At 43.9% G+C, this 71642-nt stretch overlaps 2 protein-coding genes and 1 non-coding gene across 8 annotated transcripts; 2 read left to right on the top strand and 1 right to left on the bottom strand.

Annotated features, from left to right (window-relative positions):
• Positions 1–16753: 16753 nt before the first annotated feature.
• On the top strand, positions 16754–20783 carry Mixl1 (Mix paired-like homeobox 1). The gene is made up of 2 exons (NM_001105979.1): positions 16754–17168; positions 18857–20783. The coding sequence occupies exons 1-2, from the start codon at positions 16776–16778 to the stop codon at positions 19157–19159; spliced, it is 696 nt and encodes a 231-aa protein (NP_001099449.1). The 5' UTR covers positions 16754–16775; the 3' UTR covers positions 19160–20783.
• Positions 20784–23152: 2369 nt separating this feature from the next.
• Lin9 (lin-9 DREAM MuvB core complex component) lies at positions 23153–68204 on the bottom strand. 6 transcript variants are annotated; one of them, XM_087581684.1, is made up of 16 exons: positions 68027–68204; positions 67839–67979; positions 60651–60683; positions 58149–58243; positions 57174–57278; positions 51717–51850; positions 49264–49389; positions 44779–44936; positions 43319–43452; positions 41957–42076; positions 41599–41700; positions 36974–37054; positions 29528–29653; positions 25723–25902; positions 25501–25598; positions 23153–24574 (listed from the first exon to the last, which is right to left on the bottom strand). In XM_087581684.1, exons 2-16 carry the CDS (start codon positions 67915–67917, stop codon positions 24469–24471), a joined length of 1677 nt encoding a protein of 558 aa, XP_087437810.1. In that variant the 5' UTR covers positions 67918–67979; positions 68027–68204; the 3' UTR covers positions 23153–24468. The 6 variants fall into 6 exon arrangements, 5 of the variants coding, with proteins under 5 accessions (XP_087437810.1, XP_087437811.1, NP_001385679.1 ...); XM_087581685.1 differs by lacking the exon at positions 68027–68204 and adding an exon at positions 67247–67322 and having other exon boundaries at positions 67839–67894; NM_001398750.1 differs by lacking the exon at positions 68027–68204 and having other exon boundaries at positions 67839–67894.
• Positions 43987–44067, top strand: Trnap-ugg (transfer RNA proline (anticodon UGG)). The gene has a single exon. It is a non-coding gene; the product is annotated as a tRNA-Pro (tRNA).
• Positions 68205–71642: the final 3438 nt, after the last annotated feature.

The following is a 71642-nucleotide window of genomic DNA, read 5'->3' as shown; positions in this document are numbered from 1 at the left end:
GCAACCACATGGTGGCTCACAACCATCTGTAATGGGATCTGATGCCCTCTTCTGGTGTGTCTGAAGACAGCAGAGTATCCCATACATAAAATAGATAAATCTTACAACAAAAACAAGAAAAGAGCCCACCATACTGAAGTGGCCTGTATCACATAGACAGTCTTAAAATTCCCTTTTTTGTTGCTTTTTTTGGTTATATATAGGTACACTGTAGCTGTCTTCAGACACACCAGAAGACGGCATCAGATCCCATTACAGATGGCTATGAGCCACCATGTGGTTGCTGGGAATTGAACTCAGGACCTCTGGAGGAGCAGTCAGTGCTCTTAACCTCTGAGCCATCTCTCCAGCCCTGTCACATAGACATTCTTAAACAAACAAACAAACAAGGTAAAAAAGAGGGCTGGAGGTACAGGTTCAATCCATAGCATCTCACACATAATAAATGTAACATAAACAAATAAAGATTAAAATGACAAATTCACACAGCTCTTTACGAGGAGTGTAAGAGAAGCAGGGCTTTCCTCAGTACCTGTGATGTGGTCTTCCAGAGTTGAGAATTTTGTATGACTATCTCTGAAAGTTTTTGATGCATGTATAGACCTTACCATTTCTTCCTTCTTACTCATTTTTCCTGTCTCATCCATATCTTATTTAGTTTCTGAGGCAAAGTCTCCTTACGTAGCCCAGGCTGGACCCCAAATCTGAATCCTCTTTCTTCAGCCTCCTCAGTATCTGAGATTAGAGGCATGCATCACCACACCTAGCTTAAACTCTTGAAGCACATTAATGGATCCCCCCAAACACTATGTCTTTTAAAAGTTTATTTTTATTTTTAAATTATGTGTGTATGAGAGAGTATAGGTTTGTGAATGTGAGTGTAGCGCCTGCTTGTGGTCAAAAAAGGGTACTGGATCCCACAGAACTGGAGAAATAGGCAGTTGTCTGGGATCTGATTTAAGTTCTGGGCTCAAACGTGGGTCCTAGCCACTAAGGCACCTGTCCAGCCCCACAATGCATTGTAGTCCCTGACTGGCAGCATATTCCTCGACTTATCCCTTAGGAAACCTCTTTCCATGATAATATGTTGAAAAGCACCAACTCTCTTTGTTGGCCAATTTATTTCACTGAGGTTCTGAGACAGTGTTTGTATCCCCAGGAGACATGGCTATAGCAAAGACAAATGTGGATTCCCTGATGCAGGGAGGACTCTCAGACACACCAGGGGATGAGAACTCACCTATGCAGGGAGGACTCTCAGACACACCAGGGGATGAGGACTCACTGATGCAGGGAGGACTCTCAGACACACCAGGGGATGAGGACTCATGCAGGGAGGACTCTCAGACACACCAGGGGATGAGGACTCACCTATGCAGGGAGGACTCTCAGACACACCAGGGGATGAGGACTCATGCAGGGAGGACTCTCAGACACACCAGGGGATGAGGACTCACTGATGCAGGGAGGACTCTCAGACACACCAGGGGATGAGGACTCACCAATGCAGGGAGGACTCTTAGACACATCTGGAGATGGGAACAGGGCCCTGTCACAAAAGGTGTTTGTGTTGGATGATGAGAAAAAAAGCCAGGCTTTGGTGGCACACACCTTTAGTCCTAGCACTGCAAGGGTGGGGATGGGGGTGGGAGTATTAGCAGGTGAATCTCTGTGGGTTCAAGGCCACCCTGGTCTACAGAGCAAGTTCCAGGATAGCCAGGGTTACACAGACACATCATGACAGGTAAGGAGACCGCCGAGAAGAAAGAGAGATAGGGCTCAATGCTGATACAGCAGGGCCAAGTGTGTCTGTGCAGCCATGGAGCAGGATGGAGGCAGTGGGCAGAAATTGAAGTTTTAGCTGGACGTGATGGTGCACACCTCGAGTCCCAGCACTCTGGAGGCCGAGTCAGGCAGATCTCTGAGTCTGAGGCCAGCCTGGTCTACAGAGTGAGTTCCAGGACAACCAGGACCATGAAGAGAGACCCTGTCTCAAAGAAGAAGGAAAAAAAAAATATCAAGGTTTCTTTTGGGTCAGAGTTGTAGTTCATGATCATAGGGGTCCCTGATTCTTTTCTTTCTTTTTTAAAGGTTTATTTATTTTATTTTACGTGTATTGGTATTTTGCCTGTGTGTGTGTGTGTGTGTGTGTGTGCACGCCTGTGTGTGCGCACGTGTGTGTGTACCATGCTCATGCCCGCTGCCCATGGATCTCCTGGTACTGGAGCTGCAGTTGTGAGGTACCAGGCAGGTGCTGGGAACTGAAGATCCACTGCTCCTAACCATTAAGCCATGGGCCGGCTCCCTTGTTTCTAGGGCTGTGGTGAAGAAGGACCTTGTGGTGTAAGAAGTGATGGGCAAAGCTACTTCCCTCATGCCAACTGTGGAGTGTGGAGAGACGGCTCAGCGGTTAAGAGCCCCGACTGCTCTTCCAGAGGTCCTGAGTTCAATTCTCAGCAACCACATGGTGGCTCACAACCATCTGTAATGGGATCTGATGCCCTCTTCTGGTGTGTCTGAAGACAGCGACAGTGTACTGATCATATATATAAAATAAATAATCTTAAAAGCAAAGAATCAGTTAGCGGATTCATCCATTGACAGGTCAGAGCCCTGTGAGTCAACCACTTCCCAGGAGACTCACCTCTGAGCGTTGCTGCACCGGGGCCCAGGCTTTCAACATACAAGGCCCGAGAGGTCTTCTCAGATCCAAACCAAAACATAAAACTAAGATGTTCAGACATCAAGGGAGGGAGGTTTTTGCTAAGATTACTAGAGTATTCGGTAGTAGAGGATTTTATAAGGAAGTGCACAGGTGAGCCTAAGAAAATGCTCTAAAACCTAGTGGAAAACAAACCAACCAATAAAACACAGGCACATACATACACACACATACACACACATACACACACATACACACATACATGCACACACACATACTCTCACACACATACACACACATACACACATACATGCACGCATGCACACACACACGCACACATACATGCATACATGCATACTCATACACACATAGACACACACACAAGCATGCACGCATGCACACATGCACACATGCACGTATGCACGCACACACACATGCACACACATGAACACATACACATGCACACACACACGCACACACACGCACACACATGCACACATACATGCATACATGCACGTATGCACGCACACACACGCACACACATGTGCACACACACACGAACACATACACATGCACACACACACGCACACACACACACACACACACACACACACACACACTAAATAAGAGCATTGGAGTACTGTGATAGTGAGGTGAGACTGCGTTTATAAAGGCAGACCTGAGTTCAAGCCCAGCCTTGCACACGAAACAGTTTAGATAATCAAGTTTGAGGGAAATTATTTAGTCTCGTCCCCAGTGTATCAGTACTTCTGTAGACAGGAAGTGCTAAAGTAGAGTTAGGGAGCGCTAATCCATGGCTGCTGAGAGGAATGGGGAGCCCCTGGCTAGTGAGGTCCCCTGTAGGTCTATCAGGAGTATTTTGGTTCTAGACAGACTAATGGTCACTGGTCGGGTACCGAGATGGCTTGGAGGGGCAAGGCACTTAGTGCACAAGCCAGAGAAGGTGAATTCAATCCCCTAAACCCAAGAAAAGGCAGGAGAAAACCGTCTCCACAAACTCGTCCTCTGACAGTCTCACACAAGGCATGGCATGCCCCCTCCACACACGTCATATACACAACAATAATAAAAATAAAGATTTTAAGTAGGATCGAGGGCCTTGTTTAGGAGTTGCTGAGAGAGGGCTGGAAAGAGGACGTGCTGGTCGCTGGCAGGCTACTGCACAGCAGAGAACACGTTCGTTTTGTCCCCAGATTGGCTGTCTAAAGGCTGAGTTGTTATCTGGAGACTACACTCATTAGGGGTGCTCAGAGAGGACATGGCTTGATCCTGGCGCTTGTGTGCCAGCAAGGAAGAGGGTTCTGAGGCAGGCGGATCAGCACACTGGGGAGAGCACACTGGAGCTGGTCCGTCTCACAGACTCTGGATAAACACTCAGCACCGTTCAGTCCGAGGGGTCTTTCAGGAGCTGTCCCAGGTTACTATCTGTTTCTAAGTATGTGTGAGAGATCCGAGACCCTTAAGCATCCTGAGAACTGCGTCCATGTGAAGTGAGAGGTTGACCAGAGTCCATGGGAAGAATCTGATGATGATAAGTCTGTGTCTCCACACTGAGAGACCCATGCTCTTTGGGCAACTGAAGCTACTTCCCACCACACATGATGTAACATTCAACCAGGAAATAACTCGACCCCCAAAGCCCTAGACCCTGGGTGAGGGAAGACTCTAGAACACTGTGGCAGAGACAAGCATTGATCCTAATACCTGGGGAGGCCGAATACCAAGGCGTTTGAGATTAATGAAAACCATCCGTACCCTCCATCCCTACAGCTTGAACACAGCACTAGCCACATGTCCTCGGCCATGGCAGGTCCCTTCTTGTCACCTAGGTCTTCAGGGCACGTCTCAAGCCTCCTCATCGGTCTTGATGAGGTCTGGATACAGGGTTTCAGTCCCTCCTTGACAGAGCTAAGGAAAGATGAGAGAGGGAGAGGGGCCAGCCTTTAGCTTTAAACCTCTCCCACATGGGACAATCTGGGACCTTGGATAAGCTTTGCCCCTCCTGGAGGACATTGTAAGGAAATAATCTACTTGCTACTCTTTCTTTCTTTCTTTTCTTTAAAGATAGCTTTTCTTTGTTGTTGCTGTTTTGTTTTTTGGAGACAGGGTTTCTCTGTGTGGCCCCAGCTGTCCTGAAACTTACTCTGTAGACCAGGCTGGCCTTGAACTCACAGAGATCTGCCTGCCTCTGCCTCCTGAATGCTGGAACTAAAGGCATGCGCCACCACAGGAAAGGTCTTCGGTATATACCCAGGCAGGGTCGCTCTTGTCTCTGCCGTTGGGCTGTTATTACAGGCTAGCCCGCCTATGAGTTCGCTTTCCTGTCTCCGTTTGTCATCTAGGAGGGCTGAGGTTGTCTCTCTCCAGTTTTGCACGTGGGATCATGGGGTATAGATTTGAACTCAGGTTGTCAGGATTAGTATTACACTGCAGGAACTTTACCCACAGAGCCATCTCCCTAGCCCAGTCCTGTGGTTGTTTAATACTTGATCAAAGGGGTGAATAAAACCAAACTCAGAACTGGTAGAAAGGTCACACTCTGTGTGTGCTTTCAGGTCTATTGTGCTCTCTCTCTCTCTCTCTCTCTCTCTCTGATTCTGTCTCTCTGTCCCTGTCGTCGTCTCTGTCTCTGTCTTTCTCTCTGACTCTATCTCTCTGTTCCTGTCTCTGTCTCTCTCTCTGACTCTCTTTGTCTCTGTCTCTCTGTCTCTCTTTTTCTATGTCTGTCTGTATCTCTGACTCTGTCTCTCTGTCCCTGTCTCCGTGTCTCTCTGATTCTCTTTGTCTCTCTGTCTCTGTCTGCCTGTCTGTCTCTCTGACCCTGTCTCTGTCTCTCTCTCTGACTCTCTTTGTCTTTCTGTCTGTCTCTGTTTCTGTCTCTCACTGTCTCTTTCTGTGTCTGTCTGTCTGTCTGTCTGTCTGTCTCTCTCTCTCTCTCTCTCTCTCTCTCACACACACACACACACACACACACACACACACACACACACACACACACACACACAGAGTCCCAGGATCCCAGCATGCCACTGAGTTTGGAGAAGCTATGCTCAACCTCTCCCGTGTCTGGAAGCAGAAGCTTGTGGGTGAATGTGGGACTCACTCAGGACTGACCACTCTTCTGGTCCCCAAGCCTTGGACTCAGGCCTTCTTCTCAGGGAAATGACAGATTGCATGCCTGATAAGGGTCCCTCCAGGCTTCAGCACCCTTACCCCTAGGTGTGGCTGATGGCTAATTTTCCACTGGCACCTCTCCAGGTGGCTTCACAACTACCTGTCAGCTGACCACTTCCTCCAGCCAGCCCCCAAGAGCCTTTCATCCCACTACAGCCTTTCATCTGGGCCTTTTAAAGGAAGTGAAAAGTTTCAGCTACCAAAGCCCCCAGGAAGAAGGAAAGGAGAGAGGTACACTTGCCCTGAGGATCTAAGAGTAGCTGTCCAAGGCGCTCTGTTGCTCCAGGCTGCAGAGCTGCAAACCATGACTGGGTGTCTAGTTTCTCTGAGGACAGGCTAGTTGAGAGATATCTTCAGGGGCTGAGAGAAGCCCTCTGTGCCTTCTAGCAAAATGGCGAATCTCATTCTTGGATGAGACTGTTGGCACCTTCTGTACTGTAGCGGGTAGAGTGGGGGCTTTAGTCTCTCTCTGTCTCTGCACCCTCATGAGTTTGGGGCTCCAGATCCTCATAAAACCACAGCCTCGACACCCACCACCAGAACTTCCCCAAGATCCCCTAACCTGGCATGCCTGCCCACCAGGAGCTCACAGACCAGATGGAAGCCCAAACTAGCACATCTGAAGGAAACACCTACTTTGCAAAGTAGTGGGCTTTATACGTGAGATGTGACAGACTTGGGTGGGCTGGGGGCTGTGGGTATCTTGCTAGGGGCCTGGCCAGGTGGCAGCCAGGGTAGGTGGTCAGGCTGTAAGCAGAGCTGTATATAGTAAATATGAACAACTCCTCCAGGATCCCTGTCTGCAGCCTCAGTACCAGGGCCTGCTCTCACACAGAGGGGGCCAACAAAGAACACCGTAGGCTGGTGTGTGTGTGTGTGTGTGTGTGTGTGTGTGTGTGTGTGTGTGTGTTAACATGCATTAGGGAGGCCAGACAGCTTAAAAAGTTCCAAAGGCAAGCAGGCCTCTCCGCCCCTCCAGGGCATACTCTGCAGGCGGGAAGCCAGAGTTTGCAGAGGTCAGGGGTTTACTTGGGGGCTAATGAGCAGAAAAGGAACTTTATGAAGACAAATTCCAGCCTCTGTGATGTTCATGTTATGGAGTCCTGACTAGAGGCATAGGGATGACTGAGGTCATTTGTAAGCCAACAGCAGAGACCCCTGATCCCTTCACATGTCGCTTTCTGGGATGCTGACTGAACCTTTATTGTGTACCACCACACTCTTGACTGATCTTGACATACAGGGAACCAGTCAGGCCCAGATTTTGTGGGTTCAGTGAACAATTACACAAGGAATGCTAGTCTAGTGATTCCAGTACAGGTTGGAGGGCTGAGTACCCCGCAGGAGACAATGACCTGTTGTTCTTGGGGAAAAGGTTCACACATCCTCACTTCTATGTGGGACAGAACCCCAAGGAAGGTCCATCACTTGGCATGGATGGAGGGGAGTCCCTGGGAAGAAGCTCCAGACTGGGGAAGGATACCCCCACAGGTGAGGACGGAGCTTAGGCTGGTGGCAGGGAGAGAGCTTTAGAGTCTGGAGTAGATGTTCACGGAGGCTCATCAGCCCTACCTCATCTGGGCCCTGGGGACTCTGCTCCTCAGCCCTGGGACTCCAGCGCTCCAAAAAACCCAATAAACAAGCCATGTGTTCTTTGAAGTCTACTTCTTACCCTTGATGTCCCAGGCTGTATCTTTGGATCGAGACAGGTGCCCCAAAGGCCACAGCCCACACAACTCTTGCTTAGGGACCTGCTGGCGTGAATTACACTGCTCTCCCACCTGATTCAGAGGCTGAGGTTCCAAAGCAGGACTGACCTTGGTCATTCATGGTCTTCTCCATTGTCCGGGATCCAGATTCATTTCACTGGCTTACCCCCGCTCTCTAAAATCGAGAATACACTGAAGATCATAATGAAGAAAAACTTTCTGTCTCCAATGCTTTAAAGGTACCCCTGTCCTTAGTCCCCTTGTCCCTGAAGTTTTGCTTACATGCAGATGGTGGGTTGTATACTCAGAATTTTCTTTTCTTTTTTCTTTTTTCTTTTCTTTTCTTTCCTTTCCTCCTCCTCATTCCCCTCTCCCTCTCCTCCTCCCCCCCCTCCTCCTCCTCCTCCTCCTCTTCTTCCTCCTCCTCCTCCTCTTCTTCTTCTTCTTCTTCTTCTTCTTCTTCTTCTTCTTCTTCTTCTTCTTCTTCTTCTTCCTCTTCTTCCTCTTCTGTCTATCTCTGGGTGCCCTGGAACTCACTCTGTAGACAGGCTGGCTTTGAACTCATAGATCTGCCTACCTCTGCCTCCCCAGTGTTGGCATTAAAGGCATGGACTGCCACCAACCAGCTCAGAAATATCCTTCAATTAATATATTGAATAAATATTGAGACACTATTACAGATTTTTATAGTAGTCTAGGCACGTGAGGATATGGCCTGCTGCTGCTTGAATATGATTTGTCATGGGGCTAAGGATACAGCTTAGTGGTAGAGTACTTGTCTAGCAGCCCCGAGGTCCCGGGTTCAATTCCCAGGACTGCAATAAACAGGCAGGCAAACGGGAATTTCGATGTCCTGTGCATCAAATTGTATTTTAAAAAACAAAAGCCAGATGTGGTGACTCATGCTTATAATCGCAACATTCAGATAAGAGCGATTATAACTTGTAAAGCTCACCAACAGCCTGGACAACATAGGAAGACATTGAGTATGATCCCTGGGGTCCACATGATGGAAGGAAGGAGAGAACTGATTCTGGCAAGTTGTCCTCTGAGCTTGATTTGCACACTGTGGCACAAGTGCATGTGAGATCACACACACACACACACACACACACACACACACACACACACACGGTTAATGAACTGTTCTGAGCTGGTCCTCTGCTGAGCTAATTCTCATGGGGGAAATGTAACAATACAGAAAGGTCCTGGAGACAGCCCAGAAATCAGCTCTGAGTCCCCATTTATGTGCACTGGACACTCAAGGTAAGGAAGATGGTTTCCTGGAAGGGCAGGTGTCCCTGGAGCAGTGGAAGAAGAGCCTGCTGCTTTTTCTGCAGCTGAGCAATTTCTTCCTTTCACATCCTACGACGCAGAACTCTGGTCCTCGGTCTCAGTTCAGGGTCCTGTCAGCTATGCACAGGCCTGTCACATGCATCTTCACCTTGGTTTATAGCCAACTGCTGTCACTCCTTACAACCCGCTGTGCCTGAGCTGCATGGAGGCTCAGCCTCTGACCTCTGGAACCTTCCCTGCACAGGCAGATTGTGCTCCCAACTCCAGTGCCATTGGGAACGATGCTCTCTGGGGACACAGCAATGGAAGGCCTGGTGCTGTGATTTCAACTAAACCCTCCTCCTAGCTGAGTTCATTCACGGCACCACATTCCTCCCGGGGAGTCTGCTCTTTACCCACCCCCTGCCCGCTCCTGTCATTTCTTTTTCCTGTCTTCTTGTTTTAAAAGCACTGCCTTTTTGTTGTCCGTATAATACTTGGGGATGGAACCCATGTCCCCAACACATGGTAGATAAATGCTCTACCACTGAATTACAACCCAGCCCTGTCTTCTCTTTCTTCCTCCTTTCCTCCAAGTCTTCCTTCTCCCTGCTTCTCTACCTCCTCCTCCTTATGACTGAAGATTTAAGTCAGGGTCTCCTATCTATGTCTTGGCAAGTGATCCCAGGCCAAACTAGAATGTGGTTACATTTAGTGTGTGTGTGTGTGTGTGTGTGTGTGTGTGTGTGAGAGAGAGAGAGAGAGAGAGAGACAGAGAGACAGAGAGACAGAGAGAGACAGACAGAGAGAGAGAGAGAGAGAGAGAGAGAGAGAGAGAGAGAGAGCATTCCATCTGTAAACTCAGAGAACAATGTACAGTAATCAGCTCTCTCCTGGACAGCAAGCTCTTTCACCTGCAGAGCCTTCTGTCCTGTCCCCAGAGGATTCCTTTAGAGTAGCCGCTTCTCCGTAGCTTGCTACTGTTTTTCCCTTTCAACTGTGTCTAAATATTCTAGGCCAAACTATTAGGGGCTCCAACCTTGGAATGGGCTGTTTCTCCAAGGCCTCATTTCTCCCCTGTCAGTGGGAAATGGTAGTAGCCAAAGCCTCGGTGCTAATGAACTTAATTAATCCCAAAACAAAGATAAGAAGAGGGAGGTCTGTGGCACTGTTTGAAACAGTAAAGAGACAAAGTGAAAGTGTATTTGGGGCGCTTAATAGGAGGGGTTGAGTCAGAGTCTGAGGGAGGGGGCTGGCAGCAGAGCTGGACTGGGGCAGCCATTTATTTAGTCGCTGGAGTGCCTGGCTTCAGAAAGTTACATCTCAGTGTCAGACAATGAATTTGAGAACCAAGTATTTGTTTCTCCTTCAAGCCTTGAGACAGGGTCTTGCTGAGACGCCAGGTGTGCACCACCAGGCAGGCTTTGACTATCTCGATGGTTCTTTCAGATCTTCATCCCCAGTGTTTTCTTTCTCTGCTGTTTTCAACCTTATTGGTTGACTGCACGAATCGCTTCGTGAAAGACTCGCTCAGAGGAGCCCTTTCTGCTCAGAAGCATTGGCACAGATAATTGCCAGAAGACAAGGCGCCATCCTTTAAAAGAGTCCCCATAACAGGATCAAAAGTGATGCTGTGTTGGATGAGTTTATACCTCCCGCCTGGCGCGCACAGAAGCGGCTTCTAATGGCTTGCCACGGTATGCCTTTTGGAAGGACGCTGTCTCTGTCTACTGTAACCACTGACTGTGAAATAAACTTCAGAAACTGAGGGCGGAGAGTGAAGGAAATCAAAGCGAGAGGTCAGGATCAAAGGGAAAAGAGGGAAGTAGAGCCATTGGCTCCCCTGGGCTGCCCTTTCCTGGTTCCCCCTTTAATAAACACCCTGGGCTCCTCCACCAGGTCCTGGGCAGCCCAGGGAGAGGGCCCATCTCTAACAACAAAGAGAGCAGAGGAAGAGAATACTTAGCACTTGGGGAGGAAAGGCTGGCCTCTGATATTTGGGTGTTGGGGATGGGAAAGGTGACAAGCAACATGGGAGCTGCAGAAGGGACAGTGACTCCAAGTGGCCTTGTCTGTCCCAGCCTGGCTGTGGCTCTGGATGACCAAGTCTTCCCTCACGTACAGGTGTGTCTGAGGACTGCTCCCTGTTTCACTGAGTCCTTACCTGTGTCTGTTGGTGACAGATGTTATCAACACTAACCATGAGTAGTGGCCTAAGCACTTAGCACATCCAATCAGGTAGTGAGCTAGCCCTGGGGTTGGAGAGGGCAAATCCTGACCCCAATCTCAGCTATGGCTGTCTGAGCTAGCCTTAAACTTCAGTCCGCTCTTCAGTAACCAGTGCTGCTGCTTGACAAGATCCTTTATCATTGAGCCTGAAACTTCTTAGTATATCTATTTGTGAAATAGTTCTCTCTATATGCAATATATATACATACATATATAAATTAAATATTATATACATAATATATATGTATATATATATAAAGGATTTAAAAAAATTTTTTTTTGGTTCTTTTTTTTCGGAGCTGGGGACCGAACCCAGGGCCTTGCGCTAAAAAATTTTTTGAGATAGGGACTCACTATGTAGCTCTGGTTGTCCTGGAACTCACTCTATAGACTGGGCTGGCCTTGAACTCCCAGAGATCTACTTGCCTCTGTCTCCCAAATGCTAGAATTCAAGGTACGCACCACAACACCCTGTTAATTTAAAGGTATTATTAAGAAGAGGGGGTTCTTTATATTTTCCGTTTGGAGAAATAAATATGAAAAAACTACTATTTAATGTATACTTACAGAAGAGAAAAAGTCAGCGGAACATAGAATTTGAGTTCAGTAAGTATTTATAAGGTTGGGGTATTAGCTTGGTAGGCAAAGTGATTTCTGTTCAACCATGGGGACCTGAATTTGGATTGTTAACATACATGTAAGAACCTAGCACAACAGAACACGCCTGGAGTTCATGTCTCGAGGTCAAGAAACAGAGCCCAGGAACTCCCTGGCCAGTCCCTCCAGCCAACTCCGTGAAGTCCAGGGTCAGTAACAGACCCTGTCTCAGTAAAGTAAGATGAAGGGTTAGGGTGATTCCAAGTGGTTAAGTTCTTGCCGAGGCTCCAAGTTTGTTTGCAGGCGCCTATGTTGGACAGTGCACAATTACCTATAATTCCAGCCTCAGGGGCTCCAAAACTCTCTCTTTTTTTTTTTTTTAAAAACTATTTCTTTTAAAGATTTATTCATTTATTATATATAAGTACACTGTAGTTGTCTTCAGATACACAAGAAGAGGGCACTGGATCTCTTTACAGATGGTTGTGAGCCACCATGTGGTTGCTGGGAATTGAACTCAGAACCTCTGGAAGAGCAGTCGGGTGCTCTTAACCACTGAGCCATCTCTCCAGCCCCAAAACTCTGTTTTGATCTCTGTGAGCACTGTACTCACATGCATGTGTGCACAGACACACACTCACACACATGCATAGACACATAAATAAAAAAACGAATATTTTTTTAAAAAGTGAGAGCAAAGCGATTTAAAAATCACTTCCGCCTTCCATGCACAGGCACACACGTGCACACGCATCCACACACATGTATACATATAAACATATACATACACATTCAACACACAGAGAAAGTATTTATTAATTGGGGTGGGGGCTCTTTGTGCCGTGATGCTCAGAGGACAACTTTGTGAAGTTGCTTCTCTTCTGTAATGTTTATGTGGGTTCTGGGGATCATCGTGGCCTTAGAGGTGAGCGCCTTTACCCACTGAGCCATTTCGTCAGCCTTCAGACCATTCATGACAAGTCCTGGAACAAAAAGGCAGTAGGTTACTTTCATTGTACATATGTGCGCGCAGGGGAGCTTTTGCAGATCTTCTGCAGTGGCCCCTGCCGCCCCAACCCATCCACGAGCAAAGGGGAAACCCAGATACTCTGTGTGGATACAGCGCCCTGCACCCTCTGCTTTGTAAAAGGCAAGTTTTGGTTGTTTGTTTTTGTTTTGCTCTTCAGAGACCAAATCTAGGGTCTTGGGCATGCTATGCTATGGGTCTTAATTAAAATTTACCCATTTCTTCATTTACACCCCCCCCCATCTAACCCAGAACACCACAGCACAGCTATTCATCCCACAGGGAGGTTGGCTTGATGGACTGTACCCAAGAAGGGTGAATGGGGACCAAAAATTCCAGCCAGCCTGCACTGCATGGCAAAACCCTGCCTCAAAAAGAATGACCATAAAGGAACTCTCTCAAAAGGCCTAAAAATGCACTCACAAACATCTGTGCGTGTGATTTATTTATTTTAGTTTTTGAGAGAGGGTCTTGTTATGTAGCTCTGACTGACCTGGAATTTGCTGTGTAGACCAGAGGCACTTGGAGGATACTCCTGCCTCAACCTCCCAAGGACTGGGACAATAGGCACTCAGTGACCGCAGCTGGCTTTGGTGAACATGATTCAAGATAATTCTGAAGCAATGCTGAAGGGCACAGAAGGCTCTCTCTCTCTCTCTCTCTCTCTCTCTCTCTCTCTCTCTCTCCTTCTCTCTCTCTCTCTGTGACTGAGACAAGTTCATGCTATGTAGGGTGTGCATGCCTCCCTCTGTCTGTCTCTCTTTTCTTGAGGCAGGGTCTCCATTATATAGCCCTGGCTATCCTGAGACTCGCTCTGTGGGACCAGGCTAGCCTCCCCCTTCTTGCCATCTGAGTTCTGGGTTTAAAGGGGTGCACCACCATGCCTGGCTAAGAGTTTTTCTTTCTATCACTTCCAGTTCCAACCTGAGCACCATGAACTCGTCTCAGTCACACACACACACACACACACACACACACACACACACACACACAGAGTGGGGGGAGGGAGACCCATAGACAGACAGAGACATAGAGAGAGAGAATAAAAAAGAAAAGCCACATTTAGAGCAAAAGGAGAGAGAATGGGGGCCTCTAAGCGCTTGTTCAGTACATGTTGCAACCTGGGCCAAATCTATAGGAAAAGACAGGGAAGCTTGTTGCTTGTGTTAGAGGCTCATCAGATCGTAACTGCACTATGATTTCTAGCCACACACAGCCCCAGCTCCCCGGAGTAGACAGCCTGTCATTATCTATATCAGCCCATTTCCCTGCCCTGTAGGGTTCCTGCTGAGCAGACAGAAGGTGGCAGAGGACAATGAGGGACAAGGGACCTGGGAGGGTCCCTACAGCTCAGAATCCAGCCTGAGTCTCTAGGAGACTCAGCTGTCACTGGGAGGCTCCTACTGGGAGCAGTAGTCATAGACCTCTGATTTCTTCTCAACCTGGCTCCCTGATCCCTTCAGGGACAATAGTGCAGCAGCCACTGTACTGAAGGGCAGCAGAGACCAGGCCACCTCTCTTCCCAAGATGACTGGAATCCAGTGTTTGCACAGCCATAGCTGGAGGTCAGCTTGGCACAGCATCTGTCCAGGTCTTTGGGCTTTGATCTGGATCATAGTATATTTCTTGGAGAGTAGAACGGGAGCACGCACACATAAGCAAAGCCTGGGACTGCCAGAAAAAGTGTTTTGTTTTTTAGATAATTCATTTTAAATGATGGATTTTAAAAATGAGTGATGGGTTGGGTGTGTAATTAATCGATAAAGGCCTTGCTGACATGGGCAAGCCCCTGGCTTTGATGTTCAGTATCATGAAAAAGAAGAAGGGGGTTGGGGATTTTGCTCAGTGGTAGAGCGCTTGCCTAGCAAGTGCAAGGCCCTGGGTTCAGTCCCCAGCTCCAAAAAAAAAAAAGAAGAAGGAGGAGGAGGAGGAGGAAGAGGAGGAGGAAGAAGAAGGGGAGGAAGAAGAGGAGGAAGAAGAAGAGGAGGAGGAGGAGGAGAAGGAGGAGGAAGAGGAGGAGGGGAGAAGGAGGAGGAGGTATGAACTTTCATATTCAGGAAGCTGAGGCAGGTAGATCTCAAGTTCAAGGCCAGCCTGTGCTGTATAGTGAGACCCAGTCTCTAAATTAATAAACCAATGCTAGAAGATGTAGCATAGCTGTTAGGTGCTTGTCTGGCATGTACAAGGCCTTCTTTGATCTCTAACAATGCATAAAATCGGGGCTGGGGATTTAGCTCAGTGGTAGAGCGCTTACCTAGGAAGCGCAAGGCCCTGGGTTCGGTCCCCAGCTCCGAAAAAAAGAACCAAAAAAAAAAAAAAAAAAAAAAACAATGCATAAAATCAGGCATTGTGTGGAATGTCTGTAAATATAGCTTTGTGTCATGGAGGTGGGAAGACCAGACGTTCAAAGTCATCCTTGGCTACATAGAGAGTTTAAGGCTGTTAGCCTGGGATACACAAAACCCTGATATATGTATGGGGGTGGGAAAAGTAGAAAGAAAAGCATAGAAAAATAAAAATCTGATTTTTCCATTTCATATACTGTGAACCTGAAAATCTCTGTGTGTGTGTGTGTGTGTGTGTGTGTGTGTGTGTGTGTGTGTGTGTGTGTGTGGTGTTTGAGGAGAAGAGATTAGATGGAAAAGCAGGCCTGGGGTTTCTCAGCATCTCCAGAAGGCAGGAGGCTGGGACACTTCCTACTACTACCTGGCTGGTGGACAGCTCAAGCCTAGAACTCTCAGCTGCTTGCAGATCACTCTGTACTTTGACACCCGGGATAACTGCCCACTTGCTGCCCTTCCAGAGTTCAGTTTCCAGCACTGTGACAGGTGGCTTGCAACCCATTTACCTTTTTTTGGCCTCCTTGGGGACCCACATGCGTATTAGCTGACATGATGCGCTCGAGACCAGCACGCACTTATATATCCCTTCTCCTGTGAGACCTCCCATTAGCACTGAAGAAGCTGTGCCAAGGAACACCCCTTCCTCAGCAGGAAGCCCCCTTGAGGCCTTGCAAGCAGCATCTGTGCCTCTGTGCCCTTCTGCTATAGCGCTACACGCCTCTGATTTCCCTAGGAAGCAACTTGGTTTCTGGTTCAACAGATGTTCACTGAAGGTCTTGCTTAGGACTTTCCAGTTCGTAGGTCCTGTTCTCAGGACCAGAGGGTAAGGAGGTGTGGAGAGACTTATATGAAGAAATGAATGCGTGCATGCACGAGGGGAAGCAGATAAAGTCACAACTAAACTACAAATCAGCAGAAAGCAAAAAAAAAAAAAAAAAAAAAAAAAAAAACCTCAAATGAGCGCCAGGGGACAAAGGGAACAGTAATGGCAGCAAAAGGAGCAGAAACTTCAAGGAGTGGTTTTATTTCTTCGGGTTCTGAGCACTCTTGGGATTCTCTAGGAGCGCTAACCCCGTACAACTTCAGCCCGCCTGGCATCCTTGTTGACAGGTCACAGATATTCTAGGCAGGAGCAGCGTCCCTGGTCCCTGTCCCCGCTCAGGATGTGTGCCTGTCCCCTTTGAGCTCCCTTTATCTTCACCCCCCTGGGATTCAGGATGTGTCAGGGTGGTTTGCCGAGGGCAGGACTAGGCTGTTTAACCAACCTGGAGTAAGGTCTAGCACATAGCAGGGGTGGTAAATAGCGCCTTTGATGGTGACAGGCGGACAACGGGCCAGGCGCAGCGCGCGGGACCTGAGAACCAGCCCCCCCCCCCCCGAGATCCAAGCGCTCTTGAGAGGCCTTCTGACCCAGAAGAGGGGGTTCTGTCTAAGTCTGGCCCACACTTGGGACGACCCCACCGGAGCAGAGCGGTTCTGGGTATGTGGATTGGTGGTCCGGGCGGATGGGCGGGGAAGGGACGGAGCGGCCCGGACTCAAGTTCGCGCCTCCCTCACTCCGTCCCCGGGTCAGCGGAAGCGATTATTCCCGCGGCGTCTGGCGGGGCTGGGGCGGGCTCGCACCCCGAGGAGACGCGGCTTCCCCGCACCCACGCCTTTGATGGAGCCGCCGCCCCCTCCCCGGCTCCTGGCCGCTATAACTGCAGGCGCGCGGGGGTCCCGGGAAACGTCCCGGAGTGATGGCCGCAGCAGGGTCCCAGCAGCTTCAGTTCGCAGAGGGCGCCGCTTTCCCCACCTTCCCGGCCGCGCACCCCGGAGGACAGCTGCTCCCGGCCGCGCGCCCAGCCACTGGGCTACCCCCGGCGCCCCCGGACTCTCGCGCCCCAGCGGCCACGCCATGCTTTCCAAGCCGGGGCCCCAGGCCCGCAGCGCAGACTCCCACCGGCCTGGATCCGCCCGGACCCTCCAAAGGCTCGGCCGCCCCGTCTGCGCCGCAGCGCCGCAAGCGCACGTCGTTCAGCTCCGAGCAGCTGCAGTTGCTGGAGCTCGTCTTCCGACAGACCATGTACCCCGACATCCACTTGCGGGAGCGTCTGGCTGCGCTCACGCTGCTACCCGAGTCAAGGATCCAGGTGAGTCGCAGTCGCAGGTGCGCGTTCGAGTGGAGGTGCTGGGGAGTCACGGGCTTGTCGGGTCACTTATTCTGTGGGGGAAAGTTACTCTATTTGAACCTCGTGGTTCTGGACTACAAACTAGGGATGCCGGTAACGCGGCCCTGGAAGCGTGTAATCTGGGAAGCTAAGAGGCTTGCGGACCCACGGAAAGGTCCCAGGAGGAAGGTGATGGGGTAATAGCTGCGCTCTTTTCCAGCATCCAGTAACAAGACAAAGGTGTGTGTGTGTGTGTGTGTGTGTGTGTGTGTGTGTGTGTGTGTGTGTGTGTGTGTGTGTGTGTGTGTGTGTACACGGGCGCGCGCGCTCACTCACCAGCCTTCCTTTGGCTTTGATTTTAAGTAGCGGAGCAGGATGATTGGATCACCAGATACCTTCAAAACAAGCAATGAACTTGTCACTTTGAAAAAAAAGTGCAAAGTGAATTTATTGTTTGAGGTCGATCGTTTGGATCAGAATCTTGGGAGAAGCTGCTCTCTCTCTCTCTCTCTCTCTCTCTCTCTCTCTCTCTCTCTCTCCCCTCCCCCCCCCGTGTGTGTGTGTGTGTGTGTGTGTGTGTGTGTGTGTGTGTGTGTGTGTGTCTGAGACGAGTTCATGCTGTGTAGTCCAGGTTGGACTTCAATTCACAATCCTCCTGCCTTAGTTTCCTGTGTACTTGGATTACAGGTGTATTCCCCCCCACACCCAGTTTAGATGCTTGCCTTCTTGACAGTTAGTCTGTGTCTAAGTGTATGTAGTTTTATGTAGGAGGCTTCATTTAATCTCAGGAGAGTGTGGACTTTTTAGTGTTTATTTTTCCTGTACTTAGGATGGTTATTCAACTGTCACTTCTTCTCCCCTGCCTCTCTCTTCTCTCCCCACCCTCTTTCCCCACTGACTGCTCTGGGAACTAGCTCTGTAGACCAGGCTGGCCTCAAACTCACAGAGATCCACCTGGGTCTGCCTCCTGAGTGCTGGTATTAAAGGTGTGTGTTACTGCCAAACAGCTGAGATTCTGTCTTTTAAAAAAAAAAAATGTGGGGTTGGGGATTTAGCTCAGTGGTAGAGCGCTTGCCTAGGAAGCGCAAGGCCCTGGGTTCGATCCCCAGCTCCGAAAAAAAGAACCAAAAAAAAAAAAAATGTGTAAAATGAAAAGCAGACAAACAAACCAAGTTGAGCAAGGGTAGACAGAACCAAGCACCATTTCAGCTTTGGATCTGAGAATGGCCGAGAAGGTCTGGAGCTCTGAATGTCAAACCATCAGCTCGAGTGCTTTCTGTAAGCTACAGCCTCTGAGCAGAGAGCCATGGCTAATAATAACTGGGATTCATACTGTTAGTTGTGAACAAAGCTATGGCAGGAGCGCTCCAAGCCAGTCTGGAGATGAAGCTCTCTTTGTAGCGTGTTTGCCTAGCATGCATGAAACCCTGGGTTCCGTCCTCACCACCACATAAACTGGTTGTGGTGGCGTAACCTGTAACCCCAGCTCTGCGGGAATGGAGGAGGGAGAATCACAAGTTCAAGGTCAAGGTCCTCCTTGGCTACGAGTTTGAGACCAGCACTGCCTAGAGATGCTATCTCAGTCAACCCCCAAACAAATGAACAATTAAAACCCCAACCCAGAGCAGCTGAACAGTTTTTTTTTTTTTTTTAACCCTCTTGTTCCCCAGGTGTGGTTCCAGAACAGACGGGCCAAGTCCCGGCGTCAGAGCGGGAAGTCGTTTCAGCCCTTATCCTCAAGGCGGGAAGATTTCCTCCATCGTCCTGCTCCGGGGACTGAAGCAAGGTGTCTGAAGCCTCAGTTGCCTCTAGAGGCGGATGTGAACCACGTTCTGGATTCCAGTATGGCTGGAGGAGGCGTCTGTACATCTGGTTCTCAGGGTTTTGAAACTTACTCCTCTCTCTCTGAAGATATTGGCTCAAAGTTGGACTCATGGGAGGAGCACATCTTTTCTGCCTTGGGTAGCTTCTGAGGATTCTGGGAGAGTTCAAGATGTACTCAGGGAGATCTGGGAGATTCGAACCAGACCCTGTCTGATCTCCTGACTGGCCAGGTCTTGGTTCTGGATCACCTCTCATATTTAGGTTTCCCTTCTCCGACACAGCCTTTACTGCTGGCTTGTTCTTGGTAGCCACCCGCCCTCCCACCCGCAAGTCACTGTGAATCTCCAAGACTGCACATTATCATCGGTCTACATCCCCTGGGCCTTCTCACTAGGGTTATTCTCGTTTTCCAGACTGATTATTCAAAATTTGCTTTCCTCATAGGAACCTCCAGCTGGATTCAATTTCTCCCCTTTCTCGGCAGCTGCCTACAACGTGGGTTCACTCTCTCTCACCCAAATCCTTATCACCAAGACTTAGTACTTTTTATTGAATCTTTTTGTTTTGTTTTTGACCTTGCTGTGTAAGTAAGGATGGCATGAACTCCTGTCCTCCCACCTCTATTTGCCATCGTGACTGACTGGATGTTGCTATTTTTGCTTAAAATTGTGTATGATATTAAGATATATATCCAAATCAAGCTTAACACATGCATGAGATCAGTCACCTTCCTTTTTTCTGCGATGATACAATCTATTAGCAATTTCAAGTATATGAAATATCGATACTAACTCTAGCCATTACCATTGAGTTCTTCAGCTTCTCTCTCCTAGCTGACTGAGTATCCTAGCCACCTCCCCTGCCCTCACTTGACTGGTTTCTCGTCTGGCCTGTCAACTTTACACTCCATCAGTAAAGATGCTACTTTCAACCTCTTTCAAGAACCCCATGCCTCTTGTTCCCCACTTTCTTTCTTTCTTTTTCTTTTTTTTTTTTGGTTCTTTTTTTTTTTCGGAGCTGGGGACTGAACCCAGGGCCTTGCGCTTCCTAGGTAAGCGCTCTACCACTGAGCTAAATCCCCAGCCCCTCTTTCTTTCTTTTTTAAATTACTCTATTTGGAAATCTGTGGCAGCATCCAGTTACCAAACCATAAGACCCTGTCAAGCACGCTCCTAGTCAATGACATCATCTTTAGCTTATGCAAACTTTAAGATCATTTACCCACAATGTGCTTCTCTGTCTGTCTCTGTCTGTCATTCCTTTCTAGTTGGGACTCAGTGAGAAAGCTTCTCTTTCAAAACAGCTCAAGCACACCGCTTTCTGAAGCCTGAACTTTTCTTAACTAATCCTGTTTTTCGTACCTGTTACTTTGATGACCATTTTTCTTAGCACTTGTTCTTATTATGTTTCCTGTACAACATTAGTGGATTACTAAATGCTCCTCACTGCCGTTTTTTACATGAATCCCATTGAAATGAGCCCTGTTTTCCCAGACCTCAGCACTGGGAAAGTTGGGGAATACATAATGAATGACAGAAAACATTCTGAAGGGAACTTTCTGCACACACAGTACATCGAGAATTTATTTGAGCACGCTTATCTGCTGGGCTGCTGAGATAGCTCAGTGGAGGTAAACATGTTGTCACCAAGCATGACAATCTGAGTTTGATCCCCAAGACCCACATGGTGAGAAGGAGAATGGATTTGTCTTTTAGACTTCCACATGTGTGCTATGGTGTATACCCACATACATACACACATACAAAATAAATAACATCGAGAAAAAAATTAAAAAGCTATTGCCTTAGTTACTTTTCCGTTGCTGTGAGAAACACCATGACCAGGATGACTTATAAAAGAAAGTCTTGAATTGGGCTGTTACCCAGTTACACAGGGGTAGTGTCCATGATGGAGTAGCCAAGGCATAATGGAAGGAAGAGCTCACATTTGGAAACGAGGTAGAGTACTAGGGATGGTGTAGGCTTCTGAAGCCTCAAAGCTCAACCCCCAGTAACATATATCCTCCACGAGATCACACCTTCCAATCCTTCCCAAACAATTCCACCAACCGGGGACCAAGTATTCAAACCTATGAGTTATAGGGGCCATTCTCGTTCAAACCACCATACTTACCTTTGCTCGTTCAAAGTACATAAGACTCCTGAGTATTTTGTTTTCAGAGTTTTCCCCTCTGTTTTTGCATCCCTAGTATATGTAAATGACTAAGTGAACTTAAGATCTATTAAAATACTCATATGGTAGTTTGAAGTCTCACCATTAGAGCCTCACACTTAAGCTGGTGACAGTTTAGATGACACAGTTCAGGCCAATTGAGATGATGCAAATCTAGTGTCAAGTGGAGAAGATCTCAGAACACCTTAAACTTTTCTTTTTTTCGGAGCTGGGGACCGAACCCAGGGCCTTGCGCTTGCCAGGCAAGCGCTCTACCACTTAGCTAAATCCCCAACCCCAGAACACCTTAAACTTAATGGTATACTCAGAATAACTGTCAAAAAGAAGCCATGCAATTAGGGGTTAGAGAGATGGCTCAGTGATTAAGAACACTTGTTGCTCTTGAAGAAGCATCCACGTGGCTCCTAACTTAATTCCAGTTCCAGATTTGATGTCCTCGTACATACACACAGGCCAAACATCCATACACATAAAAAATAAGACAGACAGACAGACAGACAGACAGACAGACAGACAGACAGACAGGAGGATGCAAAGGTTTTTCTGAGATGGAGAAACAAGCAAGAAAGGCAGAAAGACAAACAGGAAGACAGAAAGGTTTTTTGAGACAGAGTTTCTCTGTGTAGCTCTGGATGCCCAGGGACTCACTCTGTAGATCAGGTTAGCCCTCAACTCAGAGATCCACTCCTGAGTGCTGGGATTAAAGGCATGTGCTACCATTGCCTGATTCCTTTTGTCCCTACCCCTACCCCCTTTTGTTAGGTCTTTGAGACAGCATCTGACCAAGTTGCCTAAGCTAGTATTAAATTCACTCTGTAGCCCAGGCTGCCCATGAACTTATGAACCTTCTGCTTCAACTGGGATTATGGGTTTACTCACACCAGGCCAGAACAATATAGAAAACTTAATAGGCAAATCTGTCTTTTTGCCTCATTCTCAGTGACCAGTGAATTTGACTTTTTAGAGTTGAGTAATTGAGATCCAGTCTCTTGGCTCCATCTGGCCCTGGGAGCTTTCTGTAAAGTTGCAAACATGGTCACCAGTGACAGGTCATTCAAACCCAGGCACATTGGACTCCGAACTCCTTCAATTAGATAGTGCTTCTTTCCTTAACAAAAAATAAACATCAGCTAAGTTCCTAGGCACAGGCTCTGCTGTCCACACATAGCACTGAAAGGCGTACGATGTACAAAATGAGGTCTGTCTTAAGGGCGACAAGTGAGCATCAAGCAATAGTAAAAGAAATGTCAAAAACATTTAGGGACTTCTAGGCAGAATATATTAAATTTAGCCTTCTGCTGGGTCCATACTAAGAAAAACTTCACTTGCTTAGTGTTTCCACAGTGGTCTACTCACAGATTAAAAACAGAACCACCTCTCAGTGAAGGTTACTGGACGGGGATGACTTTCTAGATCATCAGAGCTGGCCTTGTAGAGTGTATCTCAAATCCCAGCTGCAAAGCCTGCTTGGGCAACACAGTGCGAATGTGACTCAAAATAAACAAAAACACAAGAGACCTGGCCACCAATCTGAGCTGCATCTCCTAAAACCTTAGTGGAAACTGTTATTCTTGTAAACATTAAAAAAAAAAAAAACAAAAAAAAACCCCCCAAACTTTTCTTTTGGAGACAGGCTCTATGTAGAACAGGGTGGCTTTGAACCCACAGGGATGCACCTGCCTCTGCCAGGTCCCTAGTGCTGGGATTAAAGGTGGGCACTACTACACCTGGATTCAAAAAAGGAAAAAGGAGAAAGGAAAAAGGAAAAAGGAAAAAGGATTACTTTTGTTTGTTCGTGTGTGGTTGCTCTGCTCAGAGGGTGCCCTACAGAAGTCAGATGGCTGCCCTGGCCTCTAAGTACCTCTCACCTGTTGAGTGCTCACCAGCCCCCTGACAACATTTTAAATAGGATTAACTATCATCTACATTAATAAAATTCTTGCACATCATTAAATTTCATAGATTGATTTATTTAGAATTACAAATATTAAGAATAAAAGATTTATGCATTTCTTAATTAACGTAACAGTTTAGCTAAATATAAACTCTGCACTAAGATCTGCAGTGGCCCAATACCAACAAAGAACACAGAAGCATTTTTAAACTATACAAAAATTTCAAGGAAAATAATCTTATTTCAGTTTTATTATACATTAATATACAAAAGTCTCATTTTATGAGATGTCAAACAATCAGAACCACCTCTATAGCTCTATTTTAAACTCCAAATCTGAAAGCAATTATATTTTGGCTTTATAATACTCTATATTAAAACAAACATTTTAAAATACATACTTTTTACAAGATTATTGTAGACAGGGTTTTTCTTAAAAAGAAAAAACCAAACCAAACAAGAAAACAACTAAAACCAAACCTCTCTGTAATTCACACTGGTCATATGCTTTCCTTATAAAATATTTTTACTTTATAAACTGTGTACTGTTGAGTTTTAACCAGTAATCTGGTTTAAAGTTGTGCAAATAAACAAAAAAATACGAAAATAGTGTGTTATCAGTCTTTTTTTAAAATAAATCTTAGCGATAGCGCTTTGTGCCCTGAATCATGGGAAGGCACGCCAAGTCCACTGCCGAAACCCAGCATTCCACAGCACAGCTCCCCTGCTCCTTCATTGTCTTCTGCTGATGAACAACAAAGCTTTTATAAATTATGATAAATTAAATATTATTATTACAGTTGATCTACAGAAGCGAGTCACACGGTCAGCATCTGTGACAGACATAAGGCCGTGCTTCCTTCCCATCTGCATCCCAGTGGCTTCCGTAAGACTAGGACTTCCTTCCCACACCCACGCGTCTATTCTGAAGCCTGAGATAGAACGGTCAACTGAGTCCACGGACTCGGGATTCTCAGATGAGATTCCCACCATCATGCATGGAAAGACCATACTTCTCCATGTTCTCTGTCACAGGAGTCATCTGCGTGTGCTGGGCAGAATTCATGCATGTATAAACTATGGTGAGCACATGAGACAGTGCATTCAGACAGGTTCAGGTTAAACATACTTGCTGATAAGCATGAAATATAAGCGACACTACTGCACCTGGATGATGATAAAAGAACAATGAATAAACGCTGGTCAGCACTGCTGGCTAAGAAGCAGTACGGTGTACTACAAAGCCGTATCTGGAGGTGTACAGTTCTCTTGTTTCCCAGCAGATAGCTTATCTGGTGTTGGAAGCTTGGATTAATGAAAAGGACTCCTCAGACCACGGTCGTGTGCGGCTGGGTAGCAGGACTGCTGTGCTCAGTCCCTGTTAGTGTTGTTGGCTGCAAAGGCGTGCAGGTTCCCCATCTGGCTCAGGCCACTCTGGATATGTGCAACGTGGATTTCTACATTATTCTGAAAACAACTAAAGGAAAAGAAGAGAATATTAACTACCACAAAATTAAGAAAAATAAAACATTAAATTCATCATTCTTATTGTGTGTGCCATAGCATAATTGTGGCAGTCAGAAGTCTGTCCTTTTCCTGCTGTTATTTGGGTTCCAAGGACTGAGCTCAGGTCTCCAGGCTTGCACGGCAAATGCCATCCTGACAGCCCTACAACCTATTCATTTAGTATTGTGTGCACATGTGCACATGCATGCTATGGTCAGAGAGCTTTAATTGCTCTCTCCATTCACCTTTATATGGGTTCTACGGATTGAACTCAGGTGGTAGGCTATCGAGGGGAATGCCTTCACCTGCTGAGCCATTTCAAGACCTAAAAAAAGCGCTCTCTCTCTCTCTGTCTCTCTCTCTCTCTCTGTCTCTCTCTCTCTCTCTGTCTCTCTCTGTGTGTGTGTGTGTGTGTGTGTGTGTGTGTGTGTGAATTTAATTTTAATTAGCAAATAGGTATTTCTTAAAAAACAGTTAAGAGCTGGGCGGTAGTGGCCCTGCCTTTAACTTGGGAGGTAGAGGCAGGCAGATCTCTACGAGTTTGAGGCCAGTTTACAGATTGAGTTCCAGAATAGCTAGGCTACAGAGGGACCCTGTCCCCTCAAGGAATGACTAAAAACAAACAAACAAACAAACAAAACAAAACAAAAGCTAAGAAAAAGCCTTCAAGGAAGGAAGGCACAGATCTGTTTCAGTGAGACCACTGCTCCGCAGTAAGCCAAGCCCAGAGGTCATGTCCTGATGCCTTCATGAAGAGCTTGTGTAAAATGTCTGTTCTGTCAACAGGATGACCAGAAGGGAAAAGCTCTTTTATATATATTTATAGGATAAACAAATACACAAATACTTTACAAACGAGCAGAACTCTTAAAATGTCATCAGATACCTATAACTTACCTGATATTAGAAGCATCTATTGTGTTCTTTATGTCATTTAATGAATCTGTCAGGGATTTGAATTCAAAGGAATTCAGGTCTCCTCCCTCTGCCAGACACTACAGGGAAAAAATGTTTCAAAATTTAGTTAAATTTTAGCTTAAATATAGACACAAGTAGGAACAAATTAATATGGTTTTCTTAGGATTAAAAAAAAAGAAGCTATTTTTCTCTCAAATTTACCTTAATTTGTAATAAAATCGCAGTGAGCCTGGAGATTAAGTCCGTCAGATTTTCGTTTTCAACACAGGGCTGCCCTGAGGCAGAGTTGGCTTGCCGGACGATTTCCTGGGCTTCCTCCTCACACCTCCGCCTCATGTCTGTCGGCTGATCAGCAGGCTGGAGTCCCTGGTCTGGTGCAAGCTGAACATGGAGAAGTAAGGCCTGAGATACACCCTGACAGTGGTGTGTGTGTGTGTGTGTGTGTGTGTGTGTGTGTGTGTGTGTGTGGACATGAACGTGCCATGGCATACACGAGGAGGTCAAAGGACACTTGGAGGACCTGGGTAATATCCCTGCACGTAGACTATGGGAGCTGTTATGATTACACTGAACTTGTACACTTCTGGCAGGACCCTGCAGTGTGATGCAGTCATCTCTGTGTCATTACTGCATGGTAGTGTGGTCATCTGTCTCATTATGGTGAGATGCGGTTTTCTGCTCTGTTAAATAGTGAATTGTTTGCCAGCTTTCCACATAGTAAAGACTTCCTCTTTGTAATTATAATTAGTATCCAAGAAAAGACTTTGAAGCTATCTAAAGCTCCTGTTTAGCATCACAGTTTTCCTTACCAATCTGAACATCCAATGATGCCCGATGGTTGTCAAATGTTCTGTTTGTTTCTTTTCAATTTATTGTTATCATTACTGAGTGTGTGTGTTATATGTACCACATGCATACGAAGTGCCCAAAGAGGCCAGAGGCATCAGATCCCCTGGAACTGGAGTAATAATGGGCACTTGTTAGCTGCTAAACTGGGAAGAGAACCCAGGTCCTCAGCGAGAGAAGTGAGTGCGTTTAACCACGGAGCCCCATCTCCTGCCCACGTGTGGGCTCCTGGAGATTTTCCATCTTTATGTTTTGAGACAATGTCTCTCACTAAACCCAAAGTGCACCAATTTGGTCAAGCGAGGTGGCCTATACCAATCAATTTCAGGGATCCACCCAGCTCTGTGTCCACTTCCCTGATCTGGCAGTAATAGGACACCACTGTACCTGGCTTTTAAGAAGGTACTGAGGATTTGAACTCAGGTCCTCATGCTTGAGTGGTGAGCATTTTACTGAGTCATCACCTCAGCCCAAGTAGGCACCTTTAGAAAACCATATGCATTATTTCTGTTAAATTAGATTCTAAGCTCTTTACTCTGAAGCTCAGATTTGGCTGTCAGCACTCTGTGATGATGCTCTGCTTTAAATGCCCACATAGTGTGGGTCCATTTTCCTGGCACAGTGAGATCCATATTCATCCAGTGCTCTTGCACCTAAGGCACTAGGTTCCTTCTCTGTACCATCCCTAGGTCTAGGCCCGGGAGCGTCTAGTTTCCACACACAATAATGTCTGCAAGTCTGACCTTGAGGGCTTTAGCTTCCAGCCTCTGTTTGCCAAACTAGGCCTAGAATGCTTTCAGCTTCCTAGACTTCCTGCCGAATATCCTTATGTTTCTAGTTTTTTTTCTGAACTCTGGTTGGCTGGCTCAACTCAGCTGTTCTGGCTCAAACTCCTCTCCAAGCTGACCGATTCAATCTGGCTTCCTTCAGCTTCTCCTGAATTGCTCTGCTTGGCCTCCAACTAACTCTGACAATCTGTTCTACTCTGGTTCTTCCTACTCTCTGGCTCTTCCTGTCTTCCTTTTCAAGCCGTCTCTGTAAAACTGTCCTGTAAAAACTGCTTCTACTGACTCGCATAGAACTGCACGAAGTCATAAATGACCCTAACTGCACTGCACCAAACTCAACCGACTCCCGAATGGCTGACCATGACATACAGTCTCCTCTGCTCTTGTAAGAGTTGGGCGTATCCTATCTATGACTCATTCTGTCAAATCTGATTCGTCGCTCTGTCTGCCCCTTAATTGTAGTCACTGTCAAACTAAACTTGCTACACTGTTTGGATTGAAGGTGTGTACTAAGGGCATGTCTGTATTCCAGCTGGATCACTTAGACCCAGGTCTTTGGATGTCTTCCTTGTGGGAGCAGCCATGCTGCTGGATTAAAATTCTTCTACAGTGAAATTAAGAGTAATTGTTCTGGCAGGCACAATGGTACCTGTCTGTAATTCTAGTCTGTAGGCTACAGCAGGGTGAGACAGAAGAATTACGAGTTCAAGGCTAACATAGACCAGCAAGATACTGTTCGTTCATTCGTTCTTTCTTTCTTTCTTTCTTTCTTTCTTTCTTTCTTTCTTCCTCTCTTTTTTTTTTAAAGATTTATTTATTATGATAAAGCATACAAGAAAAGGGCACAGATCTCATTACAGATGGTTGTGAGCCACCATGTGGTTGCTGGGAACTGAACTCAGGACCTCTGGAAGAGGAGTCAGTGCTCTTAACCACTGAGCCATCTCTCCAGCTCCCAAGGTACCATTTCAAAAAAACAAACAAGGGACTGGGGAAATGATACATGAAGTACTAGCAGGGCAAACGTGAATATCTGGGTTCCATCCTCAGGTAAAGAGCAGGCAGTTTGTACTTGCAATCCCTGGGCTGGGGAGGCAGAAACAGATGCTTAATTAGTGAGCTGGGGGTGATAAAACAAGGTCGACAGTTCCTGAGCAATGGTACCCATAACTGACTGCTGACTCTGGCATCATGGTACCTGCCCCACAGAGACACATGAGTGCATGCACACGTGCACACAGGCACCACCAAAACCCAAAAGATAATTATTTTCCTGATTTTTTTTTTTTTTTTGGTTCTTTTTTTCGGAGCTGGGGACCGAACCCAGGGCCTTGCGCTTCCTAGGTAAGCGCTCTACCACTGAGCTAAATCCCCAGCCCCTTTTCTTGATTTTTAATTCTAAGTCTTTTTTCTAATAGAGCAATATCATTTGTAAGTTAGTAATTGAAAATTGATAGTTTACTGTGTGTAAAATACTCTTTTAACACTGATGTGAGCACATATATATGCAAATTACAGTTCTGCTAAAAGACCTTTTAAAGATACTGGTTGAACTTAGAGCCTATAAAAGGTGAAGGTAACCACCCAGAGAGTACACATGGACAGACCCACGGCTCCAGCTGTACATGTAGCAGAGGATGGCCTTGTTGAGCACCAAAGGGAGGAGTAGCCCTTGGTCCTGCCAAGGCTGACCCCCCCAGTGTAGGAGAATGTTAGGGCGGGGAGGCAGGAAGGGATAGGTGGTTAGGTGGGGGGAAAGGGGTAACGTTTGAAATGTAAATTTTAAAAAATCCAATAAAAAAGTTAAGAAAAAAAAGTTCAAACACTAACAACTATCTATTTGGGCAGTACTGTAGCTACCAAAAATATGTTTATAATTAGATAAATATTCATGATGAATTCATGTACTGAATTTTCAAAAACGTAAAAATGACCTAATGGAACTTAAAAATAATCAATCCAAAAGAAAGCAAAGGAGAAGGAGATAAAGAAAATGAAATAAATGTAACTCGTAACATGTAATGGCAAAATTTTACCCAAATTGGTCAGTAATTTCCATAATGTAAAAGACATAATGTACGCAATGCAGTAAAATAAAGTTTAAGGTAAAATTATTAAGCCTCAAATATCAAGACACAGAGGGAAAACAGTACAAATCAGGCCGGGCGTGGTGGTGCACCCTTAATCCCAGCACTAGAAGGCAGAGGGGGTGGATTTCTGAGTTGGAGGCTAGCCTGGTCTCCAGAGCAAGTTCCAGTGAGACCCCGACTTAGAACAGAACGATAAAAGCAATATAAACCGCTCACCTCATAGCAGTATAAACCGCTCGCTCACCTCGTAGCAGTATAAACCAGTATAAACCGCTCACTCACCTCGTAGCAGTACTGCTGAACCTTGTGTAGCACTTTGTTCAGGTCCTTGTTCAGCTGCTCCAGCTCCAGAACAATCGTTGCATACCGCCGCTGAAATTCAATGCCTATGGGCATGGAGTATGACTTCTGAAATCAAAAACCGGTCTTGATAAGGTTTGTCTTGTTAGCAATGCAGTTTCCATAATCTAAAGAACCAGCAGGCCATTCTACCAGCCCATGGTCAATGACACTGTTCTTCCGTGATAATGGTGTCAACGTCATGAGGGACTGCCTCTGTTCTTAGGAAGACATCATGTCTGCTACTCACTCTTTTCTTTCATCTTATCTGACTGTTTTATGTTAGGTGAGAATGCGTACGCACGTGTGAATACCGATGCCCAGGAGGGCAGACGTACAGGGTTGCCCTAGAGCTGCAATTACAGGTGGTAATGGGCTGCTCAATGCAAGTGCTAGGAAATGCCCCCGGGTTCTCTGCAAGAGCAGTATGCATTCTTAGTCACACAGCCATCTCTCTAGCTCTCACTCACTTCTTCTTTATTGAGATTTATTTATCCATTTAATGTATGTCAGTACACTGTCACTGTCTTCAGATGCACCGGAAGAGGGCATCAGATCCCATTACAGATGGTTGTGAGCCACCATGAAGTTGCTGGGAATTGAACTCAGGACCTTGGGAAGAGCAGTCAGTGCTCCTAACCGCTGAGCCATCTCTCCAGCCCCCCACTTACTTCTTTTAGTGGAGATTTTATATACAGAGAACTTAAATGAAGCAAACACCCCTTTGACATCAAAGATGGAGCACCGAGATCTGGTGTCTGCCCTCCGGGCTCCAGTCTTGTATGACCCAGTATTTCCACACTATGCCTTGATAGAGAATTAATGTAATCTGCCTTTTGATTTTACAGGAGGTTATAATTAAGAGATTGTCTTGAGTTTTAAGAGACTTTGGACTTTGAAACGATGTTGAGCCTGTGAAAGACTACAGAGACCATTGAAGTTGGTCTAAATTCATTTTGTATTGATATGGCCACAAGCCAATGAATGGTGTGGGGAGAGTAAAATGTAGTAGTTTGAATGAGAATGTCCCCCATGGGCTCGGATGTTTGAATATCTGGTGGCACTCATTGGGAAAGTTTAGGAGATGCAGCCTTGATGGAAGAAATATGACACTGGAGGAGGGCTCTGTGACTCCATGACACTTCCAGCTAGCTTTCTCTACCTTGTATTATGGTTGAGGTTGTAAGCTCTCAGCTTCCTGCTCCTGTCACCAAGATGGACTTTTACTCCTCCAGAGTCATAAACGCAGGCAAACTCCTTCTGTAAGTTACCTTGGTCATGACGCTTATCACAGTAATAGGGTAAACGGATAATCCAGAAGTATGTTTCCTGCTATTGATACAGCTTGTTGCATATCTTCTCACTGAACAATGTATGAACACTTCCTTGCACACTAACCAATGGAGAGTTATATAAGCATTCCTCACATACCATAGTTTTTTTTGAGATTTTTATTTTTATGTGTACAGATGTTTTGACTGCAAGTGTGTCTCTGCACCACATGTGGCAGTCCCCATGGGGAGCCAGAAGATGGTATCAGAGGAATAAAAGGAAGCACTGTGATGTAACATGTGATGTAACACATCAAATAATGGGTTAACGGGGGGCAGGGGCGGGGGACTAGCTGTCAGGCTACATATGAGCTTCCTAAATGCTAGAATGTATAACTTCATACTACAGAATGTCATGTCATAGGGCTGGGGTACAGCCCAGTCACAGTGCTGGCTAGCATATGTGAGGGCCCAGGTTCAATTCCCAGTATGGGGGAAGAACTAGTTTTGTTTTGGTTTTGATACAGAGTCTCACCATATAACTCTGGCTGGCCTAGAATATGCTATGTACAGTAAGCTGGCCTTGAACTCAAGAGATCTGCCTGCTTTTGCTCCCTGAGTACGGAATTAAAGGCATGTGCCCAACAGCTATCATCTTGTTTGCTAACATTATTGTTTTAACTTTAGTTTTAGTATAAAATTGCCCAAACATAATTCAATAAATCACTGCATAGTAAATACACCTTTATAAGAGACACACATTTGTAGAAAGCGAAACACTCACCTATCATAAACATGCCGAGAGAACTGACAACAGCGGACTATACAAAGAGCTGCGGAGCAGTGTTCGCAGCAAGTTTAGAGGAACTGAGGCCTGGGACAATCCAAGTAAGTGCTCATCATAAATGAGTGGGTGACTGTGGGACATCATGAAGGGGGCAGCTCGGTGGGACAAGCCCACGGCCCTGACTAGATCATTAGCACTGAAGATAAAAAACAACGATGGGGGGCTGGGGATTTAGCTCAGTGGTAGAGCGCTTGCCTAGCAAGCGCAAGGCCCTGGGTTCAGTCCCCAGCTCCGAAAAAAAGAAAAAAAGAAAAAACAACAACAACAACAACAACAACAACAACAACAACAACAACGATGTATTCTGAGTCCTGTCATTAAGTATGTGTATCTCAAACTTACGTGAAAACCAGGCAGGAAAAGAGCGCACACACTGTATGATTCTATTTATACAATGTTCTAGAAAACAGAAACTAATCTTAACCCATGATATCAGACAGCATATCAGTGGGTGCCTAGAAATCAGGGAGAGATTACCAAAAGAACTTTTAGACTAGCAGGAAACCATTTCCTTTCTAGCAGAGCATATGGTAGTGGTCCCGGGCGTATGACTGAATTATAATTTCATGCACATGCGGCTGAGTGAGCATGGATTCTAGCTCAACAAAAGTAGGGACTTAGCCAAGAGGTGGCGCACGCCTTAAGACCTATGACCCTGGAGGCAGAGGCAGGGGGATCTCTGTGAGTTCCAAGCCAGCCTGGACTATAGAGTAAGTTCTAGGAGCCAGGGCTACATAGAGAAACCCTGTCTGGAAAAGCCAAGGGGTGGGTGTGGGAGGATTAGGCAAAGTAGTAATAGGGAAACCCACCTAGGCCAATTAAGAGAACACCAATATCCTATGACCCTGCCTGTGTTATTTCTACTTCCTCCTTCCAGAGAAGCCATTACCACAAATCCATAGTTTGTATTAGCTTTATTTTATAAAATATGATGAGACAGACTATTCTATTTGCTTTCTGCCTTTTTGAGAAAGCATCTTGGTATGTGGTTCTAGACAGCCAGGCTGGCCGGGGTCTGCAGTGATCCTCAGTCCTCTCTCTCCTAAGTCCTACAACTGGGGCTAGTGAGGTTTATCCTCCCACTGCAAATATATGTAACAGGTCACCTGCTGCTATACAGCACTCCTAGCAAGAACCCGTGACACACGCTATGCTGTGTACTTGCTGGTATCTGGGCTGCCTCTAGTTTAATAGCAGCACCGGTGCCCAGGGCACGTTACACACATATGGCTTTTTTCCCAGTGTATAGAATCATCCTGAGTTGTGGAATACAACGTTTTAACTTGTAACATTTTCACCCATCTTTGGTATTAAGTCTTTAATAGACATGCATGCTAACAAATCACACATAAACAAAGAGTCTTTAAAAAAGTGTGAATGGTACCTGTGTACTCACATTACCCTGATCATTAACACAGATGAGCATCAGTTTTTTAAAACCCAGGTAGGCTTTGAACTCACAACCCTCCTGCCTCCATCTCCCAAGTGCTGTTACTATAGGTGTGTGCGTGCTCTCACGCTTAGCTGCAAAGTTGAGTGTTTTTCGAAAAAGATTCATTTACTTAATTTATATGAGTATACTGTCACTGTCTTCAGATACACCAGAAGAGGGCATCAGATCCTATTACAGATGATTGTGAGCCGCCATGTGGTTGCTGGGAATTGAACTCATGACCTCTGGAAGAGCAGTCAGTGCTCTTAGCCCCTGAATCATCTCTCCAGCCCCCACGGTTGATTTTTTTTTTTTTTTTTTTGGTTCTTTTTTTCGGAACTGGGGACCGAACCCAGGGCCTTGCGCTTCCTAGGTAAGCGCTCTACCACTGAGCTAAATCCCCAGCCCCACGGTTGAATATTTTTAAAGGCATTTTTGGAGGTACTTGGGAATATCTTTCTGTATAAAACTTGCTGTCTGTTCAACCCTCCTTCCTGCTGTCTGCTGGGCTGCGCACTTTTTCTTTCAAGTGTATAGCTGTAAATATTTCCTTTGACCCTGTGGACTGTCTTTTAGTTTTTGTCCTTGTGTCTTTTGATCAACAGAGATACTTAAGTTCAATGTAGGTTAGCCCAGCAATCTTTTCCTTTACAGTTACTGCTCATTCTCTGTATTTATGTAGTCTAGAAACACTGACAGTCTCTTATATTTTCACAGCTCAGTTTTCCATTTCCAGGTTTAAATAAACCTCCATGCATTTTGTCTATGGATAAAGTAGTGGCTGAATTCCCTAAACTTGTTCTGATATCCAATTAACTCAAACCCATTGTTTCAAAGCTCTCTGTCCCCACTGCTTTGTCAACCACCTTTGTTTTGAGTTACTGTGTCTATAAATGGGCTTCTACTTCAGTAAGTCTGTCTAGTGTCAATACTGTAGTCCTCAGCTGCTCCCACTGTGGCCAGTATGTATGTACCATGTGTGTGCCTGGTGCCCAGGAAGATCAGAAGAGGGTGTCAGTCCCCAGGAACTAGAGCTACAGAAGGTTGTGAAGCTTTATGTAGTGTTAGGAATCAAGTCCAGATCCTCTGGAAGAGCAGTCAGTGTTCTTAACCACTCAGCCACCTCTCCAGCCACACATGTATCATTTCAACATGTTAATGAATATTTGAATAATAAAATAGAAGAGACATATTGATGTTAATAAACTCAAACTTTAACAACTTACTTGGTAAAGGCTTGACATATAAGAATAAGGGTCTGAATGTGTAACCCCAGCACACACTGCTTGTTACAGGGCACTGGATAGCAAAGAGAGCTGGTTCCTGGAATCAGCCAGCCTACCTGAATCTATGAGCTCCAGCTTCACTGAGAGCAGACCCTATCTTCAAACATACACTACTGTGGAGAGTGACTGAAGAGACAATCTGACACTCAACTCTGGTCCTCAAGCACAAGTGTACATATATGCACCTGCACATGCATGTGCACATGAACATGAGCAGACATACAACACACACACACACACACACACACACACACACACACACACACACACACACACAGTTTTTTTTTGGCTGGGTGAAAAGGAAACTTTAACAGACTAATTTTCTTTGTAAGAACATATACTTTGAACAAAGTGCTATGTTCAACCCTTAGAGGTGAAAAACAGTGAAGTACTCAAATTACTTGGTCAAAATTAAACATAAGCTGGTTTTTAACTTAAATATTTGTGGGTGTAGAGGCTAGAAAAGGTAGGTAAAAACATTACTAGCTAGTGATACGACTAGTTAATATTAAAACACCTGAAGTTAGAACAGGATTTCTCTGTGTAGCCATGGCTGTCCTGGAACTCACTCTGTAGACCAGGCTAGTCTCAGAATCAGAATCACTCCGCCTCTGCCTGCAGTTCATGGAACTTCACAGAAAAGGAAAGGAAAAACCCAAATGAACAAAAAACCCACCTTGAATCTATCTTTGATAGTCTTAGTAGTTCTCAATAACGTAAAAAACAAAAACAAAATGCAAAAAAAAAAAAAAAACCCAACCAAAAAAAACAAAAACAAAAACCCCTATAGTTATTGTTTGTCCCTCGTCTTGAACAATTAAGATGTTAGCTCTTTCCTTACGTGAAAGTGAGTTTTTGGAAACATATACTATTCCATAACAATTTACTACCTTTTGCCTTCCTTTACCCTGTACATCTGAGTCTAACTTGAAGTTTGTCTGCCTGTCTGTCCATCTGTCTGTCCATCTATTCATCCATCCACTCACGTTAGGGACTGAACATCCATCTAACTATCCACCTATCTATCTCAGCTACAGCTTGAAGCCAGATCCCATTGAACTATATCCTGAGCCCCAGGTTTATTTTCAAAAGATGCTTTCATAAGAAAATAGTCTTGCTGGCTGTCGCACATATCTGTAGTCCGAGCATTTGGCAGGGAGAGCAGGTGAATCTCGGTGAGTCTGAGGCCAGAGTGATTTATAATGAGTTACTTTTATGTTTTAAGATTTTAATTTATTTGTTTGTTTGTTTGTTTCATGTATATGAGTGCTCTGTCTTCATGTACACCAGAAGAGGGAATCAAATCCCATTACAGATGGTTGTGAGCCACCCTGTGGGTGTAGAGAATTGAACTCAGGACCTCTGGAAGAGCATCAGTGAGAGTTAATTTTAAAAAGTGATTTTATGCTGGGGATTTAGCTCAGTGGTAGAGCGCTTACCTAGGAAGCGCAAGGCCCTGGGTTCGGTCCCCAGCTCCAAAAAAAAAAAAAAAAAAAAAAAAAGTGATTTTATGAAAACAGTTTCCAAGGGGCTAGAGAGATGGCTCAGCAACTAAGAGTACACATAGCTCCACCAGGGGTATCTGTATCTATGCATATAGCACATATTCACACAGACACAGACATAAATAAAATGAATCTTTAAAAACCCCAAACATCCACTAATTCTTTCTTACAAATAAAACTGAGTCAGTTTTTTGGACGTGCCTGAATAGTAAAATCTGTCAAGTTAACTTAAATATGACAACTTAGTTCCTTATTCTTAAGCACTTTAAAAAGCTGTCACTAGGGCTGGAGAGATGGCTCAGTGGTTAAGAGCACTGACTGCTCCCCCAGAGGTCCTGAGTTCAATTCCCAGCAACCACATGGTGGCTCACAGCCATCTGTAATGAGACTGATGCTTTCTTCTGGTGTGTCTGAGGACAACTACAGTGTACTCACATGAATAAAATAAATATTAAAAAAAAAAAAAAGCTGTCACTAAAACTTCCTTAGTGAGATGTATTTATTAGTCCTAGGAATGCTACACTCATGTACACGGTCCAGGAAGCTAACCTACCCGTTAATCCCGTGCAACCGGGTAGTTAGTGGTCCAGTGGGTAAAGTACTATATCTTGCTCCTGAACTAGTAGCATGTATTCAATAGACTAAGAAGAGGTAAAATAAAATAATGGGGGTTGGGGATTTAGCTCAGTGGTAGAGCGCTTGCCTAGCAAGTGCAAGGCCCTGGGTTCGGTCCCCAGCTCCGAAAAAAAGAAAAAATAAAAAAATAAAATAAAATAATGATTTAGAGTGATATTTATTGTAACCAGATGTGGTGGCACACGCCTTTGGTCCCAGCACCAGGAGGCAAACACAGGATGACAGTTGGCAGCCAGCCTGGTCTATACCAACCACTTCAGGCCAGCCAGGGACACAGCATGACCTGGTCTCAAACAAAAATAAACAAGCCTCAAAGGTTTTCACCTAGAAAGTATTAAAAAAAAAATCAGAAGACCTCCCCATTTTAAAATTAGACAGGTAAACGAAGAGAAATAAATCCGTAAGTCCTTACCAGCTTTTCTGCTTCTGTGTTCATTTCCCTTAATTTCTTGATGTGCTCCTTTTTAATCATGAGGATTTTTGATAACTTAGTCTGTAGACAGAAAGAGAAATGTAAATGTGTTAGAATAAGTAGAGACCTTCAGGGATATCAAACTTCTAGTTTTCACTCACTCAAATGTCCTAATGGTGCATTCTAGTGCCTCAATATGGCAAAGCACTTTCTATACATGGGAATAATAAGCAAAACTACTGTAAATTCAGCACAGAACATACATTCAGCTTCAGCACTCAGGGAACTAAAGCAGGAGGATCACAAGTCAGAGACCATCTCAGGCTACACAGCAAGTTCCAGGCCAGCCCAGTCTACATAATGAGACCCTGACTCAAAACAAGCTATGAAAACAAAGTATTCTTTTAAAGCTGACTGTAATGGGAGGTGCTGAGACACTCAGGGGTCAAGGATGTGCTAACAAGCCTGAGCACTTGAGTTTGAGGCCCACATGGAGGAAGGAGGGAACCACTGGGTTTGTTTTTTTTGTTTTTGTTTTGTTGTTGTTGTTGTTGTTTTGTTTTGTTTTGTTTTGATTTTGTTTTTCAAGACATGGTTTCTCTGTGTAGCCCTAGCTGTCCTGGAACTAACTCTGTAGATGACGCTGGCCTCCAACTCAGAGATCTGCCTGCCTCTGCCTCTGCCTCTGCCTCTGCCTCTGCCTCTGCCTCTGCCTCCTGAGTATGGACCTACATGCATGTGCCATCACATTTGGCAGAGCCCCAGCTCTTCAGTCTTGTCTTCTGACTCCTAAGCATATACATGTTAAAAAGTGAAAAAACCAGTGAAAAAACAAAGAATTAAGGGGTTGGGGATTTAGCTCAGTGCAAGGACCTGGGTTTGGTCCCCAGCTCCGAAAAAAATTAAAAAAAAGTCTTTGCTGAAGAAGGGGGAGGAAGAGAAGGAGGCGCTAATCATAACACACAACGTGGATGAGCCCTGTCATATGCACGTCTCTAGACCCCATCTCTGCAACATTAATGAACAAATAACTCATCAGAGACGGCTGACAAATGGTGTCATAGCCCCATCAACTGATACAAAACTGTCTGTACGATGGGACATCCAGGGGCTGGGGATGCTGCTCAGTGGGTACAGTGCTCTCCTGGTGTTCATAGAGCCCTAGGCTAAGTCCCCAGCATCATATACATCAGGCACTGTAATCTGCGATCCCAGCACTTGGAAATGGAGACAGGGAGATCAAGGTCATCCTTGACTAAGTGGCAAATTAGGATACGTGTAGACTTCATTTCAAAACAACAAAACAAAAACTGAGAATGGAAACCCCCCAAAAACCCAAAGGTTGTGTGTGGGAGGGAGGCCGGTACAAATCAAGCCTCTCAATCCCACTATCAAGTTACTTATATGGATGGCTACACAAAACCTACACATAGGTCTTTGCGACAGAATTGGAATTTACATAACCTGCAAGCAATCCAGACTTTTAACGAGTGAATGGATAGAAGATGGTGGCACATCCATCCAGCAGAGCTAAAGAGGAGGTATCAGGCCGTGAGGAAACTTGAATGTACATTCTGACCACCCCACTCCTTTCAGACATAATCCCAGCACCAACCACATGGCACAACACCCCAATCCCTTAAGTTAGAGTTGTGAGAAGGGAGAGGGAGTCACCACTATGCTCTGGGCTGCACTAAGCCTAGCAGCCTCAATATTCTAGGGAGATTCCTGTACCCCTCCCTCTGCCCACCGGACTGCTGAACTAGAGACAATAGGACAGTGGAGAATCAAAACTCCCCAGCAATCAGCATGTGGGGAAAGACTGGAAAGCCTGGGAGCCAGGGCCAGGTGAGGAGGTTTACATTAACACACACACTTCCTCTAGTGTGTGTGTTCTCTCTCTCTCTCTCTCTCTCTCTCTCTCTCTCTCTCTCTCTCTCTCTCTCTTCTCTCTCCCCCCCCCCCATTCCATCTTTTCTACAGAACTGTAACATCGCTTAAGGAAGGGCAGAAACTAGAAGTCTTCTTGGTTTTCCCAAAGTATAAACAAATCCATTTTCCTTTATCAATTTGTTTCCTAGTTTTTTGTTTTTTTGTTTTTTTTTTTGTTTTTTTTTAATATAGAGAAACTAGGTGGAGGGTAGCAGCTAGAAACAACAACAAAAAGACTTTTTTCCAAACTTTTATAAACAACACCCAGAGTGAACTTTACTGTAATATAGTCTCTTGGGGTAATGGTAACAGTATAAACTCACTGACTCTAACAAATGCAGCAGTCTGGTGAAATATACTATACATGTGTGAGGCAGGGGGTTTATGGAAAACATCTTTATGTTACTCTTAACTTTGCTATGAACTTAAAACAGCTCCCCCCCAGTAAAGCCCCAAAACAAAACAAAAACACCCATAAAGATCAAACACGTAAGCACCAGTAAAGATATCAGTAGAGCAGACAACAGACTGTGCGTACACTAGGTTCCCTTGGCCACAGCTCTCTCTGGGTATTTCTTCCAAAGACTGTTGCAAGGGACAAGTCCTGACTCTTCAGATTTCCAATCCTTCATATAAAAGTAGCTTATTTACAATATAAGTCAAAAGGCATATTGCAAGATAATTATTTAATATCCAATTAATATAAATTCTATGCACCTGCATATAAAACATCATCAAAATATTATCCTAAAGTGGAAACACTGAATATTTTAATGGATTACCTTATAAGTACTTTTATAAATAAAGACTATTTCAGGAGCAGTGAAGTCATGGATCTTGAAGGGGAAACTACAATGACTACTTTACTAAACCAGCTTAATCCTAACTACACTCTAAATATTTATCCTTACACCACAGCAAATATAGTTCTCACTTCTCCCAGAAAACCACGACTGATTAAAATGCAGTTGTGAAGTTCAGTCCCAATTGATACATCAACAACACAACTCTTGTGACTAATGGTCAGAGATCACTGCAAAAGAGGGGTGGAGACTGTAGAGACAGAGGAGCAAGAAGTTTGCTGTAAGACTGTGTAGCCTAGAAATGCCAAGCAAGCCTTACACATGGAGTCTCAACGGCATGGCTGCCCAAACTAGGCCTGAACAAGGAAAATACCAGCAGACATGCTAATGTGGAACAAAGAATTATAGACAACTAAGGGAAGCTAAGAGTGGGAGAAACTCAATGAGGTTTTATATACATGTATATAGAATTTTATATTAAATAATTACACCAACTGGTGGTTGTCCAACACCAAACTCAGGTCAGCTCTAAAAAATCACAAACATACAAGTAACATCATACCAATTAGTAGGTTGTATTCATATATTTGGGAACACACACACACAAACACACACACCAGCAATTAAAGAAAAAGAGACTGTGAATTTGAGTGGGCAAGAGAGGATATATGAAAGGGCTTGAGTGGAGAAAAAGGAAGGCAATAATTCAACTGCATTACAATCTCGACAAACAAACAATGTGTGTGTGTGTGTGTGTGTGTGCACTTTATTTGTTTTTTCAAGACAGATTTCTCTGTGTAGCCCTGGCTGCCCTAGAGCTCTCTCTGTAGGCCAGGTTGGTTTTGAACTCAGAGATCTACTTGCCTCTGCCTTCAGAGTGCTAGAATTAAAGGCATGTGCCATCATTGCTCAGCTCAATAAATAAATAAATAAATAAATAAATAATTTAAAAAAGACCATTTCAGACTAAAATACTATTTTCAAAAAAAAAGGGGAAAAACCCTCAAAACAATACTGGACTATAATTTTTTCAAGTAATTTATTTTTATTTTATGTGCATTGTGATTTGCCTGCATGTATGTCTGTGTTAGATCTTGGCGTTCTAGACAGTTGTGGGCTGCCATGTGGGTGCTGAGAATTGAACCCCGGTCCTATGGAGGAGCAGTTAGTGCTCTTAACCACTGACTGACCCATCTCTACAGCCTCCTAGACAATTATTTAACAGAACTATGTAATCTTCTTTTCCTTTTCTGTCAGAGTCAAGCATCTAGCTATTAGCTTGGGCTGGCTGTGAACTCTTAAGCACCCTGCTGAGCATCTCAGGCTTGCTTCTTTTATCAGCCTTATTTAATCTAATTTTCAAAAGCAATCACTCAAATAAGCATGTGGCACAAATCTTTAATCCCAGCACACAGAGGCAAAGGCAGGCAAATCTCTGTAAATTCCAAGCTAGCTTGGTCTACATAGTAAGTTCCAGAACAGCCCTACACAGTGAGACCCTATCTCCAGAAAAACAAACAAACAAACAAACAAACAAACAGACAAACACACAAACAAACTCATTACATTTTTCAAGTCAGACTATTCAGAAAGACTGTTACATATAATGCTTCTGTAATTTAGACTTAGATTTCTTAGTGTCTAATCCCTAAGTACTTAGTAAGTAACAGTAATTTCTTATCTAAAACAGGAAAACCAGGTAACTCAAATTATTTTTGGGTATTATAATTTTGTTTTAAGAATTGTTGGAAATAAATAGCAGAATCCTGAAAACCACACAGTGGTTGAAAGAATAATATGTAAAGATGTTTGACCCACAGAAAGACTCCAACCTTAACAACTCTGAAGACATTCAGTTTCCAAGCAACAAAAGCATTTGGAGCAACTTACCACCTGGATAAGGAATTCTACTGGAAAGCCTCCTAACGTCTCCGTGTCAGAGCCAGAAATTTTACTTCTCCAAGGCGACTGTCCTAGCAAGGGATCACCATCCTGAAAGTCGAAAGGAATCATCTAATCACTGACTGTGTGTAAAGTGAACACTCTGTTTATTAAAAGCACATTAAAAGCCAGTACTGAGGAAACTATTTTCAGAACTGGAGAAACTATTTGCTTATTTTAACAGCTGCCAATCAGTTCAATGTGATGCAGGAAGCTCAAGTCCTGAAGTAGCTGTCATGTGTGCTACACGAGAGCACAGACTGCGTTCACAACAGTGACATTCCTGAGGCATCTCTGCATTACTTACTGTAATTGGTGATTGGAGAGGAGGGGTGTAATGTAACCGTGGGGGGGTCATAAAAAACCGAGAAGGCCGCTGTTTCTGTCCAAAGGCAGCGATTGGCATTGTCTCATGAGGCTCATTACTCTTGAAAGAAGAGAATAATCCATAAAACTTAAGGAATTTATAAGCACTGTATATCAATTTAAAATATAGCAGTCCAGAGTGCAGTTATAGTCCTAAAGTTTATTTACTTATTTAGGAGCCTATAGGGTCTTCCACATGCTAGGCAAGCACTCACTACACTGTAATTACTCATTACTCCAGCAGTCATTTTATTTATTTACTTAAAAAGAGTGTAAGACTGGGGATATAGCTCAGTGGTTCAGTGATCACTAACCCTGGATTCAAACCAAACCCAAAGGACACTCACAAATTCGAGTATGAACACACACATGCACACTCATGAATGCACACATAATTTACACCTTACAAAATCAAGACTGATAAGTACCTCAGCAGTGTATTGGAATATCAAAACACCTAGATTCTAGTCTCCAAGTGACTTATAAACAAACAAAAACACAAACAAACGAAACCCCAGATTTGGAGCTTTGAATAAGTTAATGGACACTGTGGCAATTTCATCATGGAAACGTCAAGTGTGGGGCTGCTCAGTGGGTACAGGCACCAGCAACTAAACCAGAAGACCAGTCTAAGAGTCACATGGTAGAAGAGAAATGACTCCCACAGGTTGTACTTACTTGGACCTCCAAACAAGTGTTGTGGACTGTGTGAGTATGCATATACACATGCAAACACACACACGCACACACACGTAAAAATGTAATTTATAGTCAGGTGGTGGTAGTGCACTCCTCTGATGCCAGCACTTGGGAGGCAGAGGCAGGCAGGTCTCTGTGAATTTGAGGCCAGCCTGGTCTACAGAGTGAGTTCCAGGAAAGCGAAGGAAACCCTATCGAAACGACCCCCCCTCAAAAGTAATTTTAAAAGGTGAAGGTACTGATTCTACATGAATATGAGAATAAAACAGGAGAAAAATATGAAAAGTCCAAGAAGTCACTTCCTATTTTATATTTAGGATGAAAATGTGTATGTTCCAAGATTATTTCATCAGAAACAATCCTGTTAGCAAGGGCTGCATGGTTAAAGCACACGGAAGGGACCCTAGCTTTTGGAAATGAGACTTAAGTACAGTCTTCTCTAGGGATCTAGTCTATAGGGCTGGGAAATCCTAAGGCTCTCTTCTTTGAATTCAAATCTTCTCTCATACAAGACAATTTAAAGAAAACACTAAAATAATTTAAAAGCAAAAAATACAAACACACTATAAAACATTTTAATTAAGTTTAATAAAATGTTACTCACAAGAACTTCATAGTCAGGAATGGTGTGAGTCCCAAGCCCTGTCCTATCGAAAGTTACTCTGTAAGTAGCATTAAGAGTATCCACAGCATCTATCTGACCAGTAAACAGACCATCGTGAATGCCACGTAATCGTGCTGAAAGAGAAACAGGTGTTCTATTTAGGACACACAAACACTTGCGAAATAAAACTATTCTAAGCATATAGTTGAAACCCTTAAAAACATAGTGTCACTGTGTACTAGTTTAACATGACTATGTACTTTATCTTAGGGTTAGAGAATAGTTTTTTAAACGAAAACAAAATTAAAATGATTCTTAATTTGACATATAAGTGAAATCATATAGCTACCAAACAAACCTGATAAAGAAAAGACCACCATTTAGAGTACAAACGCCTAAAAAACTAGCAAAACAATTCTGGATATCAGACTTCCTTTTGTTTAAAGATTTATTTATTTTATTTTATGTAAATGAGTACACTGTCGCTGTCTTCAGACACACCAGAAGAGGGCTTGGATCCTGTTAAAGATAGCTGAGACCCACCATGTGGTTGCTGGGAATTGAACTCAGGACCTCTAGAAGAACAGTCAGTGCTCTTAACCACTGAGCCATCTCTCCAGCCCCCTGGATATCAATACTTTTAAGCAACATATTAGAAATAGTTTATTTTCGGGGTTGGGGATTTAGCTCAGTGGTAGAGCGCTTGCCTTGGAAGCGCAAGGCCCTGGGTTCGGTCCCCAGCTCCGAAAAAAAGAACCAAAAAAAAAAAAAAAAAAAAAAAAAAAAGAAATAGTTTATTTTCAACTTTAGATAGGTCTCATGTATATCCCAGGCTGCTCTCAAACCTACAAAGCAGCTAAGGATAACCTTGAACTTTTGATCCTCCTGCCTTTGCTTGAATGGCAGTATCACTAAACTCCAGTCTGAAGGGACAGCACATGTGAAAATCATAAGAACAGTGGCACTGAAGGCAAAATTAAAGCTATTAAAAAAGGTACATTCGCAGCCCTCTTCTACTTTGAGGCAAGGTCCTGCTATGTAGATAGGCCAGGCTGACCATGGAGCTGGGATAATGGGCCTTTTCCACTATGCCTGACTGCCTTAGTTCACACTGTAGTAGATACTATTGAATTAATGTTTTTAATGTACTTATTTTTATGTGTATGAGTGTTTGCCTACATGTAGGCATGTTTACTACATGTATGCCTAGTGGCCTCACAGATCAGAAGAGAGTATCAGAGCCCCCTGGAATGGCGGTGAGTCACTCTGCAGGTGCTGGGAACTCAATCCAAAACCTCTGCAAGAGCTGCGTGTGCTCTGGGCCTGAGCCGCGGCTCCAGTCCACTAACATTCCTTTCCCACAGTGCACTGCTGCAGATGCACTTCGCTTCCTAAGTGTTGAATCCATACCATCTGGTCACAACGTGAAGAGACTCAAGACTAAGCTTGTTTTTACTTACCTGTAACTTTGGTTCCAATAACCAGGGGTAGAGGAATTTCATCGGGGAGATCTTTGAACTGTGAAACATCTGCAACTTTCCTTTGTTGCAACAGCCTGATTTTCTGCCGCTTCTGTTTTAAGGCTGATCTCTCTTCCTCGAAAAATGCAGAAGAACACCTAGAATAAATTACAAATTAAATAAATCATATGAACTAAGCCAGGCCAGGCTAACTTACAGCACACACCTGCACTTCAAACACAAGTACTAGAGATACAGTAAATTATGTTCCAAGTGTATAATCAGATGCATTTTGAGTGGTCAGAGTGATGACCCAGCAGTTAAAGTATGTGCTGTGCAAGCAAGACTGGAGCCCGGACCCCAGAACCTATGTAAATGCTATCTGGGCACAGAAGCCGGCCTTTAATTGTAGCCTAGAAAGACTGAGATGGGATCCCTACAACAAACTAGATGAGTTCTCAAAGAATAAGGCAAGGCTGGGTGTGGTGGTACATGCCTTTAACTCAGCATGCTGAGGCAGGTGGATCTCTGTGAGCTCAAGGCCAGCCTGGTTTAAACTGAGTTCTAGAATAGCCAACATTGTTCTCAACCCTGTTCTCAAACAACAATAAAAAGCAGGAATAGGGGGTTGGGGATTTAGCTCAGTGGTAGAGCGCTTGCCAGAGCAAGGCCCTGGTTCGATCCCCAGCTCTGAAAAAAAAAAAAAAAAAAAGCAAGAATAGGGTAGGATGAGGAAGACAGCCCTTCCTCCCTCCACACATGCGCACATACATGAAGCGAGAGAAGACGAGCCCGGCTGCCAGGCCTGGGTTTCATCAATCCAATTCCTACTGGGCACTTGGTAGAAAGAACATCCAACCACCTAAGATGGTCTCGCATCTCCACATTCATACTCAAGTAAGGGTAATAAAGACAAAACCTTCCGACATGTATAAGCTCTAAGCCATAAAACCCACACCATGATCAGGACAATGCACATCCACTCCCCAAAGTTTATCTCACCAACTGCTCTTTACACTGCTCCTGGTCTATAACTCCACTACTCAAGCAACCACTACCTTAATTCATCTTATAGAGTCCTTTCTGCCCTCTGTCTACAATAAATTTCAGATGTTTCTGTCATTTTTTTTTAAATTTAGGGCTACAAAAAACTTTTTTTAAAATGATTTATTTATTTATTATGTATGTGTACACTGTGGCTGTCTTCAGACACACCAGAAGAGGGCCCCAGATCTCATTACAGATGGCTGTGAGCCACCATGTGGTTGCTGGGAATTGAACTCAGGACCTCTGGAAAAGCAGCCAGTGACCTTAACCACTAAGCCATCTCTCCAGCTCCCCAAACTCATTTTTATGAAGTAAAATTTATTGAGATTTCCTTTTATCCCTCCTAGATCTAGAACCTACTAGAACTTAAAAATTTTTTCAAGTCAGTATAATATATTAGAGACCACCAAAAACTGTATCTTACATGGCATCTAAAAATGATCTTCACTAGTAGTTTCACTGCTTCATTTCTTAAAATGTAACATGCACGAGTGTTTTGTCTACATGCATGCCAAATGCCTATGGTAGGCAGAAGAGGGCATTGATTCTCCTGACCCTGGAGTTACAGATGGTTGTGAGCACAATGTAGGTGCTAGGAATCGAACTTGGATCCCCTGTGAAAGCAGCGAGTACTCTTAATACCTGAGTCACCTCTCCAGCCCTACTGTTTAATTCTTTTTTTTTTTCTTTTTTTTTTTTTTTTTTCTGGAGCTGGGGACCGAACCCCTGAGCTAAATCCCCAACCCCTACTGTTTCATTCATAAAAAAAATTAAAAACCTTCCTTTTTCAATTTTCCTCTAGATTGTTGTTGGCAGTGCAAATCTCCATAATAAAATCAATTCTCTCTGTCCTCCATGTAATTGAGAAGCATCTGCTAAATTCCTGGATAAATGTGACAGTACTGACTTTTTCTCCTTCATTTATCTTTCCAGCTATACACTGTTACCACACCATTTTAATTGTGGTTACCTAATCTGTGTTCCTGTTCTTATACTGTCACTTTTTATATATACATGTACCACATGTGTGCCTAGTCCTTGAGAGGGCAGAGGGGACACTGAGTCCCTGGAAATGGAATTACAGATGACTGTGAGCCACCACGTGGGCAATCGAACTCAGGTCCTCTGGAAGAGGAGCTGGTGCTCTTGACTGCTGAGTCCCCTCCAGCCCGTGTGCTGCCAATCTTATCGACTATTTTAATACAGTAGCTGATACCTGATAAATGCTGTTCTTCATTTGTTTTGTCAGACTCTTTCTACCTGGTTTCTCCCCTAGCAAATAAAAACTTGAGGGGAGGGGGAGGGGGACAGGAGGGTGAGCAGGTTCTCACTATGTCATCCTTGACGGCCTGGAACTCACTGTGTAACTCATGCTAGCCTTGAACACAGAGATCTGCTACCACACCTTTTATGGGAATACAGAACTTAGCATTAACTCATTATTTAAGATACCGAATCTTCCTTTTCGAGATCATGTGCTCTGCATAGTTGTTCCATAGATATCATATGTTTACTATTAAGTTCCTACCTGATAGCTTTACTTTTCCCCCTTCCTTTTTCTATTGTAACTAAATAAACTTCACCACTGACTCTTAAAAAATTTTTTTTTAAAGATTTATTTATTTATTATATATAAGTACACTGCAGCTGTTTTCAGACACACCAAAAGAGGGCACCAGATCTCATTACAGATGGCTGTGAGCCACCATGTGGTTGCTGGGATTTGAACTCAGGACCTCTGGAATAGCAGTCAGAGATCTTAACCACTGAGCCATCTCCAGCCCTTAAAAAATGTTCTACATTTATTTGAACGTGTGTGCACATACAGATGCAGCATTTTTACAGGTGTGCAAGTGAAAATCAGAGCACAGTTTGTGGCAGTTTCTTCACTCTTTACACCATCTGGGTCCCTGGGACAGAAGTCAACATTGGCAGCCAGGCCCTCACCTGCTGAGCCATCTCCTAGGCCTGCATCAATTGAGTTTGTTAAGTGTGTGTGTGTGTGTGTGTGTGTGTGTGTGTGTGTGTGTGTGTGTATGTATACCACATATGTGTAGTGTCCAAGGAGTCCAGAAGAGGAGGCATCACATCCTCTGGAACTGGAGTTATAGACTGTTGTACGCTGCCATGTATATCCTGGGAACAAAACCTGGGTCTTCTGTAAGTGTTCCTCGCCACTGAACCATCTCTCCAGCCCTCAACTCACTTCTGAAATTAGGTTATTTCTGAAAAGTTTACTGTACTAATAATCTGCATTATAACTTGACTTCCTTAAGGAAAAAACATTTTTTTTTTTTTTTGTAAAAGACTTCGAGCTACTGTCTATATCTATGAACTTCTCAAGAACTCTATAAAACATATTAAATGGGTGTGAGGAGAAGTCAGCAAGTAAAGCAGCACCAGGCCTGGGCGCTTGAGCTGGAGCCCCAGGCTCTACACAGTGGAGGGAGAGAACTGAAGGCAGCTCCCACACGCTCTCCTGACACACACAAAGTAAATAATGTGAAAAATATACATAAGACTTTAGAGCAATTTTAAATATTTTCCAGGACAATTAAAATATTTTAGGGGGTTGACTAGGGAGGATAGCCCAGATAGTAGAATTCCTGACCAGTATGCACAGATTCCTGAATTTTATTTGCATCACTACATTAATAAAACTGGGCACAGCATCTCATACCTGCAATCCCTACACCTAGAAGGCAGAAGCAGGATAGTAAGAAGTTCAAGATTAACTTTTTGTTATACATAGCAGTTTGAGTCTGAGGCCAGCCTGAGATATCTGAAACTGTGCCAGATAGATAGGTAGGTAGGTAGACAGTCAGACGGAATAAATTAGTTGGGAAGGGGATGGACACAAAAGACATAAGTAATTAAAAACAGTAGCACTGGGGCTAGAAAAATAAAATTAAAATAATTAAAATAATAAATCCTTAAAACATGTTAAAATGTCAGAAATCTATAATCTGAAAAAAAATGTGTATTTTATTCTAAGAACACAAAGCACCTACGTTACCGTTCACTAAAATGATAAATTTAACATATAATTCATTATTCTGAAGTTATACTTTGGCACTAATCTTTCAAAGATTTAAAAAGTCAAGGTAAGGGGTTGGGGATTTAGCTCAGTGGTAGAGTGCTTGCCTAGGAAGCACAAGGCCCTGGGTTCGGTCCCCAGCTCCGAAAAAAAGAACCAAAAAAAAAAAAAAAAAAAAAGAAGTCAAGGTAAAGGGCATACAGTAGAGTATATATTCAATCCCAGCACTTGGGAGGCAGAGGCTGGTGGACCTCTGTATGTTCAAGGTCAGCCTAGTCTGTATAGCGAGTTCCAGGCAAGCCAGGGATATACAGTGAAAATAGTTTTTAAAAACAACAACAACACTAGGCAAGGTAATAATGAAACCATTAACTACTTATTAACTTGAAAAAATTTTTTACCTCCGAGGTTTTCCCATCAATCTCCTGATTTTTCCCCATTCTACTCTTGTTAATTTTCTTGTTTTTAAATTAGGAAAGGATTCCTTTAGACATACACAGAAGTCATTATCTCCTTCAAAAAGTGGCCTGTAAAACAAAATGGTTTTATGATTTTATTAATACTTAATGTGTTACTTTCCTAAATAAAGTCAAAATACACCTTCCAAAGCTGTGCTTGCCTTAAACTCAGTTCCAACCTTTGGGAAGAAGCAGGAAAGTTAAATGCCCAAGGCCAGCCTTGGCTATATCACTATTTGTAGCCACACAGTAACAAAGCAGTTTAGAGATCAACCTGGATTACAAGAAACACTGTCTCAAAAAAAACAAAAACAAAATACACATTCTGATTTTTCACATCCTACTAATAACAATGTGTAAGTCAAACTTTCCTTTTTAAATCATAATCATACATAGGTGAATTCTAAGGGCTGAAAAAAGATATTTGGTATATGAAATACTTAAAATGTTAAGTTACTCTGGAAACCATTCTAGACTGGAGGTTCCAGGAGACTGGAATTTGCTCAAACTCCACCTGGGACTACCCTCTGGCTGGGCATTACATCTGACAAACAATATTAGCTACAAAGTATCTTTGCCCCAAAGGAAAAGCCATCACCAAGGAGTCCTCTCCCCTTTGGAATTAACCAAGTTTTAGAACACTGGAGAACTCTGGAGGGTTGGTGACTCCCAAAATAATTGAATCACACTAAGTCACCGTGAAAATTCTCTTAAGACCATTAAAACTTTTACTCCTGAGTTTGAGGAATGAAACGTCCAGTTTTGACAATGATACCTAATGTGACTGTCCATGAACTTCACAAGCTTCTGAGCAAGCAACTGTTTATGGAGGACAGAAGAGAAGTTCAGAAAAATAAACAACTAAGCAGCCACCAATAACTGGCACAGGAGATAGGCTGGAATCAGCCATGCTCTTCAGCCAGTCTCTATGGGCTATTCAAAATTCCTGGAGAGATGAGTGTCTAAACACGAGCTGTAGATGAAAAGATGACTCTCCTAAGAATGACTTCTCTATTTCTCTATATTCATAACAAATCTTATTTGCGGAGAATAACTGTGCATCGGTTTAGGGTTTCCTCATTCTACAGTAGTTGCTAGTTATAAGTCAGAAATTATGCTTTCATTTAAAACTTTTCAAAATATCTTTTCAAGTTCTTACAGGGGCAGGAAAAGGGGAGAGACACCTATAACGGAAATAGAAATTAATTAAACTGGAATAAGAAATAGAAAAATAAACTTTTCATTCGGTATGGTGGCATATACCTGTGCAGTCAGCTACTTGGGAGACTAGGCAAGAGATCAGTTGACGCCATGATGGGAGGCAGAGGCAGGTGGATCTCCAGCGTGGTCTACAGAGCTAGTTTCTGGCTAGCCAGAGCTAATAAACAGTAAAAATACATACATACATACATACATACATACATACATACATACATACATACATACATAATCTGTACTGCTCTTGCACAGGGCCTGGGTTCAGCTCCTAGTCATGTGGCAGCTCACGACTGCCTATTATTCCAGTTCCAGGGGATCCTACATCCTAACTTTTGTGGGCACCTACACGCATGTGGCATAAAGTCATGTAGACAAGCATACATACATGTAATAAATAAAAATAAATCTCTTTAAAAAAAAAAAAGCCAGGAGACCTAGGGTAGGACAAAAGCCAATGAGCTGACTCCTGACGGTACACTGCTATATTCATACACTGGTGCCTAGCCCAGCCGTCATCAGAGAGACTTGCTCCAGTAGCTGAAGGAGTAGATATGGAGACCCACAGCTAAAAACTAGGTGGATAGACAGCCCAAATTGGAGCTCTCCATCAGGTCCCTCCCTTCCGAGCTTGGAGAACCCCGTGGAAGAGAGGGAGGAAGAACTGTAGGAGCCAGCGGGGTGGAGAACACTGCCCACAGAATCAAGTAAGCCAGGCTCAGAGGGACTTAGGGAAACTGAATGGACAATCATGGAGACTGCACGGGTCTGCGCTAGGTTGTCTGCATTTGTCAGAGTTATTAGCTTACGAATTTTGCTGGACTCCTAATTGTGAGAGTGGGGCTGTCTCTGACTCTTTTGCCTGCTCTTGGGACCCTTTTCTTCCTACTGGGGTTGCCTTGACCAGCCTTGATATGGGGGTTTGTGCCTAGTTTTATTGCAACTTGTTACGCTGTGTTTGGCTGATATTGCTGGGAGGCCTGCTCTTTTCTGAAGGGAAATAGAGAAAGGGTGGGACTGGGAGGAGAGGAAGGAGGGGAAACTGTGATCAGAATGTATTATATGGGAGAAGAAGAAAAATTTAAAAAGTAAAGAGATTTACAGAAGAGGTGACAGCTTATAACGCTGAAAGGTTAACTGTCGGTTCGAGCAATACTGATGATGCGTGCAATGATACCTACTTGTCTATGTTTGAGTAGAACCACTCATAGATGCACCATTTATGTGCTTTGGGAAGCTTGAGTAGGTTCCGCAATCGAAAACCAATCTTCTGTGATGCTTTCTTATCTGGTGTTGACATCGTTGCTGTAAATTTCTATATTAAAAAAATTGAATTATAGCATTAGATAAAAATGAACAGTTACAATACTGAACACATTTATAAAAAGATAGGGAATGTTTCAGTACTCAAAAGGATTCGATGTATTCCGCACGGAATCTGTTACTAAACAGACCTCCCGATTAACAAAGGTAAAACCCAAGTCTGGCAATGTGGCTCAACGATGACGTAGTTCATTGGTCATCACATGGTGGAAAGAGAGGTGACTCTCACAAGTTGTACACACACACACACACACACACACACACACACACACACACACACTAATACAACACATTAAATTTATTATTTTTTTAAAAAAGCTAAAGCCTCAAGTTTTATCTTTAAATGGGAAGGGAATACTTGCCTCCATTCTGTCTGAACTATAAAGTGATTTTAGTTTAGATATACAGGAAAAACAACAGACCCAAGAAACTTCTAGACTTCAGGGTCAGAAAAACCAGTAAGAACTTTAGGTGTTTGGGGTACAGCTCAGTGTTGGAGTGCTTGTCTGGGTTTTATCCTACCAACAAACAACAACATAAACCATCAAAACACTATAGACAAGATCTGAGAACATACATGTACATGCAGGCACACAGTAGATCCACAGTCACTATAGAATAACAAGGTTTTCGAAGTCTAAACAGAGAATACTTTGTTATACAGCACTATTAGACGTTGTAGTGTGTGCCTGCAACTCCAGCCCCTAGGCAGAGACAGGAGAACTGCTAAGTTCAATGCCATCATGGGCTACACGGCCAGTAGAGGGGCGTGGGGAGAAGAAAAAGAGCTCAAGCACTGAAAGAACAGTTTTTTAAAAATCCAATACAACACAGTAGAGTTCACGGTAGGAATGCCAGAATGACTCAATGGGGAAGCTCTTGATGTCATTCATGATTATTAATAAAGCAAAGCAAGACAGTCATATGATTACTTCCACCGAGGATAAAGATATTGAACAATAATCATTCCCAGGGTGCATGAGTCAAGGTCAGACCGCACGACATAGTGAGAGTATTGCAGTGATAGCGTCTACCAGAAGAACAAAAACAAAACTCCACAACTCTTAACAGAATAGAAAGATGACAAATAAAATGACTCGCGGGGAAACCAGCAAGACCTAAACAGCAGAGCTAACACAGCACTTAGGATAACTTCAAAGGCTTTGCCTAGCTACTGAAAACCCGTGCTCTTCCTCTACTGCTCTGCACTTTTAGAGGCAGGGTCTCAGGGTGGGTCTGGGTCTGTGTCTGTCTGTGTCTGTCTGTCTCTGTCTCTCTCTCTCTCTCTGAACACAGAACCCAGACTGGCTGACTGGATGCTCAGGCACACATTGCCGTGACCAGGCCTTCATGTGAGTGCTGGGGCTATCTGACCTGGGGCTCTCATGCTGTACGAGCACTGCACTGAGCTGTTTCCTCACCGCTGCACCCCACCTCCAATTTGAATCTTCAATTTTGTCTAACTGTTATTAGAAAAGGGCCAGCAAGATGGCTTCTAGTGACAATTTTGGAATTTTTGTTTCTTTAAAATAAACAGGCTTATTTATTATATGTTTTCATTTTAATCCCAGGCTCGGGATATGGGGCTACTTCAGATTGTCCATGGCAGCTGACTATAATTTGCCTCGTGCTCTGGTGGGGACATGATTTTGCCAGCTGCAGATAGTTTCTGCAACTGTGTGACATTTGGGGACTTTCAGAGGGTATATAAATGCTAGGGCCCCGAGAGGCAGAGTGGATTGTCAGTGGGTTGTTGATTGTTGTTGAAGGGTGGAAAAAGAACCTATAAAGAAACCAGTGTCAGCTACAGTGGCTCACTGAGTAAAGGAACCTGTTGCCAAGCCTCACGACCTGAGTTCAATCCCTAGGACTCACATGATGGAAGAAAAGAACTCATTCATTCATTCATTCATTCATTCATTCATTCATTCATTCATTCATTCCTTCAAGCTGCTCTCTGGTTACCACGCAAATAGTATGGCAGGTACGCACACACACCTATGCATGCATGCATGCATGCACATGCACATGCACACACACACACACACACACACACACACACACACACACACACCCTGGATAGATGGATGGATGGCAATAGATAGATAGATAGATAGATAGACAGACAGACAGACAGACAGACAGACAGATAACCCTGGCTATCCTGGTATTCACTCTGTAGGCCAGGCGAGCCTCCAACTCCAGAGGTCTGCCTACCTCTGCCTCCCAAGTCCTGGAATTAAAGGCAAGGCAATTTTTTTTTCCATAAAAATACCACAAACAAACTGACAAAAAGGAGAAGAAAATCACAATAATTATCTATTTCTATAAACACATAGCTAAAATTCTGTTTTGGACTATTTCTGAGACAGGGTCTTGTTATGTGGTCCTGGGTGACCTAGAACTTATGTATAGATCAGGCTGGCCTTGATCTCATTGCAATCCATTTGCCTAGATCGTCCCAGGTCATTGGGCAGCAGGCTTGCAATGTATAAATGTATTAATTTTCTTAACTTTTTTTTTTTTTTTGGTTCTTTTTTTCGGAGCTGGGGACCGAACCCAGGGCCTTGCGCTTCCTAGGCAATCGCTCTACCACTGAGCTAAATCCCCAACCCCAATTTTCTTAACTTTTAAGGCTAATTTATTTGCTTGTCATGTGTGGGAAGGGCAATGTATAGAGCTCAGAAGTCAACTTAAGGGATTTGGTTCACCACGTCAGTCCTAAGGATTGAACTCCGTGAGTCAGGCTTGGCAGCAGGTGCCTTACCTGCTCAGCCATCTCATTGGCTCCAACAGGTAAAGTTTGAAAAGTGTATTTAAAAGGATAATCAAACTAATCACAATGTCTCCCTAACCGAGTGAGAAAAAAAGAAGAGTGAATTAAGGTCAAAGTAGATTTTTCATCTTTTTTTTTCATTATAAACTCTGTGTGTGTGTGTGTGTGTGTGTGTGTGAGAGAGAGAGAGAGAGAGAGAGAGAGCGTGTGCGAGTGCAGGGGCGGGGGGGGGGGGAGAAGGAGAGGGAGAGAAAGAGGGAGACAGGGTTTCAATATTTAACTATGGCTAACCAAACTGCTAAACAGATGAGGCTGGTCTTGAACCCACAGAGATCTACTTGCCTTTCTTACCAAGTGCTGAAATGAAACACATGTGCCACCTTACTACTCTAACTCTTTACTTTAGAAAACATGTGTATCTACAGACTGGCTACAAAGACACTCCTCCAAAAGCTCCTCATCCAGCTTCCCCAGGAGCTCATGCTGGGTACCCAGGATGCATTGGTCAGAATCACTACAATGACAGCGCTTGGTCTGGATTTCACTTTTTTTCATTCATGTCTTTTTCTGTTCTAGAATTTAAGATAAAAGACTGTATTTAGAAAATTAACTTTTTTGTCTTTTAAAGAGGGAGAAAATAATCTCTATAGCCCTGGGTAGCTTTGAACCTGTGGTAATCTTCCTACTTCAGCCTCCCTCCCAAGTGTTAGGATCACAGGTATATAGCACCATGCTAACCTTAGAAAATTAATTTTTTTTAATGTAAAACTAAAAATATTTTAAAGGCTATTTATTTGTACTGTGCACATGTGTATGATGTGTATGTCAGTGTGGGCATGTGTGCTACAACAAGTTTTGGAGGTCAGAGGACAGTTTCCACTGTGAGAACCAGTGGTGAGAATTCAGAGGAAGCTGAGCTCAGGTCACCAGGCTGGTGTGGCAAACACATTTATCTGCTCAGCCACCTCATTGGCCTAAAAATATTCTAATCATAAAAACTGCTGTTTCTTTCTGTTTTGTTTTTTCAGACTTTCCAGACAGGGTGTCTGTGTTCCCATGGCTTCCTGGAACTTGTGCTATACATCAGGGTGGCCTCAGAGCTCTGACTACCTCTGCCTCCTGAGTGCTGGGATTAAAAGTGTGAGCCACCATGCCCAGCTAGTGCTGTCACTTTCTATATAGTTACAGATATTTTTAAATAGACTAACAGTTCTTCTGTATATGTATCTATAGTATAATCTGATAATATACAGGACATCTGCATTTCACTTTCAGTGAAATCACCTTTACTGTGCTTCTCAGGTACTTGCGTACATTTGTCCTTGATACTTTAAAAGTTCAAGATGCACTCTGTTCGTTCTATGGAACGTGATATTTTATCATTAACATAAAGAAGTTGGTCATGGTGGTGCACACCTGTAATCCTATGACTTGGGAATCTGAAGCAAGGAAGACTGATTCCGAGGCCAGCCTAGACCAAGTGCTAAGTTTTGGGCCAACCAAACTCCAGAGAGATCTCTGGTCTCAATACTAAGAGATTTTTGATAGGGTGTACTTCAGATCATGCCTTTGCTTGATAAATAAATTACCTCAACTTTAATTTACTGTATTGATAAGTTGTATATAATGCTTTAGGGCAATAACAAAAGTATAATAAAAAGTTATATCAGAAGTTATAAAGTTAGTCTGAAAAAACTACATAATTGATAAAGGTCACATTTTCTTAGTTAAGTTTCATTCCTTTATTACACGCTCACTGTGACTTTAAATTTTTAAATTACATTTGTTTACTTTCTCTGTGTGTGTGTATGTAACAGCATGTGTACACGTGTGTAGTGGCTAGAGGACAACCTGCAGGTGTCAGTTCTCTTCTATCATTCAAGTTCCATGTACAGACCTCAGATTGTCTAGATAAGCCGGGCTGTGGTGGGGCAAGCCTTTTATCCCAGAGCTTGGAGGCAGGGGCATGTGAGTTCAAGGTCAGCCTGGTCTACACAGCTAGTTCCATGGTAGCCAGGGATACACAAAGAAACCTTGTCTCTAAAAATAAATAAATAAATAAATAAGGATAAATTTGACGAAAATAAAACAACTCAACAGTAGAGTGCTTGCCAGCATATGTGACACCACAGGCTTGAGCCACAGCACCTCTTTGCAAAAACCAATGAATAAAAAAACAAGAAAGGAAATCCTATTTCATCCTGCACTATTTCCTCCTCTGGATAGTGTTCATTATACTTTATTTGATAAAGTCAAACATTTTCCCTCACTTATCTCCACACAAAGTTCAAAACTGAATAACATAACCAAGTCTATTTTATTTAATGTATTTAATTAAATACAGAATCATGACTGGCTTCCTACCTAGTTTAATGTCAACCAACAAAACACTGAATTTTCTAAGTTAGTAAAAATAATTGCTGAGCAGCAAAACTTTCTTAAAAGAATGCTGTTCAAAATGTAAGAGAACAAATACCAACCTCAGCACACTGCACAATCATTCATATCCTTCACATGAAATAAACTTTAACACACACACCTGAGGGATCATTGCGACTCTCTGGTTTCTTTTAGGTGACTTTGTATTTATTTGTCTGTCATCTTCATCAGAAAAGAGTCGACTTCTTTTTGAATTTCTGAAAGGCTATGAAAAAATTTTTTTGTTTAATGAATGTTTCTCATTTTTGTTCCAAAAATGCAAATTAGATCTGGAAAACACAGCTAGATTATCAGCAGTATAGAATACAAATGAGTAACAAAAGCACACAAAGCCAAATGGAAACATCCTGAGATTAGCAAAGTGTTTAAATAGATATTTCTGCAATGATAACCAACAGAAACTAGAACCACGTCTCTGTGGCACACTGCAGCCTTGCACGGTGAGGATAGGAAAATATGTTCCGGAAATTCCAGTTTAAATTATGTTGGTTAATACTAAGTGGCTATTACATGATGTCTGCATCAGAGGGTTGGGCTAGACAAGAACATTAAATCATTTGAGAAAAGTATGCATAAATGACTTTAGTTTTATACTAGATTTGATGTCAAGAGCTTACTAAATTTGTAACTGTAAAAAAAAAAAATATCCATGCTGTATTTGAGGTCATTGATAACTATCTTTAGAACTAAAAACCTGTAAATATCAAAAGTATATAATACTATCCCAAGCACTCAGGAGCCAGTGGTAGACGTAGCATATTTCTGTGAGTTAGAGGCAATCTGGTTTACACAGTGAGTTCCAGGCCTGTCAGGTCTACACAGTGAGACTGTCTGTTAAAAGTAATAATGATAAAATGTATGCATGTGTGGGTGTGTATTACAAATGCTTAATGGTGACCAGATAATCTTGCTACAAATAGTTTACCTAAATAAGATCAAATACTGCTCAATGGCACGTTAACATGAAAACACCTACAGCTGGTATTTTTTTTTTTTTTTTTTGGTATGTGAACTTATCCAGCACAGCCACACAATTCAGGGAGGATTCTCTAGCACACAGGAGAGCTCTCCTTACCATTTCTACAGCAGGGCCCGCATTCCTGCCTTTCCAAACAGGAGTTTTCTGTAAAGAACTGTACTTTTCATTCCATGTGTTAGATAAACTTCCCTCTGTAATGAATAATTAATACTGATAAAATTTAGTATTGGCTCACAAATTTTACATCATGAACACCAACCCTTTAGTAGTAGTAGTAGTAAGCATATGAAATATATATTAATGTGAAAAGGTTACAAAGTGACTGTAATGATTTCAGTTTACTAGAAACAACAAACAACATCTCAGGCCAGAGAGACGGCTTAGGGGAAAAGCACTTGCAGAGAAACTCTGATGAGCTGAGTCTGAGTTCAATCCCTAGTAGCAGCAGTAGGAGACAAGTGGCTCCTAAAAGCTGTCCCGACCCCCATTAAGCACTCCAGAGCCCACATCCGCACTCACACAATACATTTCTGTCTACTCATTCATTCATTTGACATACATGGCTGTTTTGCTGTGTATCCAGCACCACATGAATGTCCTGCCCCTGCAGAGGCCAGAAAAGGCGGTCAGATCCTTTGCCAGCAGGAGTTACAGACGGCTGCTGAGTCGTCACTGGGTACTGGGAACTGAACGAGGGTCCTCTGGAACAGCACCCAGAGTGCTCTTGACCACTGAGCCATCTCTCCAACCCCACACAATTACACTTTTAAAACATTAAAACAAAATACAAAAAACTTCACCTATTCTTTTAATAAAATGATAAAGCAATGTATCTTAAAATAGTTCATTTCTATACAAAACATACAGGTTTTTGTTTTGGATGTAGGTTTCTAATAATTCTTCAATTCTCTTAAGAGTGATTTCATTTTTTAAAAATTCTAACTAAAAGTAAGACGATGAAAAATAAAAAATAAAAGCCTCTAATTCTGAATTTAGAGGACATTTCTTCTGTTTTTGCTTTCTGAGGCATGATCTCACTGTGATTCCCTGGGTGGCCTGGGAGTCACTGTGGCACTGGGCTGTCCTTGAGCCTGGAGCAATCCTTTGACATTTGTGCTTCCCAAGAGATGGCCTGCAGCATGTGCTACACACATCGCTAACTAAAGGATGTTTCTAGATGATTTTTGCTTCAGTATGTGAAACACAACACAGGAAAATTAATATAGTATGGGATGGTGTTGTCAAATATTCTATAGCCCAGACTGACCTCAAATTCACAGCAATCCTCCTGCCTTAGCCTCCAAAACAGCTGGGATTACAGGCATGGGTCACTATGCTTAGCTATCTTTTTTTTTTTTTCCCCCGGAGCTGGGGACCGAACCCAGGGCCTTGTGCTCGCTAGACAAGCGCTCTACCGCTGAGCTAAATCCCAAACCCCTTAGCTATCTTTCTTATTTCAGAGAAATGTCTTTGGAGTTTTTTGAAAACCAAAAAAAGTCCTATCAATTAAATGATTAGACATACAAAATAAAGAATACGTTTAATTTTTGTAAATAATCATATTTAAATACAGACATATGTTTAAATATAGATACATTAAAACTGAAGATATGCGACTGAGATGGTTTTTATTTTTTTATAATTGCTTACCAGCATTCTCTAATTTTTTTTCCCTAAGGAATGTTCATTGGAGCAGGTGTGGTGGTTCTGTAATCCTAACACTAGAGAGCCTGGGACAGGAGGATTAGCAGTCCAAGCCAGACCTTGGCTACAAACTTGAGGCCAATCTAGGCTACATGAGATCCTTCTCAAAAGCCAAAATAATTAAGAAGCCCAACACTGTGGTGCATTCTTGTCATCTTCGTACTTGGGAGGCAAAGGCAAGAGGATTCCCGAAGTTTGAGGCCAGTCTGGTCTATATACTGAGCTTCAGGCCAGCCAGCACTACAGAGTGAGACCCTGTCTCAAAATCCAAACCAACAGACACAAAAACCAAACCACAAAAATCTTATTCTTAAGAGTTCAGAGAACATTCAATATTTTTTTAAATTACTTTTATTTTTTTACAGTCTAGTCGTTACCTCCACTCCCGGTCTGCCATCCCACCATGCAATATTCTTAAAAGATAATTCTTTTAAAAAAAATCAACACTGATGTAAGCTCAGCACAGGTGTCTTGACTGTTCAGAGTGTATTTACAGCAACGACACTGAGCCGAGAGCTTAAGCCAGCACCCTACAGCTCCGCTCCACCCCAGTTCTGCTTGAGGCAGTCTTTAAATGAGGCTGTGACTCTAAACAGGAGGCAAAGGCAGGTGGATCTCTGAGTTCTAGGCCAGCCTGGTCTACACAGTGAGTTGTAAGCCATCTCAAAAAAACAAAAACAAAGGAAGATATTCTTTCATTAATAATTTTAGGAAATTAAAGTTTTAAAAATTTTCTTAATCACTGGCAAATAAAGATGCATTTTCCTGTAAAAGCATATGCATTTAAAATTATCAGTGAAAGTAAATACAAGATACAATGAGTAATGAGTAACAGAAGGAAAAGAAAAAATATATTCAAATTGTGATCCATATCCAGAAAGGCATAATTCTTACCTTTTAAACTGACAAGGGCTTTCGCTGAAGAGCCTGAAAGTAAAAATAACACAAGTCAGCCAGGCAGGGGGATGCAGGCCTTTAAAGGCGGTTTCTGTGAGTTCCAGGCTACCCTGGTCTACAGTCTACATAGTAAGTTCCAGGCCAACAATGCTATTACATAGCAAGGCCTTGTCTCAAAAAACAAAACAAAACAAAACAACAAGAACAACAACAAAAACCACACACACACACAACAAGAAAACTAATCCAAATTAATAAATATTTCATAATCAAGCTTGGAGAAAAAGAACTTGGCATTCCATTTAGTCTGAGCTGCATTTGGTCTGACATGACGGTTGGTCAGATATGCAAAGGAAGCGTCAGCAGTGGCACTGGTCTCTAGTGCAGCATGAGAGGCAGGGGACTGCCATGGGTTCAAGGCAAGCCTGAGCTCCAGGCTGAGTCTCACTATGGCCTGGCCCTGTCTGGGAAAGGAAAGGAATAAGCAGGCTGTGTTCAAGGAAGGGCTGCAGAGGCTCCACAGGCCTGTGGAAGTTGTATCAGTGGTTAGAAATTATCCTAAGAGAGAAAAATGTAGAAAAAGAAAAATGAGCACAGACAGAAGTCACTGTGCATCCTCATTCAAAAGTACTCTAGCACTGAGGGAAAAAAAGAAAGAAAACTCATGTTACTGGAACAAAAGTCAGAAGAAGTAACAGAATAAACAGAAAATAAACATGATTCAGAGACTGTCAGAGCCGAAAAGTCCTTTGAAAGTCCCAAATGCAGGTATGTTTAGTGCTCAAGGTTCTATTCAGGAAGCCCGGCAGTGGTGTTGCACACCTTTAATGCCAGCACTCAAGAGGCAGAGGCAGGTGGATCTCTGATTTTGAGGCTAGTGTGTTCTACAGAGTAAGTTCCAGGACAACCAGGACTACACAGAGAAACTTTGTCTCTAAAACAAAAACAAAAACCATACAGAAAAACAGATTCCTAAACACCCAAGGAGGGCTAGCATAAATGTAGAGGGAGTCACTAGATAAAGCTTTCAGGGGACCCATGGCAGGTGACCTACAGATACACAGAGCTACAGGGTCGGCTGACAACGAAAGTAGGATCAGTGAGTGGTGCAAGTAGGAGATTCAACAGGGAAAAAAAGCTTGGAGTTTAATGTTCAAAGACCATAAAATCATGGGTAAGAGAATAGAATAGGGGAGAAAGCCTTAAGGGCTAGGGCGTACTTGCCTACTATGTTCAACCACTAGTAACACAAAATGAACAAATAAAAATTCTACTAGAAAGTTTAAAAAAAAATATAACCAAGAAACAGTAAGGTAGACAGAAAACATAGCCAAGATACCAAAGAAAACACAGTTCATCCCAGGAAAACGTGGGTATACGCTAAGTGCTGTCTGCATGGTAGTTCTTGCTCAAGCAACAGAGCCCACAGCAATGCGCCAGAGTCCATGTTCTCCTGGAGCTTCTGTTCTAGTTAGGAGGGCAAAGAAACAAGTACAAGCCAGTGTGGATGAGCTATGGAAAAAGTGAACAGGAAGACAGAGTGATGTGGGCAAGGAAAGATTATTTTTATATAAGGCACTCATGAATTAGCTTCTCTGAACCGGTCATTTGAACAGGGTTCTGAGAATGAGATGTAAGTTACAAGGGCACCCATCTAGTCCACAAAGGTGGGGCTTACACCTTGAGGATTCTGATTTACTACCTTTAACTCCTTTTTCTTTTCTTTTTTTTTTTTTTTTGATTCTTTTTTTCAGAGCTGGGGACTGAACCCAGGGCCTTGCGCTTCCTAGGTAAGCGCTCTACCACTGAGCTAAATCCCCAGCCCCTAAACTCCTTTTTCTTTTTGAGGCAATACAGTAATAACAGGAGGGATGACTCTGCAGCTAAAAATGTGCACTGCTCCTGCAGAGGAACCACATTCAATGCCCTCACCTGTGTGTTGGGCAGCTCAGAACCATCTGTGACTCCAGCTCCAGGGGCATTTGAAGCCTCTGGTCTCTTCGAGCATCTACATTCACATATACATACCATACATATAATTAAAATAATTCTTTTAGAAAGAGAGCATAGGTTCTAGAACATTGAGCTGGCTACTGTTTAGATCTTGGCTCTGCTACTTCCTTGCTATGTTATTTCCCACAAAGCACCTCACTCCCTGTGCTGCTGCTGCTGCTGCTTTGTGTGTAAAAGGAGAGTAAACAGATATAAGCACAAATGCTTAGAGCAGTGTATACAACACATGGCTCATTTTCAGATGGGCGCACATTACATTAACTGACCAAATTACCCATCTGTTTAAACAAATGAATTTACAGGCAGGTGAACATGGTTAAGTTAGAATCTTGCTCTAACCAGTTCCACTTATTCAACATTCAACCAGTATTTACTGACTGCTTTCCATAAGCAGTGTTAGAGTTGAGGTCACCACCAAAAGCCTCCATCTCAGAGAGTTTGTATCCTAGCGGGAAGAGACATACAACAAATAACCACACAAGACAGTAATCATACCTCATGACAGTTACTACAAAGAACATAAACAGCAGTCAGGGAAGTTTCCAAGGAAACAACATCTGAAAAAACTAGCCATAAAACCAGCCAAAAAAAGAAACCCCAAGAAATTAGTTCAAATTGAATTCTAACAGGGGAAACGGCCACTGAACTTGGTGGGAAGAGGGGTGTAGTGAGATGAAAGCAGGGTTGTGCTTAGAGGTGGGAACGCACTCGTGTTCCTAGTTCTTCTGAATTACTGTGACAGGACTGACTGACTAAACAACTTCTCATTCAGATTTATTTTGCTCAACGTTTTAGAGGATTCGTTCACTTCATCATGGTGTGGAGGGTATGGAAAATCAGAGAACTGACGAGGTGGCCAGGAGGAAGAGAAAAGGGAATACAGAAGATACTAGGGAACAACAAAACTCCCAAGGGCCGACCCCACTGACCTACTTTCTCCAACAAGGCCCCACCTCCTACCTTTCACTACATCCAATAAAGCTATCACATGACTCCACAAGGGATGAATCCATTTATTAGGTCAGAACCTCATGATCTAAATGTTTTTGAAGGTATGCTCAAGGATACACAAGGTGTGCTTTACTGATCGCCTAGGTGTTTCTCAATGCAATCGAGCTATCAACATTAACCATCACCACAGGCATGAGGTAAAAACATAAGTGGCTCAGCTCTGGGGGCTGCTGACCAACAACACTGTAACTGCAGGGGAGACAGCCCTGAGAAGTCACATGATGCTATGGAATACTTCAAGAAGACATACTTCTCAAAGGACAAAAAATAACCACAAAGTCTTAAACTGGGGGCTCAGCAGTTAAAAGCACACCTTTTGCTCATCCAGAAGACTGGAGTTTAGTTCCTAGCACCCATGTTGGGTGGTCTGCAAACCTGTAAATCCACCTCTAGACACATTCGATGTCTCTGGCCTCTATATGTACCCTACATACATGCACAGACCCACATGAAGACAGACATATACACATAATAAAAAAATAACAGAAATGCTTTTTAAAAAAAATCTCAACATGATATTCTAAAGAATAAGGAGAAGTTAACTGGGGGTTGGGGATTTAGCTCAGTGGTAGAGCGCTTGCCTAGGAAGCGCAAGGCCCTGGGTTCGGTCCCCAGCTCCGGAAAAAAAAAAAGAACCAAAAAAAAAAAAAAAAAAAAAAAAAGAAGTTAACTGGAAGTGAGAGAGGGGAGAGCAGCCTAGAGAACAGCATATGCCTTAGCACAGGGAATGAAAACAGTCCAATTAACTCAAGAGAGAATGAGCAGAGTGGTACAAAATAAACGGGGAAGTGGGAGCAGCCAGGAAACATGGGTCTTAGAGGTAGCTACTAAAAGGTTTAAAACAGGAGGATGACTGGGAATGATGGCACACACCTATAATCCTAGCAATCAAGAAGGAGAGGCAGGAGAATTGCTACAAGTTCAAAATCAGCATGGTCTACAGACTGAGAGTCCAGCTAGCCACATAGAGAGCCTGCCTCAAGGATTACAATGCAACATAACAGGAGGAAGGTGTTTCTGCTCTGAAGGACCCCTCTAGACCCCTCTTGGAGGCAGTGAGTTATTGAAAGGTGACAACCTGGGCTGGGTGATTATAAAAAGTAAGAATTGAGACACATCAGAAAGTAAGCTCTAGGACTCAGTAAATGCTTAAATATGGGAAGTGGGAGGAAAGTAAAGATAACTAGGTTTCTGCTCTGTCACAGGGAAACACAATGTAACCACAGGGGCTCCTGGAAGCACCTAAGTGCTAGGGTGGACTTCTGAGATAAATTCTGAAATCTCTTAAGTTTGATGATCCTTCTGCAACATCTAGAGATGAAATAGCAAGGGTTCAAGCACAAGAGCTTAGAGCAAAGGTTGTGCTCACACGTAAAAATCACGTACTTACATCAACTGAAATAAAGATCAAATGAACAGAAAGCAAATGGGACTGTGTGTGTGTGTGTGTGTGTGTGTGTGTGTGTGTGTGTGTTTCTTTCTTCTAACACCTACTCACAATAAGTATGAAGGAAATGATAGCTTTTATAACTGACGTTACAGGAGCTATTAGCTAATATACTACATAGTTCCCTTAATTAAACTGAGGGAAAATACAAAAAACTTAGTGTTTAAAAAAAAAACCAACAAAACTTAGTGTTTCTTCATATCAAACTGAAATTGCTTTCTCTTTCCAAAATCATCCTCTATTTTAATTAATATTATTCCAAATTCAGATCCATTTTTGTGAAGTCTTTAAGTTTATTTGTGTCATTGCTGACAAATCAAATATGCAACTCCGGCTTTTGACAAAGGTGTAGTTTAGCAGTTTAGCTTAAAAAAAAGGATACACACAGAGAGACACACCCCTCCCCAACCAAAGTACCAGAGACATTGCACCATAATTTACACAATTAGGTTATACATAGTTTAACAGTGTAGCTGATATCTGAACCTCAATGTAAACTCCAAGAACAACAGTAAGAACATCTTTTTCCCAAAGGTATGCTCACAGACACACCTAGAGGTATGCTTTACTGATCTCCTAGGCATTTCTCAATGCAATCAAGCTATCAAAATTAACCATCACCAGGCTGGAGAGATGGCTCAGCGGTTAAGAGGACTGACTGCTCTTCCAGAGGTCCTGAGTTCAATTCTCAGCAACCACATGGTGGCTCACAACCATCTGTAGTGAGACCCGATGCCATCCTCTGGTGTGTCTGAAGACAGTGACAGTGTACTCATATACAAAATATAAATTTTCAAAAAAAAATTAACCATCACCACAGGCATGAAGAAAAAACATAGGTGGCTCAGCTCTGGGTGGCTGCTGACCAACAACACTGTAACTGCAGGGGAAACAGCCCTGAGAAGTCACACAGCATACTCATCACAAAGGATGAAAAATCTTACAGTACAGCCCAGGCTGGCCTCAAACTTTAGAGTTATCCTTTTGTCTCAGCACACATGTGTGAGGTTAACACACATGTCACTGTGTCCAGCTTAGAAAAAAACTCTTCAGATGGCAGGTAACATTCTGCTTATTAGAATTACCTTTATTTGCAAGCATCCTAAATAACAATCAACCATATTCTCCAAACCAGAACAATAAACTCGGGGATAGTCTATAGATAATGCCCTATCAATACGTCATGATTAGCTATTTAAATATAAGTCAATATTAAACAAAAATAAAAAACCGGCACCTGAGCCAATCTAGTCACAGGTGACTCACTACACACTAGAAAAGTGAACATCTCCATCCACCATCAAGAAAGTTCTTAAGTTTGAGACTTAGCACTGGTCTAAACCAAAATTAAAAACAAACACTTTGAATACATGCCTTCATCAGCATGGCAACCTGAACTTTTGACTTGACAGTATATTATGGAATACATGTTCTCAAAGAAAACAGAATTAGGAGTATCTCTCTTTTAAAGGAATGTTTGCATTGACCACAGATGCATCTCACAGAGTGTGGGCGTTTCCTTTGCTTTTTGAACTGGGTTTCTCTGTCTTGACTTCCTGTTGGGGCACCCCCAAATGGTTAAAAAACAAAGCACTTCTATGCTATAAAAATGATACAGTCGTTCTAAATATAGATTGCTCAGATTTGGGGGTTTGTTTTCCAAGACAGGATTTCTCTGTGTAGTCTTGGCTGTCCTGGAGCTTGTGGTATGTAGACTCAGCTGGTCTCGAACTCAAGAGATCCACCAGCCTCTTCCTACCGAGTGCTGAGATTAAAGATGTGCACCACCACACCTGCGTGCTTTTTGTTGACCACGGGCTACAAACACATACTACAGAGTACGTGTTGATTCAAGACCGTTTTGCAATTAAAAAATGTGCAATATGAAAATTACAAAAATTGTCCCCCTGTCCTTAGGTTGCAGCATAGGTGTTTTTACTGTCTGCGGACAGGTGAACATCTGTCTTAGAGTTTGAGTAAAGGCTAAGTGAGGCAACGCACAGGAGTGGGTGTCAGGTAGAATAACATTCATATAGGCTACGGTGCTCACATCCATGTGTAAAGCCCACCCCCACATTCTTAAGACACATCCACTCAAGAGGAAGTCTGGGGATGGGGCTACCTCAGCACTGTATCCCGGCTGGATCATCTCCGGAAAGGTCCAGGGCCACCTGTAGTCCCAGGGGAAGGGGCCAAGCCTGTGTGACACGGAAGAAAACACTTCCAGGATGGACGCGAGGGATCAGGGGAGCAATCATAAGTGCCTGCAGAAGCAGGAGCTGTCATAGGATCAGATCAGAGGCCCCGGGCATGAAGAGGGGTTGTGTCCCAGGTGCCCAGCCCGCGCCCTCCCGGCCCCCGACCGGCGAGTTACATAACCGGGCGGGCGATGAGGACGGCGCCCGCAACTGGGGGCCGCTCTTCGCCCACCTCAGCCGGCGACAGCAGTCGCTCCGGGAGAGCAGCCGCCGACTCCGTCAGGACAGGCTGGACTCCCGGGCTTTCGGTTTCCGGCGCTGGCGCTCGCACAACCCCAGAAACAGACACACAGACACCATAACAAAGGCGGCGACGCGGCGGCAGCGCCTGAGTAGAAAGACCGGGGACCGCGGTGGGCTGGCAGCCATCCCATCTGCCCCGCAATCGGACTCGGCCGGTGCGACCTCCGGACAAGCAACCGGCGGGAAGGAGGACTGCTCTGAGACGCTACTTACTCTCGTCAGGCAACTGGTCGAGCTCCGCCATCTTGAACGAGCCGCGCCGCTTTTTCAAAGGCTGCCCGCCCCGGTGCATTGTGGGGCGGAGACTGTCTGCGAGGGAGGTTCGAATGAGGAGCTCGCGGCCCGCGGCGCCTGCTCCCGCCAGGCCGTCCGGCTCTGCCTGAACCTGGCGGGAGGGGGACTCCCGGGCCTCGCCTGCACCCCGGGCCGGGCCTGAAGAAGGACGGGGGACGCCTCGCCGAGAGGCCCGGTAGGGCCGAGCGCGGGGGGCGCGGCGCCAGCCCCGATGCACCCGCCCGCGCCGCCCCCCTCGCCTGCGCTCGCTCCCGGCGCGCGGCCCGCGCTGCGGCTGCGGGAACTGCAGGCTGTTTCCTGAGGGGAGCGGGAGGGAGGCCCGGGCGGGTGGCGCGGCGGACGAGACCTGGGTTCCTGGTCGCTTTGCACGGAGGGAGCTCTGCACGAAGTAACGTGTACTCGGCTCCCCAAACCGTGTTTCTCGGCGCCTGGGTCCCTGCCCTTTCCCCGAGTGCCCAGGCCGCGGCGTCCGCTTCGCCTGCAGGTCACAGACCCGGGGTCTGGGCGGCCCGTGCCGGAACCTGAGCTGCGAGCGGCCGGGACGAGACCTTGAGAGGTCACCAAGTTGGTGTAGGCCGAGGGCTAGTGAACTGTCCTGCTTTCTTTCTCTTCTGCGCTCCACCCGAGACCGGTAGTGAGCTGGGAGGCTGACAGTGACTAAGGATGCTTGGGGAAGATACAAGTGACACTAGCCAAATGTAATGAGACTGGATGAGAATTCCTCCCATGCTGAAAGAAGCCCGGGGAAACATTTCACAGTTCCCATCTGTAACACTTTCTAGTATTTAAACCACGGTTGCATTTCAACAATTATTTTAATAAACGTGGTTGATCTCCAGGGTCTATTCTCCAAGAATGTATGAGGAGGGAGTAATCAGAGAATAAGAGAGAGAGAGAGAGAACCGGGTGGATGGGTGACTTCCACGAAGTAAAAAGTGAAAAGATGGTACACTAAGCAAGGTCTAGAACAAAAATGTGAGGCGTTGATTGGAGAAAGACCAGAATCTTGGAGAAGCAATAGAGAAGAAGACTTCAGGGTCAGGAAAAGGGCGGCAGGCGTGAAAGTTGAGGGTGCTACTTGTAATCAGTCCCAGGCAAGCTTAATTCTTGTGCTTCAATTTCTCAGCAGTAAAATGCAGGCAAAAAACAATTGTCTTCCTTAAAGAGTGGAGAGACCCTATAATGGTTCCTTGCACTCAGCTGTTTACTTCTACAGCCTCCAGTTTAGAGAATGGGGAGCACCGCTGACTCTGGTGTGGCGGGAGGGGCAGAATGAAATCCACCTTTCAAGGGCTGAGGAAAAAGACTAGGGAGAGGAAGAGAAGCATGTTGGTGCTGGCAGCTCTGGGCCCAGGGTAAATGGATGATGAGTTGTTTGGAAAGTAAAAAGTTACAAAAAAAATAACTTTGCCTTCTGAGTGAATCTAATCCCTCTGGAACCTTCTGCACACATTCTGCCTCTTAACAGGTGGAATAAACTAGTCTTTCTTGGGGCTTGGATGTCTTCATCAATTTGAAAATGAGATCAGGAATAATTTAACCCTCTTGAAGAGAAAAGAGCAGAAATCAACATGGAGGATTCTGGGGGGTGGGGAGCAAGAAGTGTGAAAGGTGGTAGACAGGTGTTGTCACATCAAAGCAAGTCAGATTTTACTCTGAGGCAGTTTTCATACACTTTTCAGTACCTTGGTTTGTCTCTAACATCCATTTATGCTGCTATGACAAGGTACCTTGTGACTTGCTTGGTAATTACTAAACAACAGAAATTCATTTCTCATGGCTCTGGATTCTGGAAATTTCAGGGTGGTTGTAAGGGCTGCTCTCTCCTTCCATGATGGCTGGCCATCATGCTGCTACATCTCCAGGGGTGAAGGATGTGCTGTCTTCCTGAAATGGAAGAGCATGAGTACCCTTCATACTGAGACCTGCTGAACTGTGTCGAAGAGACAAAGACAGCTGAGCTGCCTGGAGCGTGCTAACCCCATTTTTTGGGTTAGAGCTTCTTAATACTATTGCATGGCAGATTAAATTTCAGTATGAGTTTTGAAGGAGACACCACGAGTGTACCCATAGCAGCATGAACCATAGGATAAGTTTCCTTCAATTGTATATTCCAATTCAGGATGACATGATTTTGTAAGTTATCTTGTTTGCTTTAAAATATACGTTTGGCTTGGTGGTATACTCCTTCCAGCACCCCATGTTGTGTAGCAGTTTCCTAAAGTAAAACCTTCCATTTTGGAGGAAAATTTCTTAAGTTGTCTTCAGAGAGGTGAAACAAGCTATTCTATGGGAAGAAGAAATACTGCAGGAAAGTTCTGTAAGGAAACTAACAACTCAAAGTAGTTTCAGGAAGTCCCTGAAACAGACTAGATTCATTAGATCCCTCTCTCTCCCAAGAGTATGTAAAGTGTAAAGATTTCTGAGAGTCACTTTCAACTAAGCCCAGGTGCCTGAAAGAAGCAGGGGTAAGTCCAGCAGAAGCAGGCCAGCCAAAGCAGTATGGAAGCAGAGACCCGCTGAGCTGTGTAGAAGAGACGGCTGAGCCTTCAGGAAAAAGCTCAGAGCAACTTAACCACTGGGAAAGGAGTCTGCAACCTGTTGGGTTGGCTACAGACTGCAGTGTGCTCTAGTTTCCAGCTTTCACAAGTTGTCACCTATGTGGGGGTCACCTCTAGTGATGTAGCTTGTTTTGAGTCAGTGCCCATAAATAACCCAGTGAAACTTTCTGGTTCACAAGGCTGGACTTTGGTGGTCATCATGCCTTGGTCTGTGGTTGATTCCCTATTTAGGGTGAAAAGATGTTTGTTCACCCCTCCCCCAGGAAAGTCTGCCACACAATACTAGGGAGGCAAAGGCTGGCAGATCTTTGTCAGTTTAAGCTGAGGTGGGACATACATAGTGCTAGGCCAGCCATGGCCACACAATGATACCCTGTAAGAACACTAAGTCATTAAAAAACAAAAACACCTAGATAAAAGCTGGGGTATTGTGAGTCCCTGGCTTCTATTCCTAGAATCACAAAAACAAACATGAAAACACACACACACACACACACACACACACACACACACACACACACATGAATTTATCATAGAACTGACAATGTCTCTCTAGATGCCAAACCTAATGACTTTAGTCTGATCCTTGGAACCCACATAGTCGAAAAGAGAAGTAACCCCAACAAGTTGTCCTTTGACTGGCACAAAGTAAAATTCCATTTATCAAGTATATATGCATAGTTTAACCAAGAACAAAAGGTACACATGTTAATGGTGACTACGTCTAGATAGTAGAATAGTGAATGATTTTCCTTTATATCTGTATATGTAGCTTTTTTTTTTTTTTTTAAGATTTATCCATTTATTATATATAAGTACACTGTAGCTGTCTTCAGATACACCAGAAGAGGGCATCAGATCTCTTTACAGATGGTTGTGAGCCCCCATGTGGTTGCTGGGAATTGAACTCAGGACCTCTGGAAGAGTAGTTGGGTGCTCTTAACCGCTGAGCCATCTCTCCAGCCCAGCTTTTCTTTTTTTTTTTTTTTTTGGTTCTTATTTGTTCTTATTTTCCGAGCTGGGGACCGAACCCAGGGCCTTGCGCTTCCTAGGCAAGCGCTCTACCACTGAGCTAAATCCCCAACCCCTTGTAGCTTTTCTTTTTTTTTTTTTTGGTTCTTTTTTTTTTTCGGAGCTGGGGACCGAACCCAGGGCCTTGCGC

This window comes from Rattus norvegicus, chromosome 13, assembly GCF_021556685.1.
Source record: "Rattus norvegicus strain SHRSP/BbbUtx chromosome 13, alternate assembly SHRSP_T2T, whole genome shotgun sequence".
NCBI lineage: Eukaryota > Metazoa > Chordata > Mammalia > Rodentia > Muridae > Rattus > Rattus norvegicus.
This window is presented reverse-complemented; position numbering and strand designations above follow the sequence as displayed.

Coding starts and splice junctions, on each gene's coding strand:
- Mixl1 (NM_001105979.1), top strand. CDS start 16,776: ATGGCCGCAGCAGGGTCCCAGCAGCTTCAGTTCGCAGAGGGCGCCGCT. Junction 17,169..18,856: donor TACCCGAGTCAAGGATCCAG/GTGAGTCGCAGT, acceptor CTTGTTCCCCAG/GTGTGGTTCCAGAACAGACG.
- Lin9 (XM_087581684.1), bottom strand. CDS start 67,917: ATGCACCGGGGCGGGCAGCCTTTGAAAAAGCGGCGCGGCTCGTTCAAG. Junction 25,599..25,722: donor CGATTTTATTACAAATTAAG/GTAAATTTGAGA, acceptor TTTTCCCTGTAG/TGTCTGGCAGAGGGAGGAGA. Junction 24,575..25,500: donor ATAGATGCTTCTAATATCAG/GTAAGTTATAGG, acceptor CTTTTCCTTTAG/TTGTTTTCAGAATAATGTAG.